Source organism: Ambystoma mexicanum, chromosome 8, assembly GCF_040938575.1.
Source record: "Ambystoma mexicanum isolate Mex_15411 chromosome 8, UKY_AmexF1_1, whole genome shotgun sequence".
Lineage (NCBI taxonomy): Eukaryota > Metazoa > Chordata > Amphibia > Caudata > Ambystomatidae > Ambystoma > Ambystoma mexicanum.
Genome location: NC_090929.1, coordinates 459,082,333 through 459,154,421, shown reverse-complemented (window position 1 = coordinate 459,154,421; position 72,089 = coordinate 459,082,333).

Below are 72,089 nucleotides of genomic sequence, written 5' to 3'. Positions count from 1 at the left end.
CGTGTGTGCTTTACCAATGGAGGGCCAGCACTACGGCTGGCGTGGACCATAAGGCTTGATGCCGGAAGGCATTTCAGCCTTGGACCACGCCAGCCGTAGTACGAGTCCAGCGTTCCTGCTTACCTGCCGCTTCCAGCACGTCTCCGGTAAGTGGTCTGTTTGTGTTTGTGTGTCGGGTCTGTTTTGCTTTGTTTGTGTGTGTATGTTGCGAGGGGGTGTCGGATGTGTGTCGGATGTGTGTCGGATGTTTGGATCTGAATGTATTTTGTGTGTATGTTGAGATGCGGGGGTGGGGGGTGTCGGATGTGTGTCGGATGTTTGGATCTGAATGTATTTTGTGTGTATGTTGAGATGTGGGTGTGGGGGGGGTGTTGGATGTGTCGGATGTTTGGATTTTAATGTTTTTTGTGTGTATGTTGAGATGCGGGGGTGGGGGGGTGTTGGATGTGTGTCGGATGTTTGGATTTTAATGTTTTTTGTGTGTATGTTGGGGTGGGGGGGTGTTGGATGTGTGTCGGATGTTTGGATCTGAAATTATTTTATGTGTATATTGAGATGCGGGGGTGGGGGGGTGTTGGATGTGTGTGGGGGGTGGGGGTTTGGGTCTGTATGTTTGCATGTTTGAGAGTGTGCTGAGTTGGGGGGTGGGGGTTCGGGTCTGGTTGGGTGCTTGTGTGTGTGTGCTGATTTGGGGGGTGGGGGTTTGGAGTTGGAGGGGTGGGGGGTTCGGGTCTGTATGGGTGCATGTTTGTGTGTGTGCTGAGTTGGGGGGTGGGGGTTCGGGTCTGTGTGCTGAGTTGGGGGTGGGGGTTTGGGTCTGTATATTTGCATGTTTGTGCTGAGTTGGGGGGTGGGAGTTCGGGTCTGGTTAGGTGCGTGTGTGTGTGCTGATTTGGGGGGTGGGGGTTTGGAGTTGGGGGGGTGGGGGGTTCGGGTCTGTATGGGTGCATGTTTGAGAGTGTGCTGAGTTGGGGGGTGGGGGTTCGGGTCTGGTTGGGTGCTTGTGTGTGTGTGTGCTGATTTGGGGGGTGGGGGTTTGGAGTTGGGGGGGTGGGGGGCTCAGGTCTGTATGGGTGCATGTTTGAGAGTGTGCTGAGTTGGGGGTGGGGGGTTCGGGTCTGTATGGGTGCATGTTTGAGAGTGTGCTGAGTTGGGGGTGGGGGTTCGGCTCTGGTTGGGTGCGTGTGTGTGTGTGTGCTGATTTGGGGGGTGGGGGTTTGGAGTTGGAGGGGTGGGGGGTTCAGGTCTGTATGGGTGCATGTTTGTGTGTGTGCTGAGTTGGGGGGTGGGGGTTCGGGTCTGTGTGCTGAGTTGGGGGTGGGGGTTTGGGTCTGTATATTTGCATGTTTGTGCTGAGTTGGGGGGTGGGAGTTCGGGTCTGGTTAGGTGCGTGTGTGTGTGCTGATTTGGGGGGTGGGGGTTTGGAGTTGGGGGGGTGGGGGGTTCGGGTCTGTATGGGTGCATGTTTGAGAGTGTGCTGAGTTGGGGGGTGGGGGTTCGGGTCTGGTTGGGTGCTTGTGTGTGTGTGTGCTGATTTGGGGGGTGGGGGTTTGGAGTTGGGGGGGTGGGGGGCTCAGGTCTGTATGGGTGCATGTTTGAGAGTGTGCTGAGTTGGGGGTGGGGGTTCGGGTCTGTATGGGTGCATGTTTGAGAGTGTGCTGAGTTGGGGGTGGGGGTTCGGCTCTGGTTGGGTGCGTGTGTGTGTGTGTGTGCTGATTTGGGGGGTGGGGTTTTGGAGTTGGGGGGATGGGGGGTTCGGGTCTGTATGGGTGCATGTTTGAGAGTGTGCTGAGTTGGGGGCGGGGGGTTCGGGTCTGTATGGGTGCATGTTTGAGAGTGTGCTGAGTTGGGGGGTGGGGGTTCGGGTCTGGTTGGGTGCGTGTGTGTGCTGATTTGGGGGGTGGGGGTTTGGAGTTGGGGGGGGGTTCGGGTCTGTATGGGTGCATGTTTGAGAGTGTGCTGAGTTGGGGGGTGGGGTTTCGGGTCTGGTTGGGTGCTTGTGTGTGTGTGTGTGCTGATTTGGGGGGTGGGGGTTTGGAGTTGGGGGGAGTGGGGGTTCGGGTCTGTATGGGTGCATGTTTGAGAGTGTGCTGAGTTGGGGAGTGGGGGTTTGGAGTTGGGGGGGTGGGGGTTCGGGTCTGTATGGGTGCACGTTTGAGAGTGTGCTGAGTTGGGGGGTGGGGGTTCGGGTCTGGTTGGGTGCTTGTGTGTGTGAGTGTGTGCTGATTTGGGGGTGGGGGTTTGGAGTTGGGGGGGTGGGGGTTCGGGTCTGTATGGGTGCATGTTTGAGAGTGTGCTGAGTTGGAGGGTGGGGGTTCGGGTCTGTATGGGTGCATGTTTGAGAGTGTGCTGAGTTGGGGGGTGGGGGTTGGGGTCTGGTTGGGTGCTTGTGTGTGTGTGTGTGCTGATTTGGGGGGTGGGGGTTTGGAGTTGGGGGGTGGGGGTTCGGGTCTGTATGGGTGCATGTTTGAGAGTGTGCTGAGTTGGGGGTGGGGGGTTTGGGTCTGTATGGGTGCATGTTTGAGAGTGTGCTGAGTTGGGGGGTGGGGGTTCGGGTCTGGTTGGGTGCGTGTGTGTGCTGATTTGGGGGGTGGGGGTTTGGAGTTGGGGGGGGTTCGGGTCTGTATGGGTGCATGTTTGAGAGTGTGCTGTAGTGCCCTCAAAAATAAGCACAAAGAGATGCCTTTATTAGTCTTCTATCAGTCTCTGGACACTGTGCAATTCCCCAATCTTTCACGGGAAGCATTAAAGATGGTTTCTATGTTTGGCAGTACTTACATTTGTGAGCAAGTTTTTTCACAAATTAAACTACATAAATCCAGCCTAAGGACAAGACTAACTGACCAACATCTCCATGCTATCCTGAGAGTAGGAACAACCTCACTGGAGCCCGAGATCCAGAAACTGACAGCTGAGAAACGCTGCAATGTTTCTCACTGATCAACTATGTCTGGTTCACTGTTTCATCCTGTATGATTTGGGGAAATGTATAGTACAACATGTACGTTTTAAATACAAATAAAATGGTACACCTCCAAAAAGATGTTTTTTCCAACTGCCATAGTGTTTGGTTGGGGGTGAGGGAGCCATGGGGCATAGTGTTTGGTTGGGGGTGAGGGGGCCATGGGGCATAGTGTTTGCTTGGGGGTGAGGGACATGGGCATAGTGTTTGGTTGGGGGTGAGGGTGCCATGGGGCATAGTGTTTGGTTGGGGGTGAGGGGGCCATGGAGCATAGTGTTTGGTTGGGGGTGAGGGGGCCATGGGGCATAATGTTTGGTTGGGGGTGAGGGAGCCATGGGGCATAATGTTTGGTTGGGGTGAGGGGGCCATGGGGCATAATGTTTGGTTGGGGGTGAGGGGGCCATGGGGCATAATGTTTGGTTGGGGGTGAGGGACATGGGGCATAGTGTTTGGTTGGGGGTGAGGGGGCCATGGGGCATAGTGTTTGGTTGGGGGTGAGGGGGCCATGGGGCATAATGTTTGGTTGGGGGTGAGGGAGCCATGGGGCATAATGTTTGGTTGGGGTGAGGGGGCCAAGGGGCATAGTGTTTGGTTGGGGGTGAGGGACATGGGGCATAGTGTTGCACTCCAAGAGTGAACCCAATAATAAAGCTAAAACAGGCACAGTTGGGAGATGTTCATCTTTGGCTTTTTGAGGAAACCTGACTCAATGAAGGCCATACTCCTCTTGGGCAACCCAAATAGCAATCTTTCACGGGAAGCATTAAAGATGGTTTCTATGTTTGGCAGTACTTACATTTGTGAGCAGGTTTTTTCACAAATGAAACTACATAAATCCAGCCTAAGGACAAGACTAACTGACCAATATCTCCATGCTATCCTGAGAGTAGGAACAACCTCACTGGAGCCCGAGATCCAGAAACTGACAGCTGAGAAACGCTGCAATGTTTCTCACTGATCAACTATGTCTGGTTCACTGTTTCATCCTGTATGATTTGGGGAAATGTATAGTACAACATGTACGTTTTAAATACAAATAAAATGGTACACCTCCAAAAAGATGTTTTTTCCAACTGCCATAGTGTTTGGTTGGGGGTGAGGGAGCCATGGGGCATAGTGTTTGGTTGGGGGTGAGGGGGCCATAGGGCATAGTGTTTGGTTGGGGGTGAGGGACATGGGGCATAGTGTTTGGTTGGGGGTGAGGGTGCCATGGGGCATAGTGTTTGGTTGGGGTGAGGGGGCCATGGGGCATAGTGTTTGGTTGGGGGTGAGGGGGCCATGGAGCATAGTGTTTGGTTGGGGGTGAGGGACATGGGGCATAGTGTTTGGTTGGGGGTGAGGGTGCCATGGGGCATAGTGTTTGGTTGGGGGTGAGGGGGCCATGGGGCATAGTGTTTGGTTGGGGGTGAGGGACATGGGGCATAGTGTTTGGTTGGGGGTGAGGGACATGGGGCATAGTGTTTGGTTGGGGGTGAGGGGGCCATGGGGCATAGTGTTTGGTTGGGGGTGAGGGGGCCATGGGGCATAGTGTTTGGTTGGGGGTGAGGGACATGGGGCATAGTGTTTGGTTGGGGGTGAGGGTGCCATGGGGCATAGTGTTTGGTTGGGGGTGAGGGGGCCATGGAGCATAGTGTTTGGTCGGGGGTGAGGGGGACATGGGGCATAATGTTTGGTTGGGGGTGAGGGGGCCATGGGGCATAATGTTTGGTTGGGGGTGAGGGACATGGGGCATAGTGTTTGGTTGGGGGTGAGGGGGCCATGGGGCATAGTGTTTGGTTGGGGGTGAGGGGGCCATGGGGCATAATGTTTGGTTGGGGGTGAGGGAGCCATGGGGCATAATGTTTGGTTGGGGGTGAGGGCGCCAAGGGGCACAGTGTTTGGTTGGGGGTGAGGGACATGGGGCATAGTGTTGCACTCCAAGAGTGAACCCAATAATAAAGCTAAAACAGGCACAGTTGGGAGATGTTCATCTTTGGCTTTTTGAGGAAACCTGACTCAATGAAGGCCATACTCCTCTTGGGCAACCCAAATAGCAATCTTTCACGGGAAGCATTAAAGATGGTTTCTATGTTTGGCAGTACTTACATTTGTGAGCAAGCTTTTTCACAAATGAAACTACATAAATCCAGCCTAAGGACAAGACTAACTGACCAACATCTCCATGCTATCCTGAGAGTAGGAACAACCTCACTGGAGCCCGAGATCCAGAAACTGACAGCTGAGAAACGCTGCAATGTTTCTCACTGATCAACTATGTCTGGTTCACTTTTTCATCCTGTATGATTTGGGGAAATGTATAGTACAACATGTACGTTTTAAATACAAATAAAATGGTACACCTCCAAAAAGATGTTTTTTCCAACTGCCATAGTGTTTGGTTGGGGGTGAGGGAGCCATGGGGCATAATGTTTGGTTGGGGGTGAGGGTGCCATGGGGCATAGTGTTTGGTTGGGGGTGAGGGACATGGGGCATAGTGTTTGGTTGGGGGTGAGGGTGCCATGGGGCATAGTGTTTGGTTGGGGGTGAGGGTGCCATGGGGCATAATGTTTGATTGGGGGTGAGGGGGCCATGGGGCATAATGTTTGGTTGGGGGTGAGGGGGCCATGGGGCATAATGTTTGGTTGTGGGTGAGGGACATGGGGCATAGTGTTAGGTTGGGGGTGAGGGGGCCATGGGGCATAGTGTTTGGTTGGGGGTGAGGGGTCCATGGGCATAGTGTTTGGTTGGGGGTGAGGGACATGGGGCATAGTGTTTGGTTGGGGGTGAGGGAGCCATGGGGCATAATGTTTGGTTGGGGGTGAGGGACATGGGGCATAGTGTTTGGTTGGGGGTGAGGGTGCCATGGGGCATAGTGTTTGGTTGGGGGTGAGGGGGCCATGGAGCATAGTGTTTGGTTGGGGGTGAGGGAGCCATGGGGCATAATGTTTGGTTGGGGTGAGGGGGCCATGGGGCATAATGTTTGGTTGGGGGTAAGGGACATGGGGCATAGTGTTTGGTTAGGGGTGAGGGTGCCATGGGGCATAGTGTTTGGTTGGGGGTGAGGGGGCCATGGAGCATAGTGTTTGGTTGGGGGTGAGGGACATGGGGCATAATGTTTGGTTGGGGGTGAGGGGGCCATGGGGCATAATGTTTGGTTGGGGGTGAGGGACATGGGGCATAGTGTTTGGTTGGGGGTGAGGGGGCCATGGGTCATAGTGTTTGGTTGGGAGTGAGGGGGCCATGGGGCATAATGTTTGGTTGGGGGTGAGGGAGCCATGGGGCATAATGTTTGGTTGGGGGTGAGGTGAGGGGGCCAAGGGGCATAGTGTTTGGTTGGGGGTGAGGGACATGGGGCATAGTGTTGCACTCCAAGAGTGAACCCAATAATAAAGCTAAAACAGGCACAGTTGGGAGATGTTCATCTTTGGCTTTTTGAGGAAACCTGACTCAATGAAGGCCATACTCCTCTTGGGCAACCCAAATAGCAAACTGTAGCAGTCCAAAATGACGGCATGTCCAATCTAGGGTCAATAAAATATATATAAGTTAACTAAACATGCGAGATACAATAACTAAATAGAAATAAATTATAACAATGGAAAATGTGTAGTACAAAATGTAAGTTTGAAATGCAAATAAAAATCGTTACCCCTCAAAAACATTATTTTTCCATGTGTTTAGTAGAAATTGGGGGTTTAAAAAGCCTCCTGCCACGCCCCGCCTACAGCCCTGCCCACATTTACTTTTCGGCCCACTATAGCCCTCATGTAAGGTACTTTCGGCCCTCTGTCAAAATCAGTTGTGCACCCCTGGTTTAGAGATTGTGATGGAACAAAACAAGGTATGCTATGATTTTCTATGCTTCCTATTAATACTTAAGTCCACTTTAATTTAAGATTTTGGACGGTCAAGAGTTCTGGTCATAACACGGATCGGTCTAACCAAGGACAGCAGGGCACATCTGGTGGGATAGGATCAGATGGGCGGTTCTGGTCACCGGACTGCACACTGGACTGCGCTGGTTACTGGAGACGGGCAATCAGTGGGATGGCGAGTTTGTAGCAGGCAAGCCTTTAGTAGTAGCAAACCAGCTGGATGAAGATGCTTCCCTGGGGTTTTGGGATTTGTTTCAGAATTTTGAGGCCTAGCTGAAAAAGGAGTTCAGCAATGCTGAGACCTTGGCTTTGTAAGTAAAATCAGGAATCAGGAACAAGGATGGAGAATTCAGGAACAGGGCGCCACGCAGAAAATCAGGATGAAGTCAGGAATCAGTGTCTTGCGTGCTGTGAGGTTCCCTTATTTATCATGCCAAATGACATCACTAAATTATATGGCAGAGGCAGTCCTACAACCCACACCCATGATGCTATGATTGGGCCAGAGCATAGTTTTCACCTTGCTCTTTGCTGGTTGGATATCAGAAAAGGCTGTCATGTTTTATGGTGTTACCTTTACAATGTCTAGGAACCTCCCCCAGTTCCTAGAACTGAAATATAATTTTCCCACAAATACATATTTATACAGTGATGACCTCTGAGAAAATCAGATGTACAGGTTACATATTTCGTGGGTCACATTTCAATCCAAATGCCCAGTCTGTGGGACCTGGTTTAGGCATTCTGTGACATTTTGGCAATTTTAACCATGAAGGGTTTGGCCTAAAATTTCCCAATTTTGTACATAGATGTGCATTTACCCCTGGGATATGTGTACAAAATATCATGTGTGCAAATTCAATACTTTCCCCACAAACAGGTATTCTTCACAATTTATGTTCCTTATGCAGTACAGGGTTCAATCACGTCTTCAAAGAAAGAGCATAAAATTAGAGTTAAATCTACCAACTTTCAGATTTATCCTCATTCTTGTGGCAAAGTAAAATGTCTCTAAAGTTCAGTTACAAACAGGCATTTAAAAACCAAATGTCCTTAGCATTTTTTTCTTCTCTTTCAACTAGCAGCAGCTGTCAAATTCCTTTGAAACAGGATGAGGAACCTCTTTCCCTTGACTGAAGTGTCCTGCCTTTCACACTTGACAGGTGAGAGTCTTAGCCTGCTATTGTCTCAGCCTTGGGCAAAGACGAATGTCTGATGCATGGGGAACCCTCCATTGTCCTGGGATTCAAAGCCCCCATGCTCACAATTAGGATTTCATGCTCTAGAGGTTTATGAGGTGTCACCCTTTCTCAGGGCTGGCACTCTGGGATAGAAGTTTTTGTTTCTTTGAAATAGTTTGCCATTCAGCCTGGGTTTTTGCTTTGATGTATACTTTTAAATCTTAACTTTAAATATATAGAATTAAACAGTTTATATGTGTATTTCTAACAGTAGCAAATCCTTTCACATGCTTGAATAATCAAGCCTTTACACAGTGATATACTTTTAAAATAGGCGATTTCTCTCTTCAATCAGGAAAAAGCACATTTAACTTATTTCTTTCAAATTCGGTTTTCCTCTGCAGCTAATACCCATTTTAGTCAGCTCTAGTCCTTCCCTTGAGTGCTGGAATGGTTTTCAGCATGGATAAATGTATCAAGCATTTGTTTAGAGTCTTTCTCTGGACAGCTGATTCTTGATACTTGTTGCAAAGAAACAGCGTTTCCCATGGAGAAATGAAAATACAGTCCCTGGTTTGTTTTTCAAGGGATAGTGTTGCCAGGAGCTGTCATTCAATGAGGCCCGGTTCCTCTGAGCCACAATGGATGATCCTAAGCATTTCAGGGCCTTTTTGATCATAGTGGTTTATGAGAATATGCTGCATTTAGCACCAAGCAGCACTTTTTAAGATTAGGAAAGTGTCAGTTTAAAAGGCATTTTCGGGTTTTGAGCACAATGATGCTGTTTCATTCACTTTGCTCCATGTAAAATGTGGCATAGCCCACTGGCATTCTCCTGCAGTGAGGACTCTGTTCTCTCCCCACCAGCACTGTGTACGGCAGGGTGTGCAGCCTTTTTCTGGTTGTGACATAAACGCAGTTTTAAAGATTTTGGCACACACAGGAGTCAGCGCGGTCATTCTGGGCGGTTTCTTTCACCGTTGCAGTAAAGTGATGTAGTAAGGCACATCTGAGTGGGTTAAAATATCCCACAAAGTTCCACTCACCCAGTTTAATAAAGGGCTTGTTTAAATGTGGAAATTCCAATGTGTCACCAGCAATCCACCAACCCTTACTGTCACCCCACATGTGTACCAAGGCTCAGTGTAGGTGTGAGTTCTTTGGTGGTAGTGACTGTCCCAACCTGAGTTTCTGTGTATGTGAATATTATGAGCACCTGGATTCCAAACATTACTGTTTGTTACTGGGAATTGATTTAATGTCCAGTGGTGTTTCCCATCTGTTTGTTTGTTATGGAAAAGGAGGAGTGTGGTGTGTCACCCCTCCTGGGAGCATGGTATCTCCCAGGGCTCCTGCTATGTATCCCTGCCTGCTGTGTGTGTTACTGCTGCAGCGTGAGGCTGGCGCTGCGTAGCAGGTGGAGGGCCTGCTGCTGCAGGACCCTCCACTCGGACAGCGCCCCTGCTGGGCAACACTGTCCATGATGACCTCCCTTCATGTCTGCAGAGCCCCTGATGGGCAACTCTGCATCCTTGTGGTTCCAGAGACCCTGATGGGCAACTCTGCAGCTCAGTGCTGGTGCCCCTGCTGGGCAACTCCAGTGCCGTCCCTTGTGTTTGCCTGGCTGTCCGCAGGTCATGGAAGAGGCCCTGTGCTCATGGTCTGACAGGATGCCCCCTGTCCCGAGAGGTCAGCTGGGTGCCCAGACTGACATCTGCATGGCCAGAGTGACCGCAGGCCAGGACATAACAGGAGGCTAAAGAAGCATGCAAACTAATTTACAAAGCACATTTTACCTGTTGTGTCGGATGTAGAATTTCAGGATAAATTGCATTGAACAGGTCTAATGGGGGGGCATATGTGAAGGGCACTTTGTTAACACATAGTCAGGAAGTCCACGTAGGTGATCCTACATTTTGGGTGGTGCAGAGACCTGGCTCACATGAGTTGGAGGTTAGGTAGTGCAGCAAGAGGTTGGACAAATTCCTGCATGAGTTGTTTCAGGTGGTGGGAAAGTCTAAGGGCCTTTTTACAAAATTGGCAGTGGAGGTGAAGCATCCAGTATTGCAGAATTGGGGAAATGGAAATTCAGGAGTTTCTGAACTGGAACTGCTCAAAGCTACCCGCTTTAGTGTGGAAGAAATGTCCACCACACAAGAGAAGTGGGTATCACTACATATTATCCCCACCAAAAATATTGTCGTATATATGGTCTTCTGGAACAGCCATAGGCTATATTTTTTGGGGGGATAACTTTTTGGGGTTTTGGGAGCGGGGATTGTGGGGGTGTACCCCGCAGGTTCCATGCCTCAATATCGCCGCAAAAATATGGCGATATTTTTGTATGGCGCTATTTTTGCAGGGATATTAACACATGGAACAGAGCAGTGCTGGGTGCAATATTACTGCATGTGGTAGCATTGCATGGAGTAATAGAACACCCCCACATGTAGTCCAATGGAACTCTAAAGTGGGGAATAACATGACCGAATCACACAGACCCTTCAAGTTACTGCGTGCAGTATTTCTGGGGGAATTAACGCCAAACTCGTAGCGATGCCCTAAGAACCAGCGGAAGCTCGATTCAGACCCTGCGGGTGAAGGTTTACCAGTGCCCTGCTCATTGTTATGCAGAGGCGTCCTAAGACTATCAGTTTGTGAGAGCTCCCGAGCTTCATGCCATGAGAGGCGCAGGTGGCAAGGCTTGGGCGTGGGGGGTGGTCGGAGAGAAAACAAAACACACTTGCTCAATAATTCTTTTTGGAAGGCTTTCGGCCACGCTTAATCTAACAAAGTGCAACAATAAAGAGTGACATCATACCAACATTAATGATACCTGTGCTAATAGAGAACATCACTTCTGGTTACATTTCTACAACTACCAGCGTTCGACCCCTAGAGCAGTCATTCTTAAATAGCAGACTAAAGGGATGTGGGGGCCGGGCGGCAGGGGAGTACATGTTTGATAATGTCATAGTATCCTAAATGTTGCCAGTCATCCCCTCTACACGCCACGAGAATGGTGCAGGGAGAACTAAAGCGACCTTCTCTTGAACCCTCTGAACCATTCCACCCCATCTATGCACACCTACCGACTGGGGCATAACATTGTCTCGGGCACCAATTAAAAAGTGACTCACAGTTGAAAATGGCAATTCATTCCTTTTGTGATAGAAAGTCTGACTAATACCCAAGGGGGAGGCTTTTAATAAAATGTGATGAAAACTGTGCATTTTAAAGAATATGTATTGAGTAACACTGGACAAAACTATTAACTGCATGTGAAGTAACTTCTCAAAATGTCCCACTTGGCCAAAAACGTGGCCCACTTTGAACAAAAACTGGCCCACAGTAACAATTTGTGTTTTTGGTTCAGGCATTTCCCTATTGCCCTATAGGCCAGTCCGAGTCTGCCCACCAATCAGCATTGGTCACTAAGATCTCCCACAGTGGCTTCACTGGCCTGCACAGTGCCTCAGTCCACAACTAGGGGCAAACGTTCACTCTGCCAAAGTCCTCAATTTTCTGGGCCCAGACTACAGTTCTCTGCAAACACACTGGCCCTCATTACGACCCTGGCGGAATACGAAAAACGATGGCGGAAATGCAATACCGCCATCGAATACCGCCCGTTGCGATCATGACCCGTCACCGTAAAGTACGATGCCATTAGCGACACCGTAGCGAACGCCAACGCTAACTGCACCAAGTACGCGCACGCGCGCCGTGCAAAACCGCAATATCCGCCATGGCGCAACGGTACGCGAATGCTGACCCCAGCGGACATTCACCTAACGCCATCAAGCATGGCGGAAAGTACCATTCCGCCATGGCGAGAACTACGGCATCGCGAACCAACCGTAATGGCCCTACTGAGTGCCTGTACTCCACTCCCTGGCCACAGGCACCTACCAGCACACAGTCGGACAGTTGCATGGCATTTCACAGCCACTATTCTCATGGACACTATTCCAAGTGCTTGATGCCCTCCTGAAGCACTCAGACGACTACATCACTTTACCACGCTCGGAGCAGGAGCTTACAAACACAAAAGTGGGATTCCATGCACTTGGCGGCATACCGGGTTGCATTGGTGCCATCGACTGCACCCATGTGGAATTGGTTGTCCCACATGCCATGGAGGCCCAGTACCGCAACCGGAAACAATATCATTCTATCAATGTGCAAATGGTGTGTGACTCCAACAGGATCTTTACACATTGTTCTGCCCGATTTCCGGGATCAACACATGATTCTATGGTCTTGCGGAACTCTAGAATACCACGCTACATGGAGCGACACGCAGGGCGCCGATCCTGGCTACTCGGTGAGTCTCATTTAATGCATGAGTATGTGGGGTAGGTGATGCGTGAATGACCTGGCAGGAAGGGGGGGGGGGTGTGTACGTAGCAATGACATTCCACAAACATCCTTTCTTGTCCACATACAGGTGATTACGGGTATCCACTGAAGAGATGGCTCCTTACACCAATCCGGAACCCACAGGACCAGCATGAGGAGGACTACAACCATGCCCACTCACGTACCCGTGTGGTCATAGAACAGGCATTCGGCCTACTGAAGGCTCGTTTCCGCTGCCTCAGCAGGTCTGGCGGGGCACTCCTGTACCGCCATGAGAAGGTGGCAAAGATGGTCATGGCATGTGTCATGCTACACAACATGTGCGTACGTAAGAATGTGGCCATGCCCCCCGACGCAGAACTGCTAGCACCTGAAGATGGTCATGATGAGGGTGGGGATGTGGCAGCACCTCAAGGGGTCCGTGAGGCACAGGAGGCCCGTGAATTACGTCAGAATCTCATAGATGCATGCTTCTAGCACTCACGCCTGGTGGCTGTTACATGGACACGGGACTTGTGGCACTGTGTGTGTCTGGAACATGCACAATATGGACTGTACGCCAAGATAGGCCTCGTACACAGAGATCAATGTCCACACATCTCATAGGATGAATATGAAGAATTGTATTGCAGATGTGAAATGACATTACACACCCAATCGACCCGCCACCCAAAGAAGCACAACACACACCCTCCACCCTCCTACCCCCCCCGAACACCAGTGTTCAATGACGCTCATTGTCAGTGGGCAGACGCTATTGCAAGCCCCCTCTCCGGGTATCAGGGGCACCCCTGCCTGTGGAGCGCCGGGTCCTCCCAGATCTACGTTGGGGGCTGCCCTGGACGGAACTTGCAATGGATGATGTCTCTGCCTGCTCACGTCCATGCATGTCCCTAAGGGTTTGTGAGAGCTCAGTGAGCACACGGCGCACAGCGGCAAGTTCACCACATACGTCTTTGGACGTCGCATGCAGTTCCCCCCTCAGGCTCTCGGTACTTCTCTCCATTTGTGCCCTTAGTGTCTCTGTACTTCGCTCCATTTCTGCCCTAAGTGTCTCAGTAGATGTTTCAATGGCTGCCTTAGAACCCCCACATTCATCAGCATGCTCCTTGAGGAGCGTGGCTAGTTGCTGCTGTTGCACTATCATCTGCTCGAGGGACTGTTGCCTCTGCTGGGCCATGCCCATTTGCGGTGGTGTCACAGAGGGGCTGGACGCCTCATGTTGCCTTGCAACAGGCCTTGTGGGGGTTGGCCAGTCGTCGTCTTGTGGGTGCCCCTGCGTGGTTTCCTCATGGTGTACGGGATGAAACATACAGGGGGATTGGGACAGGTCATGGATGTGTCCTACTTCGGCAGCACCGTTTTCTGTGTCGGAGCATGCTGGCATGAATGCAGTGTCACCTAGGGTGCTGCTGCCACCAGAAGCAGTGCCTTCTGTGGCATCCATTGGGGGGACCTGTGGTGCTGCTGTTGTGGACATGCTGGCTGCTGGGGTGCCTGTTGATGTCCCCTCCAGTGTGCTGCCACTCGATTTGTGCAGCTGCCGTGTCTTGATCCGTGCAGCTGAGGTGGAGGGTCTTTGGCCGTTGGTCTTGGCCCTCTTTGCAGGTGTGCTGGTAGGGGTGTCCTGAAGCTCGTCGTTGGAATCGGACCCTGTGGTGGAGTAAAGGAGGGCGAGCGTTATTCATGGGTCTGTGGTAATTGTAATGGCAATTGTATCACATGCATTGGGGTGGTACCTGGGGGTGATTTGGGTCAGGGCCTTGGAGGTGGTCTCATTTTCGTGTGCATTGGGGATGCAGTTATTTTGCAGTCTGCAGTTAGGGTGTGCATGCTGCACATGTAGAGTGTGTTTTTTGGATTTTTCAATATTTATTTATTTGATCTGACTTTTAAGGGGCGCTGTCATGGCATTGTATGTGGTCGTTCTCCTGAACATGTGTTTCTATTGCACTATGGGGACACATGGTACTTCACATGGTTGGTAATTGTGGATTTGGCATAGTTTTATTTGGGCCACCTACCTGATTCTTCTGATGTCTGCACTCCTTTCTCCATCCCTCCGACTCCCTCTATGCTCTCCATTCCGATGGTGGAGGCACAGATTTCTTCCCAGAGGGTCAACTTGATGGGTGATTCCGATCCTCCCCCGGTAGCTGTGGCAATGTTCCGGTTGGCAGAGAGTATGCTCCGGACGCGTATCCGTAGGTCGTCCCATCGCTTTCTGCATTGCTGTGGGTTGCGGGGTGCGGTCCCCACCGCACTTACCCGCTGTGCCACCAGCGCCCATATGGCCTTCTTGTTCGCAAGTGCCGTCCTGGTCATTTGCGTAGAGAAGACGACGGCAGCATTCTCCTGGAGGGTCTCTGTGAGCACGGTGAGTTCCTCGTGGGAGAAGTGGACCTGCCGCTTGCGGTCGCACGCTTTTTTAGCAACTTTTCCCATATTTATTTTTTTGACTGGGGTGGCTAACGGGTTGGGATGTGTCTCAGGGTCGGATTTTTAATGGTTGTGTTGGGATTCTGATTTTATAGGTGTACGGCGTGCTGTTTCCCGTTCCGGCCCCATGTTTTTACTTCCGTTTCCGTATATTTACGGTGACCGTATTTTGCGCTGACCGCTCATTACGGTGACCGCTAAGATGGGTGGCGGAATTGCACCTAGGGCGACGTACGACGGCGGTAAGGGGCGTTTTGGGGTCATTTCCGCCATCGCGGACTTTGCACTTCCGCCATGGCGTAATGCTCGTGCCCGATGGGTCAGAATTAGCCGCACTTTCCTCCATCGTGCAGTGGTGGAAACGCTATTTACGCTATGGCGGTCATGTCAGTTGATTTCCGCAAGGGTCGTAATGAGGGCCACTGTCAGCACCAGCTAAATCCTAAAATTAAGGAATGTAAGGGAGGGAAAATAAGCACATTACAAGAGCAGAGAGGGGATGCACCACTTAACTTCTCCCTATACGCTCATGGGGTCCCAGTGTGCACAAGACACCACGCAGGGTGACTAGACGTCCTGGTTTTGCCGGGACTGTCCTAGTATTTGTTCCTCTGTCCCCCTTTCTCAAAGTTATGTTCCCATTGGAAAGTGCAGTGGTCCAGGTTTTGTGTAGGTCTTCATAGCTGGCAGCCAGGAATGCACAATCTCGCACAGAAGAAATGCTGCACTTTACAACTTAAGATAGTGTTAGTTTGTGAGAAATTAATTGTAATATGTGTTTCTTTGAACAATAACACTTAAAACCCCTTCTCTTCCAAACGCTGCTGAAGTGTAGTGCCTTTGTACAAAGGAGTATGGTTTCACTGACGGGCCCATAAATCAGTTCACACCCTCTAGTACTTGTAAGACAAGATAGCTGCACCATGTGAGGACTGGGGTGCAGGATTCACTTACTCCAACACGACTCAATAATGAGGACTCGGTAGGTTGGCAAAGGGAAGTCCGTTTAATGCCGGTCCGGTCCTTCCCTCCCCGCGTTGCACCTTCTTTGCTCCGTGAAGGTAACGCTCCCCAGTGTGTCTTTCTCCCGCTTCGGTATCCTGTTTCATTTTTCCCCCGTGCTATCTCCCCCTCTCTCCTCTGACGCTGCTTGCGTCTCAGACTTTCCTCCCTGACTCCCGTTGTCTGTTCTCCTTCCAGTATTGCCCTGTAGTTTCCCTATCTTTACGTTTGCTTCCCTCGTTCTGGGTTCACTTCTCTCTGGCTTTTCCCTGTGGGCATACTTACCTCTCAATTAGCTCCGTTGTCTTCTGCCCTTGGAACAGCTCCGGATTCTCCTTCATGCCAAGTCGTTTCATCCAGACCCAGTCTGCTGCACACGCCTCATTTCAGTCCTGCCTGCACACAGCGAAACCAACTAGCAGGGTTTTTTCTACCAAGGGGCTTTTTCCCTGCTCCGGAACCGGCTCCTAGGAGTCCTCACTGTCTGGTTTTCTCATATACCGACAGCGTGGCATCCCAGGGAGCTCGTCCCTTTTTGCACGATAAAAAGAACAGGAAGAAGACAAATACAGAGAGGCAAGAGCGACGAAAGAAGAAAACAGGGCACCAGGACAGTTCCACGGATCTCTCAGGTGAGGAGGAAGGGAAGGGAGTTACTTCAGAGTTTGACAGAGTGCAACACCAAACGAAAGCAATGGCTTCACTGGAATAGTACCAGGAACTGGTTGTCGCCATCCAAGGACTCACTGTAGAAGTGCAATTTCTCTGCGCTGAAAACCAATCCTTGAGGCAACAGGTTGCTGCTCGAGATGAATCCAGAGGAGAATTACCCCCGCTTCCTTTCCCATTTGGGAAATATGATGGAAACCCCAAGACTTTAATTGAGTTTCTAGATGCCTGCCAGTTGTACTTCACCTTCCGTCCTCGGGCTTATGAGACAGCTAAAGCTAAGGTGGGGTTCCTAGTTTCTAACTTAGTGGGGAATGCCCTTGCATGGGCTACACCTCTAATCCTTCAGTCTGACCCTTCAACTAATGATTATGATCAGTTCATTCAACGATTTAAGACACGTTTTGAAAGACCTGAAGTTTTGTACACCACCTACGAGGCCATTTTAGACATCAGACAAGGATCTCATGATGTTCAGACTTATGTAATGACATTCATGTGCCTAGCAACTGAGGCAGGGTGGCCTGACTCTGCCCAACAGACATTGTTCCGCCGCGGCCTTCATGAGGACATCAAGGATGAGTTGGCCCGCATTGCTAGACCTCAGACTTTCCAGGAACTCGTATCTCTGGCCTTACAGATCGAATTCAGATTAGGTGAGAGGAGACAAGAACGAAGGAAGCCAAGACTCCCTCTCTCGCCAGCGTCTCCTTCTGTTGCTAGAGATCACTCAGAATCCCAGCTAGGGGAAGAACCTATGCAGATTGGCACTGCCAGAGGTCCTCTAACTGCTGGGGAAAGGAATCGAAGGAAGGATCTGGGATTGTGTATGTATTGCGGTTCCAACAAGCATTTATTGCGCAACTGTCCGGAGGTTCCCCCACGCCATCAGGGAAACGAGTCCCCCCGAACCTGAACAGGGTCAGCTCGCGGGAAGTCTGCAAAAATCCCTGTAACAACTCTTTGCCTCATTCCCCTCAAGATGACAATCGGTTGATGGTTTTTCAGATTAAGTTGTCCTGTGGATCTTCAGCAGCCTGGGATGTGATTGCCATGCTGGATTGTGGGGCGGCGGGAAACTTCATAGATGTTTCTTGGGCAAGAAAGATGAAGATACCCATTCTCTCTAAGGACCGGCCCATCCCGGTGGAAGGGGTGGATGGCACACCCTTGTCCTCTGGACCCATCACTCAGGAGACTCTTCCTCTACAGGTACAACTGTTCCAACATAATGAAGAGATGGTGTTTGACCTTATAAAGGCAGCCCACTTTCCGGTGATTCTGGGGATTCCGTGGTTGCGCCGCCACAACCCTCTGATAGACTTGTCTACCAATACCATACAGTTCCAGTCCTCCTATTGTCAAGACTACTGCCTTCATCAGTTTCACCCAAACAGGCTATCCAACAGCAAGAGTTTGTTACTGGCTGCCTCCTTGCATCTGGTACCGGAGCATTATCAAGACTTTCTTGAGGTTTTCATTGAAAAACAGCCACATTCCCTTCCTCCTCACAGAAGCGAAGACTGTGCCATAGACACCATTCCCAATGTTTCAATTCCATTTGGAAGGATGTACCCTCTGTCCCTGCCAGAGCGCAAAGCCCTTAAAGAGTACCTAGATTGTAACCTGCAAAATGGTCTCATCCAAGAATACAAGTCACCTGCAGGAGCTTTGTTGTTTTTCATACCAAAGAAAGACTCCCGCGAACTACACCCCTGAATTGATTATCGTGGGTTGAACCAACTCACCATAAAGGACCGTTACCCGATGCCTCTGATCAAAGAAATATTGGAGGCAGTTCAAGGTGCTTCAGTCTTCAGTAAACTGGACCTAAGAGGGGCTTAAAACCTGCTTTGCATTAGGCCGGGGGATGAGTGGAAGACAGCCTTTAGGACACCTCTCGGTCATTTTGAATATCGGGTCATGCCCTTCGGCCTTGTGAATGCCCCAGCGGTGTTCCAACACTTTATGAACAAACTTCTAGCAGACCTTCTGTTTTCTTCCGTAGTTGTATATTTAGACGATATTTTGATTTACTCATCCTCTCTTACTGAACACCGCAAACATGTTCAGATGGTTTTGGAACGCCTACTGAAAAATCAACTCTATGTTAAACCAGAGAAATGCGTTTTTGATTCCCCTTCTGTATCCTATCTGGGTTTCATTCTCTCACAAGAAGGAATCCGCATGGATCCAAGGAAGATACAAGCTGTTCTTCAGTGGCCTGTACCCAGGAGCGTCAAGGAAATTCAACGCTTTCTGGGACTAGCAAATTTTTACACACAATTCATCTCGGGTTTCTCCAACTTGGTCCTTCCAATCACTTCCTTGCTTAAGAAAGGAATACTATTCAACTGGACACAAGAAGCAGACAACGCATTTCAAGCCCTAAAGAAGGCTTTTACCTCAGCACCCATTCTGATCCAGCCTGACCAAGCATTGCCCTTCATCGTGGAAACAGATGCTTCAGGAGGTGCTATTGGGGCAGCTCTCCTCCAAAAGGGCTCAGATGGACTGGAACATCCAGTGGCTTATTACTTGAAGACTCTCTCTACCAGCGAAAGGAATTATTCCGTCATTGAAAGAGAACTATTAGCCATCAAGCATGCCTGCGAGGAGTGGCAACATCTCCTTCAAGGGGCCAGACACCGGTTCACTGTGCGTACCGACCATAGCAATCTTCGGATTCTTCAGCAAATGGAGTGTCGTAATGCCTGCCATGCCCGATGGGCCTATTATTTCTCCCAGTTTGTCTTTGAGGTCACCTATCTTCCCGGCAAAGAGAACATCTTGGCCGACGCCTTATCCCGTGGATACCAGGTGGATACTGAGGTGGACCTAGTCCACGACTTGATATTAGCAGGCAAGAATTTCAAGACCATAGCTAGTGCATTTTTACGGGAGGTACAGCTCAAACAACATGGGAAACCCATGAAGGGACCTGTGGATCCTCGGTTGGAAGAAAGAGATGGCTTCTAATTTAAAGGGCGTGCTTTGTATCTGCCAGATAACAGACATCAAAGAATGGCTCTCTCCTGGTGTCATGATGCACCGTTGGCTGGCCACAAGGGCATCCGTGCCACCAAGGATCTCATTTCTAGGCTGTTCTGGTGGCCGACCTGGAGCCAAGATGCCCAGTTGTACGTTACTTCTTGTTCCATCTGCGCTTCTAACAAATACACCACTTCAAAACCCCTTGGGTTACTTCAACAGGAACAAGCGCCCAAGCAACCCTGAACACACGTCTCAACGAACTTTATTGTTGATCTGCCCCGTTCAGAAGGTAATACTGCCATCATGGTGACAGTGGATACCTTAAGCAAATTGGCCCATTTTACTCCACTAAAGCAGGACCAACAGCTTCGGAAATGGCCAGAGTATTCCTCAAGGAGATTGTACGGTTACATGGCCTTCCCGACACAGATAACTCGGTCCATTGTGATTGGGTAGGTTACACCCCTAAACATAAATCCCCGTTTTAATTACCAGCATGCAGCATGGACACCCATGTGCCTGGTGTCCCAAGTTTCACCCTGCTTCCCTTCCATCAATCAGCATCTTAGGGCTGTGTGTCAATTAGTTGGCTGGGTATGGCTTCGAAACTATAGCCTCTTATCGGGAAAAGTTATGGCATCCTCAGGTCCTGGATGACATCAGGCGGTGGTACCTCTTCGCGCCTGACTGGTCACGTGTCTGTTCACCATGAATCTGCTTCAGTTTCCAGCTTTTAGTGTATTTAATTCTGTTTCGGCCTTGCCACCTGCATGGGCCCCCCTTATCTTGACCTTCATGGGGCAGGCTGGTAGGCTCTGAAGTTGGAGTCTTGTTAGCTGAGGCTCTCCTCCATTTCTCTTATTGACCTCGATTTCCTAGGCATGAGCCGCTCTTTGTTGATTTTCAATTCTGCTCCTTCTCTTGCCTCTGGCTGGGTTCTGAAACTCGGCCTGTCAGGCCCCTGGCAACCTGGGCACATTTCTGCTTTTACAAAATGGAGTCGCACTTGTATAATGTGCCTTATTGAGGTAGATATATGGTTGGCGCTTGCCTCTCCAATCTTCTACTAAGCATTGCAAGCAGTATCTATATCTTTAACTTCTTGCGTTCCAAGCCTTTTTACACACGTTTAACTGGTTGATTGCTTCCACTTTGTCTTGTAGCATCGTTTCCTTACGCTTTAACATCGTCTCTTTCCTGCGTCTATTACATATATTTTCCCAACTGCTCGCACTGGCGTGCTATCTTCGATAGCCATTTTTGTTCTTTCGCGAGTCTGTTCAGGCTCTTATTTCATTTCCACTGGTCTTCCATTAAGGCTCTTTGGGTCTCTTCATGGACTGTCTGTAGGTTCTCTTCATTTCGTCTCAGCGGCTGATACGGCTGTCTGATAGGGTACCGTGCTGCCCAGGGTTATCTGGTTATGGGCGCTTCAACAGGTATGGATCTTCTGATGTTTACTGGGCAGAGTCCCAGTGCAGCTCTTTGTTGGTTCATTTGCTCCTCATATGTCACATACCTTGGCGAGTACGCTCCTGGTACCTCGAAATGAGGGGATGAGGTGCAGGCCATCTGGGACCTCCTCTACACCTTGACAGTCACTTTCAAGAGTTAGTCCTACTTTTATGTTGGTTGCCATGTCCCGGTTTTTTACTTTTTAAATCTGGTCACCCTATACCATGTGATATCCAACCACCTAGACAGCTATTAGTGCCAGATCATGAGTAGCATTAAGGTGGGAAATCCCCATTACCCACTAGGTCCTTTGGGAGCCAATGGGGCTGGTGGACGTTATTAGCACCGGCGCTAATAGCGCGGAAAACAGGCATTAAATGGGATTTTCACATCTAGCAAAAAGTTGGAGGTAATACAGCCCAATTAGCGCCCAACTCACGATCAGGACAGTCCTTAAATGCGACATTTAAGGGCTACAGCCCAACTCGTGATGAGGCCCATTGTATCAAAATTATAGGGGGAACGAATGTAGCACTGCATACTCTTCAGCCACCACATGGAATCGCAGGAAGTGACATTTGACTTTTGACTATGATGGCTTCACAAGAACTGATATTACAGAGTCTATTACTCTGATTAAACAAAAAGAAATTGGCAATAAAAAAACAAACAGAAGTTTAAAATTGATAAATAATTTAAAGATTTCACAAATTTTGAGAAGATGACTCCAGGTCAGAAGGAGATCACTTTTTCTGTCTTGGGCTTTCCTGGGTCCTATCATGACTTTGCATACCTTTAAAAAACTTGACCTTCAGTTCCTGCTGGTTCATTCTTAACTGTGGGCGGGACGTGGGGTGGTAGGGGCAGGTGCACAAATGCACCCATGTTTTCACTCCTGTGGGTGCTAAGACTTAGGAGATGGCTGTTTGGAAGAAACCCGAGATTCCCAGAAGTAGTTGTTTCAATAGGCAAGCCATAGAGATTGGAAAATGTAACCACTAAGTAATGCCCTGGCTACAGAAGAGGGGAACTAATTCCATTCTGACATGTATATGTCGGGAAATCCCTTCTGTGTACATGCATGTGGGTGGGTTTGACATATTAATGTGTATATCTACATGTATATACACATCAAATCTTTTTAAGTCAAGAGTTATGGTTAATCCCTCAAAAGCTTAATGTCTATGAAGAGCGGTAGTAACATCGTTAAGCTACAAGCACTCACTGTATACTACTACAAATTCAAACATAACATTCAGAAGTATAAATACTCCCTCAATACCACAGCAAATCCAACCTTAATGCTCACTTCACTTAGAGCATGAATGCAACCTGCCTAATTCTTGAAAGTGAGTGTTAAAGTAACATTTGTAGTGGTATGTAATGAGTGTTTATACTTCCGAGTTTAATGGTTGAATTTGCAGTGGTATATAGTGAGTATTTGTACCTTAACTATGTCATTCCCATTCTCTGTAGACTTTATCTTTTTTGTTAGGTTAACCTCATTAAAAAAAAATGTTTCACATTTAATTGCAGTGTTTTTTAGGTTCTGTGTGGTTACGTCGAAGATGGAGTCACTGACCCTGGCTCATCAAATCCCCCCCACCGACCTTCCCCCTTCACCAAATTGCTTTATGCAATTCAGCTATTTACCCTTCCCCCCTCCTTCCTGTGCCCTCCCTTTCCCCATCTTGCCTTTCAAGTTCTTTCCACTTATTATAAATATGGCCCTACAAATCCTGCTATATAAAGTATTGGTGGCTTAAAGCCAGGACTAGATTAAGTTGTGACCCATGGCACAAGTCCACTTGCCAGCTGTGTATGTCAGTCTTCCTGATGCACGACTGTTGTGGCCCTACGTGCTACCCAGTGGACTGGCCTACAGGGAACCCTGCAGATTTACCAGTGGGCATCTGAACCATGGGGCTCTTTTGTGTGGATATCCTGGTTTTCTGCTGCTTTTAGCCTCTCTCCTGTCCACACCACCCCAGACTTACATCTCTCGTCCTCCCGCACACCCATTTGAAGTAAAGAATGTGTTATACAGCTTCCATTGTGTTATTCCTCACTCTTAGCAAATCTTATATATCAGATTTGTATTATGTGTAACTACTATTCTTTACACAGGGAGAAATGTGCTTTAAAAATGTGCATTTGGACCAATTTGTTCCAAGTTTACTTGGGGGGAACTCCAAAACGCTACATTTAAGAGGTTGGTCTTCTTCGCTACATTTGCTTGCACAGTGGGTTTATTTGATAATATTTCCAGGGCCATTTTTGGCTCCCAGTCCACCATAGCCCCAACTGACTTTTTGAGGCACTGAAAAGTCGGGAACCCGCACTTTGGGTCAGTGCACTTCTAGTCCCAAACCAAGCCAAAGCAATAAGGCATCCAGGGGAGCTCCCCTGCCTCCCTTGGCTCCCCACCCTCTACCCCCTGCACTCTCCTCCCACCTGTCCATAGCACCTGACGAGATCCCTAAAGTTGTCAGCTCTATGAAGGTCTCCTCCAAACAGGTGCTGCCCTGCTCTTCTAGAACCATTAAGGACAACATCTCTTCTCTTTCCCCATCTCTCGCTGACTTCTGCAACCACTCTTTCGCCACTGGCTCTTTCCCTATATTCCTCAAGCACTCCCTTGTGCACCCTCTCTTAAAAAAGCCAGGATAGCTATCTCCACTAACCCCTTTCTGTGTAAACTCTTGAAGAAGCCCGCCCTCCATCAAATGACCCACCAGACTGTGGTTGCCTCCATTCAGGGCATTCAGAGGCACGGAAACCGCTCTCCTGAACACCTGTGAAGTCATGCTCGCAAACCTCGACTCTAACTTTCCCGTTGCTCTCATTCTCCTTGACCTCTCCTCTGCCTTTGATATGACCAACCATTCTATCTTCATAAAACGACTCTGTGATACCCTCGGCATCACTGACCGGGCACTGGATTGGTTGCCCTCTTTCCTCACTAATCATCCTACCCAGCTGCAACTGGACCCCTTCTCCTCTTCCACCACACTTTCTACCTGTGGTGTCTATCCTGTCACCATGGCTCTTCAATATCTATCTCACCACTATGGCCCACCTGATCACATCCTTGTCTCCTCATTTCCAGTGCTTTGCTGGTGGCACGCAGCTTTCCTTCAAACTTCCCTCTACTTCCTCCTCTTCCTCCTCCCTCATCCCGATTGTCTGTCCACCATTCAGGCATGGTGTGCAGCTGACGATCTCTGTCGTAATGCCAGTAAGACAAAGATCCTTCTCATTGGGACACCTGCGCCTTGCTTTCCTACTGCCCTCTGTCCTCCCACCATCCTGTGAGGCCAAAAACCATGGGATCGTCTTCGACTCCACTCTCTCCTTCTCTCCCCACATCATGGACCTTACCAAGAAGGCCCACTTGCAGCTCCACCTTCTTAGAGGAATAATCCCTTTCCTCACCTTCCCCCAGAAGCTCAATGTTGCCAGAGCTCTGGTCCTCTCTGGGCTTGACTACAGCAACAGCCTCCTTCTCAAATCTCCTTCTTTAATTCCCTATGCCCCCGCCAGCTAATACAGAATAGGGCTGCAAGGCTTATCCTTGGCCCCAGGCCCAGGGACCATTTCTCCCATAGCCCTAAAATTTCTCCACTGGCTCCCGATTGCTGCAAGGATCAAATTCAAGAGCCCCTGCGTCATCCGCAAGGCTATCAGGGGCCTGGGACCACGCTATCTCCAACTTTCCCTCCCTAAATACTCCCCTGCTAGAGCCCTCAGTTCCTCTAACTCTTTGATTGTCAAACGCTTCTCCAAGCAAAGAGTGGGGGGCAAGTCTCTCTCCTCGGCTGGTACCTCCCTTTGGAACTTGCTCCCTGTCCCTCTCATACTTGAGCTGGACCGCCTTAAATTCTGGAAACTACCCAAAACTCCTCTTTTTTCCACCTCTTTCCCCTCTTTTCCTTCCCTGCTAATCCCCCCACTGCTGCTGAGACCGGTGGCCTGGTCCTCATGAATCTCACAGGACACCAGCATCTACCCCCGCCCAATGCACTGCCCCTGCGGGCCCCGGCCTGGTGGCTCTACATCGCACCCTTGGGAGTCGCCCAAACTAGCACTTAGTCTGAGGTCTCTTCTTTGGCTCCACTTGGCACTTCCCTCCCGGGCCCCCACCAGCACTTGTCCATTCGTTGCCCCCCCCACACATTCCCATCTCCTGCACTTCTCTTCACTGCACGTCCGAATACCACAAGGCCTAGTAGGACCGCGGCTGTATATTTACGGTTTTGCCAATGTTTTTCTCTCCCCTGTTCCCTTCCCATTTAGCCTTGTGGCGCTGTGAAACACAATTCTGTTGTATAAGCGCCTAATAAATGCTCAATATAATAAAAATAAAATACCTTGATGTCCCCAGTTCGCGGCTAGGTTTATTTTGTGCTTGGCAAACAAACATACTCAATGAGTGGCCCCATCAAGGGACTTTTTATGTACTCCTTTGGGAGCAGTGAACTCACCTGTGACCTGGAACGCCACACCATGCTAAGCTAGAAGACTGCGACAGAACGTTTCCCACAGTCTGAGGCCTGTGCAGTAACACATCAGATGGGCAGGCGATAAGACACATACCATAAATTTGTTAAAGGGCTCCCATACCTGCCTTGAAACCTGATTTTTCTGTCTGTCCCTCGCTCAGCCGCCCTCCCTTTTAATTCATTAACTTCAGAGGCCTGTGCCCAGCCCCAGGTTAGAGATAATGTGAGGCAGCCAGGCCAAGGGGGTGGAGAGTTCCCACACTGTCTGGCCGCTGTTCTCACAGGTGAGGCGTGGCTGGCAGCCGCCGCGGTGCACAGCCCTGACATTCCACTGCAAGTGGAAAACAGGTGCCCAAAGGCCCGAGGTTACGTACACAGGTGCGGCGCAATTAAGGGAGCAGGTCGGTTTCTCACATTTGTAACTTTTTCTTTTTCTGAACACAAAGGGAGAACTCCCGCGCCTCCCTCCTTCCCTCACTTGTACACACACACACCCTCCCCTCCACAAACACACAGACGCACTCACCACGTCTGCCAGCAGCCAGCCACTGCCCCGAAACAAACTCCTTTGTCTGAACCGAAACTCTGCTTAAGTTGCAGATATAATTTTACAGCAAGACAAGCCAACCTTGATTCCTGTGCTCAAAGAAGGCTCACCTGCCAAGGGAGCATTGTCAACTCCACCCACATTCAAGACAGGGCCATATTCAAGACAGGGCCATTTATCAACAGGGAGCTTCAGCCGCACTAAGAAAAATATAATTTTAACAAATATAAAGAAATACGTCAGTGTAATGCTTCTTAGTCACCACAAACAAGCACGATAGCTGCCAGCTGGTGCCATGTCACACATGACGCTTTTGTTAGCCCTCCTAGTCAATGAACACTCCTTCGCACAGTAGGTCTTTTAATTTTTGTTTTCCCGTTATACTTGTGGTCCTACAAGTCCCAGAAAGCAAAGTGCTGCTAGCATGGGCGTAATATTAGGGGGGGGCAGGGGTGTTTGTCCCCCCCAACTTTGATGGCACACCATTTTGTTCCCATTCATTTGGCTGGGGCGCCTTTTCTTCAGATGTCATGTCCCCCCCAACATTTTCAGCAAAGTTACTGCACTGGCTGCTAGTTAAATGGGTTAGCAGGTAGTGCAGTGGGTTCGGCACCCATTCTGAGATTGATATGCAGACCTGTGAAAGATTCCTGTGGCCACGCGTGAGAAAGCCACCCAGTCAGGGCCATCCTTAGGGCAGGGCCGCCCAGGCGAGTGCTGGGCCGCCATTAGCCCCCCCCCCCACCTCTCCACCACCCACGCCAGATCGGGGGAGTCTTTCAAGGGTTCCCCCAAGCTAGCATGGTGGGAGAAGGCACGGCAGGTGCCCTATTGAAATGAAATGCACCCCGCTCTTGTGCTGGTGCCTGGCTTACCAGCGCTTGAGCATGGTGCATTTAATAACAATAAGGTGCCTATTATTTTGCATCAGCACCATATTCCAGTGATTAACTCCCTGCTCCTGCGTGGGAGAGGGGATTTCAAAAATATATATGTTTTAACCCTCCCCCCCTCGCACCCCCACAGCATTGGCTAGGGGCATGCATCAAATGTTCCTTTCACTGCCTGGGGCGCTGCCGCCATTAAGGACGGCACTGCACCCAGTCCTGTTTTTGCTTGGAATTTTGAGACTTGTAATTTTTCCAAGTTTTCAACGGGAAAATAACAAGTCCCAGAATCTAAAGGGAAAAATCAGGACTGGATGGCCTTTTGAGAGCTCCAGATATGCTGATCATGAATTCCGATCTAAGTAAGATTGACTTTGTCCTTCAACCATCTAATTTCATACATTTAGTAGCCCAGTAGTGGGTAGTAGGAAAACTCCCCTCCCTCTCCTTGTTCATCCCTCCCTCTCTCTACTAGAACCACCCAGCAATTTCTTGAGCCATGAAAAAAACTCGGACATCTCGAAGAGAGGGTTGAGGAGGTGTTTTTTACGATTAAAAGTAGAATGAGAGTTGTAGTGACAGTTCCGTCCCTCGTCCCCAAGTTGTGGACCAGTCTGGTGTTTGGAAAGCTACATTTCCTTTGCATGTGTCCCACAGCAATATTGCCATCACACTGAGGGTGCATTGTTTGTGTGAGGGAAAATGAGCAGTATGTGGATATTCTTTACGGGGGTGCTGCAACTCTGACACACATTTTAAGGGCCAGGCTGAGGGTCTACACATGTGTTTATTTCCTTTACCTTAGCCTTTGGCCAGACAGATTGCTTTCTGGTAAAGTAGTAGAGAGGATGTGAGTAGTGACAGTTTCCCTCTCTCTTTTCGTCCTGTGTATTCTCTACAGGTTCTGAATTCTTAGCAGTCCCACGCTCTGGGCCTCATTCCGAGTTCGGAGGTAACCACGCCGCTATTTGCGGCATGGCTGCCTCCGAACTCGTCCAAACTCCGGCCTGGTGAATGGAGTAATTACCAGTCCATTCCGAGGTCGGAGGGACCGGTAATTCCCCATTCACCAGGGCCATTCCCCATTCCCATTTGGGGGAAGGCGGCAATACCGGTACTGTAAATTACGGTACTGTTATTGACCCCGGAGTCCCTTTGCGTGTCCCGTCCTTAACGCCTGCTAAAAGCAGGCGTTAAAGAAGGACCCGCAAAGGGAACTCGTAATAGGGCAGTAAGGGTTTAACGGCACCGGTCTCGTTACCGGTGACCGTTAACCCTTACCACCCTACTCGGAATGAGGCCCTCTGACTTTGGCTGTGCTGTGGGATAACCACCTGTTTGGTGGCATCATCGAACTTCCTGTGCTATGACCTTTGAGCACGGTAAAATTTTCCCTGTGGGGATCACACTTCAGCTACTTACAGAGCTTTATTTTATATGTTTATCCCGGTTACATCACACTCAATGTTACTCATTTATTTTTGTTATAGATTCATACCACAGGCTCTGAAGAACCTATACCACATTTCCTGTCCTAATGAAGGCTGTTATACTTGGAGCTACCCAAATGCAATAGGCCGAAACACTATTGTGTTGACTCTCTATGTCTAAGTGTGCCAACTAGGCACAAAATGTTTTATGTTTAATTCTATATTATTCTACCATACCCCCTTGGGAACACAAGGGTCTGTACATACTAAATCACCAGATTATTGAAAAGTGTACCAATCTGTTTAGCACATTACTTTGTTTATTTTTGTTACACATGTGTTAGGTTCACTATGCTTTCCGGAATGTTATGTTCATCAACTAGTCTATATTAATACACAAAATGGCAGTTATTGCTTGAAACACCATCAAATTGTCAGTGTGTTCTCTTGTATAACCGGCGTTGTCCTGGACAATTGTTTACACATATTCTGCAGTACCTGGAAAGGTCAGGGAAAAGCCAGGTGCCCCTCTTTTTTAACACATATGAGGAAAAAGGATGGCATCAAACTTTGAAAGTAACTCCCTGACGACCTTACAGAGTCTAATAATGTTCTCGACTTCAGTAAGAGACTCAAAACTCTTCTGTTTATGTAGTCACTCCTATGGGAACACTGATTGTTTTGAACCACAGCACTTAGATGGCTCGGCCATAGCTGGTGTATAAATACCAATAGCAATCACATCTGGCTAGAGGTCGGCAGGGGGAAAGAAGAAATCATGCAAAGTTGGGGATTTGGGGGTGTGTTGGGGAGCCAGTTATGGGTAGAACATTTTCAGTTTGTCAGTGGAAGACAATGGAGTCTCACAAGATCACATCGGAAACGCAGCAAGATGCGCTCAGAAAACAATGTGCGTCACACGAAAACAATGAGTGATAGGGGTAATAGGAGAGGGTTAGGGAGGGAAAATGCAATTGAGTGGAGTGAGGGGACCTGGAAAAAAGAAGGGGGGGACCCATGTTGAGTGCCTGTGAGGACATCGAAGACTTTTGAATTCTGAGCCATTTTTCCTGTTATCGCGGTAATCGGCGAACCGTTACTCTACCGCAGGAAGTTGTGTTATTGGAAATGATTACTGTGGAATTATCACAGAAATACATTTTTAAAATGCTGTAACATCTGCAGTGCCTACATCTACTGGGCAGGGGCAATGGGGGTTTGGTAACTAATTAGTGGTCTGAAATGGCCAGTGGCAATGGCATGGGGTCCAAAGGAAAGCTACTGTTGCAACACGCACAGAGGCAATGGCCGGAGGCCATATCTAGTGAGACCTCAAAAAACAATGCAACATGTTAGGCTGTGGCCACTGGCCATGGATGAAGGCCATGGCTAGTGGGCCCAAAAGAAAACTATTGGTACAACATGTGCAGTGGCACTTGCATTTCAATCAAGTCTACCTCAGAGACAGAAATGTGTCACCCAAGGCAAACAGTGATAGGGGGTAATGGCCAGGAGAGGGGCAGGGAGGAAAAAAGAAACGGAGGGGGCCAGGTGTGTGGGGGTGGCACGTAAAGAGGAGGGGGAACTTGGTGAGTACCTGTTAGGACAAGGAAGAGTTTGGGATTTTTCGAGCATTATCGGGGGAATACCGAGGAACTCCCACAGGGCTGGGTAGTTCAATGCCACTGTATGTGTGGTTTGTTGCTATTATCAGGGGACTATCGGGGGAATCACACGGGAATGGGGAGAGAGTGAAAAAGAAGTCATTTTACACCTGCAGTGATCACATCTCATAGGCAGGGGGAAATGGATCTCAGTGCCTATGGCAATGGCTAGTGGGCCCCAAAGAAACCTGTTGGTGCAACATGCACAGTGGCTATGGCTAGTGTGCTGCATAGAAACCTATTGGTGCAACATGTACAGTGTCCATGGCTGAAGGCCATGGCTAGTGGCCCCAAAGAAACCTATTGATGCAACATGTATAGTGGTCATGGTCAAAGACCATGGCTAGTGGGCCTGAAGAATCTATAGTATAAACAAACGGTTGACATTCAGTGAAATAAATGTTAGTAAGGAGAGAGTTAAGGTGATCAGATTTAACGTGAAAAATACATAGAAACAAAACCTTTGAAATTCAGTGGAAAAAAGACGTGGTTACTAGAGGGTTAAGGTAATCAGATTTAAAGCAACAAAACCCCTGATATTCAGCAATCTCATTTCGAGCAAGTCCACCTTAATTCCTTAATTATGTGCCCCTTGTTGCACAGAGTATGACCACAATGATATGATATGATATGGCATATATAACATGCCTATACAGAATTTTTTAAACATTTTATTTAAAAAGAAAGTTGTTTCTAGTTTATACAAAATACAGAAAATAAATTGTCAAACTTTTACAACACAACAATTAAAAAAAAGATACACATTCCCGTTAACTGCATAGAAAAAGTAAATTAACCCTTTTTTTTGTTTTAAATGAAGTGACTCACACACCTGTGGTACAATTAAACCTTCGCAACAAATGATTTTCGTATATGCATTTGGGCCTATAAGATTTAAATCCATTCATGCAGTATTTAATCTTTCCATATTTGAATCATTAATAATATTGTTCGATGGATAGGTTTCCATATAATTTACACTCTAGGTGAAGCAACATATGAGGACCATTCACTGCAGCACTTTAATTATGGCTGAATCAACACTTATGCTTAATGTAAACCATGGCCACAGAATCATAAGTAATTGTTTAAATCTCTATACATAAAATTCAATACACATGTCTTTTAGACTACATGAATATTTTTATATCTTTAATAGAATTCGTCATAGAGCCACTATAAAGGACATGCTGTTACCAACTAAGCTTCTTTCGCAAAAAAAACTCTAGCAATTTCAGATGCCTGTGGATAATAAATACCCAGTAATTTAGACCTTTTTCTTTGAAGTTAGAGCAGTAGACTACAAGATGTTTAAGCGTTTCTTGTTCATTATTAATTAAACAAAATCGACATTTCATGTTGTCCAATTGTACCGGACTCTTTTGCCAATTACAAATGCGATCCAAGGTTTTAAACTGGTTCAGCTTAAAACGCATGTGAATAGTTCTTATTTTATTACAGGAACATGGTGTCAAGTAAGGAGCACGGAACTCCCTCTTTCTTGTAATTGATGCATATTCAGCATATAGTTGGTAACTTCTATTAACATCTAGAGTAAGGGACAAATCCAAATCGTATAAGTTACGCTTAACTTTGGATAAACTCAACTGTAGGTCTTCAATCGAAGAGTTAATGCCTTTTAAAATGTTGTCCATTTGCTCTTTAAATTTCTGCCAAGATGGCAAAGAGCCATCCAACAGAATGATATTTAAGTCAAGATAGAGTGAGTTGCACGGAGGTGAAAGAATTTTTGCATATCTCGATAACTTTTACCATGTCTACCTCACAGAAAAGGAAGGTTTCCCCATTTCCTGACGTACTATTGAGTTTGGGAATGACTTAGCCAAGCCCAAAGTCTTCTTCCAAAGGATTCCTTGAATCCTGTTTATTATAGCATCTACATTCAACAAACAGATATCCAAACCATATAATAACATCGGTTCTTCCTTGAGTGTATATAATTCCAGAAATGGAAGCATTGAAAATATACAATATTTCCTGAGAATGATCTTCATCATTGATGTTAAGGATCTTACTTTTGTCTTTATCCACATTTCCCAGGATTTCAAAGTATTTACCTCTCCTAGGTGGTAACCAAGATAGCGAATGTTGCTTGCACGCTCTATTTTATCACCCACAATGTTACAGGTATAGGATTTAATTTGTTTGTTTTTATGAAATATAATAATTTGGGATTTCATGGAATTGGCCACCAAGTTATGTTCCCTCGCATATTCAAAGAATGCATTCAGCTTATTTTGTAAACCATGTTGTCATGACCCAGCAAAATTGCCCCTTCTGGACCTCATGGTCATTGTCACGAAGGGCTTGTACTCCTTGTTCCTCCCTACATGGCCGTACCAAGCTCCGTGCTACGCACTAGTTTCACGTCGTGGCACGTACTATAAATTGGTCACGCCGCTGCGGGTCCGCGCTTCTCAACGCTATCTTCGGTAGTGACCCGACGTGTGTTTACTCTCTACATTGGTTTCCTTTGAGCGTCTTACTTCTTTCCTTGCCTTTTATCCTGTTCCTGGATTTCCCCCCCTTCTTACTCGTTCATCGCTATCCTGGATACCCTGGAACCACGAACTTCCCGGAACTCTGAACGCGTCCTGCAACCTGATGAGGCTCGAGCGAGCCTATTCAAGACCCGAACCATCCACAGGAAGAGTCCTGCGGCCGAACAAGGGAGATCCCGATCACAGGTAAGACGGGGGGAGATTTACGACAGTTTGAGACGCCAAACGATCAATACGGATTCTACCATGGAGAATGCTATTCAGGACCTGATGCGCGGAATGCAAGAACTTTCCACAGAGATGCAGAATTTAAAAGCCGAGAATGCGGCGCTAAGACAGCTTGTCTTGTCACGTGACCCCGCGAACAAGGACAGCGCATTATTGGGAGGAGTGGTTGATAAATACGATGGTTCAACAAAGACCTTACGTGGATTCCTGGATTCTTGTTTGGTACATTTTACCTTCAAGCCCTACTATTTCTCATCTCCTAGGGCTAAGGTGGGCTTCATAATATCGCATCTTTCCGGTAATGCCCTTACATGGGCCACTCCTTCACTCAATTCAGGGGATGCTCTCCAGGATGATTATCAAGGGTTCATCGCGGAACTCAAGATCATGTTCGAACGACCAGAGCTGGTCCACGGTGCTCAAGAGAAGTTACTTGACTTCCAACAAGGATCCCAAGACATGTTGACCTATGTTACCAGATTCAAACAGCTAGCCAAAGAGGCAGACTAGCCCCTGGAAGCCAGTTTTACCTTGTTTCGCAGAGGTCTAAATGAAGAGATCAAGGACGAGTTAGCCAGGGTGGCACGTCCTAGTTCATTCCAGGCCCTCCTGGACTTGTCTATGCAAATAGACTTCAGAATCCAAGAAAGAAAGGCCGAAAAGAAGAAGAATAAAGTCTCAATTCAAAGAAACTCCCCAGAGAATACTACAAGGACAGAATCTGCCAAGAATTCGAGCACTGATTCTGAACCCATGCAACTTGGAGCCTTTCGTGGACCAATTTCCCCGCAGGAAAGGTTAAGAAGGATACACACAGGCTTATGCATGTATTGTGCCTCAGATAAACATCTAGTTAAAGAGTGTCCTCTGGCTCCTGCCCGACGCTCGGGAAATGCCAGCTCCCAACCCTAAATGGAGCAAGGTTTCGGGAGAGCGATGTTTGCTCCACATCAATTCCATCCTTGAACTCTCCTGGACAAAACAAATTGGTGATATTACAGGCCTTTTTATCGCCATCCAAGGACAAGGTCTACCCCATACTGGCCTTGGTGGATTGCGGAGCAACGGGAGTCTTCATTGATCAAGATTGGGCCAGAAGTCATAACATTCCATATGAAGCAAGAAGGTTTTCACAGCCAGTGGAAGCAATTGACGGAAGACCTCTTTCCTCAGGACCCATAAGTCTGCAAACAAGGGAGATCCATCTTTCCATAAATCATCATCAAGAAAGAATTGTGTTTGACATTATAAAATCAGCCCATTACCCCTTGGTTCTGGGCATGCCCTGGTTACAAAGGCACAATCCATATATTAACTGGACGGCCGGATCTTTATTCCTGGGCTCGGAGTTCTGTATGAACCATTGTTTAAACCTGGATTCCTCAGTCACAGCTCCTATAAGTCTACCAAGGTGTCCAGAGACACTACTCATGGTTTCCAATATTGTACAAGTTCCAGAGATCTATCAAGGGTATGCTGATGTATTCTCTACTGCCATTGTTCAATCCTTACCTCCACATAGCCCCGAAGACTGTGCCATAGATACTGAACCCTCAGCAGTGATTCCCTTGGCAGGATGTTTATCCTTTCAGAACCCGAAAAGAGAGCCCTCCGGGAATAACTAGACACTAATCTTGAGAACGGCACCATAAGACCTTCAAAATCACCAGCTGGTGCTTCATTGTTCTTCGTTCCAAAAAAGGATACCAAAGAGCTTAGACCTTGCCTGGACTATCGGGGCCTAAATCAATACACCCTGAAAGACAGATACCCACTACCCCTGATCTCGGATATCCTTGAAGCTGTGAGAGGTGCAGTGATATTCACGAAACTGGATCTCCGAGGTGCTTACCATTTGATCTGTATCCGGGAAGGAGACGAATGGAAAACAGCCTTTAGAACACCCTTTGGTCACTTTGAATACCTAGTCATGCCCTTTGGTCTGACTAATGCTCCCGCAGTCTTCCAGCGTTTTATGGATAGGGTGTTCTCTGACATGTTATTTCTCAATGTTATCGTCTACTTGGATGACATATTGATCTTCTCCAAGGACTCCTTGAAACATGAAGAATATGTAAAAGCAGTACTTCAACGTCTCCGTGAAAATCAACTCTTAGCCAAACCAGAAAAATGTTTGTTTCATGTTACATCAGTTCACTATCTGGGATTTGTCCTTAGTTCAGAAGGAATAAGTATGGACCCTTCAAAGGTGAAGGCCATACTGGCTTGGCCCGCCCCAACATCTGTTAAGCAAATACAATCCTTCCTGGGGCTTGCCAACTTCTACCGGAAATTCATTCCCACCTTTTCCGAGATTGTTCAACTCATTGTTAATCTCCTGAAGAAATACGTTCCATTTAACTGGTCTATACCACAAGACAAGGCATTCCAACGCTTGAAAGAAGAATTCACTCAGGCCCCCATCCTGGCCCAACCTGACATAAATCGTCCTTTTCTAGTGGAAACTGATGCCTCCAATTACGCCATGGGAGCAGTTTTAAAACAAGAATCCGATGATAAGTTGGAACATCCCATTGCTTATCTCTCACAGACCCTGACCACCAGCGAGACTCACTACTCAGTTCTGGAGAAGGAGTTATTGGCTATTCGTCATGCCTTCACTGAATGGAGACATCTACTCCTGGGTGCTAAATATCCTGTTCAAGTCCGTACTGATCATCGAAATCTTCAGGTCCTATAATCCATGGAATGCAGGAACAGTAGACAAGCTCGATGGGCCTACTTCTTTGCTCAATATCAATTTCAAATTTCACATGTTCCTGGATCGCAAAACTTGATTGCCGATGCCCTTTCTCGGCGTCCCTACTACGTTCCCTTGGAGGATAAGATCTATCCTAAAATGTTTCCACCCACAATCTTTGTAGCTCAAGCGATCGATCTCCTGGAAGAAATCAGAGTACAGACTCAATTATCTGAACTCTGGAAGGACATATCAAAGAAAAATCCCTGGCGTCTAACAATCAAGGAAGGATATTTATTCAAGAACAAATCAGTGGTCATTACGACAAAAGAACTTCAACAGAAGGTAATGAATCTATGCCATGATAATCTTCACTCCGGCCATCGAGGAGTAACCAACACCTTCCGTCTTATACAAAGACAGTTCTGGTGGCCAGGGATGAAGTCCAGTGTAGTTCAATACATCAAGACCTGTGCTATTTGTAGTCAGAACAAATACGATAATCAGAGGCCGGCGGGTCTGCTTCTACAACGTACGTTGCCAACCAGGCCCTGGGAAGTTATTGTCGAATTACCACCTTCCCGAGGATATACAACCATCATGGTAACCATTGACTTGTTCACTCATCTAGCTCATTTTACACCATTGTATAAACTACCATCTTCCTCAGAACTTGCTGGAATTTTCCTGGAACATATTTTTCGTCTTCATGACCTTCCTTCCAAGATTATTTCGGATCGGGGACCTCAGTATATTTCACAATTCTGGAAACATCTCTGTCGTGTTCTAGGAATCCAACGTGCCCTTTCTTCAGGCTATCATCCACAAACCAATGGGGCAACGGAACGAGTAAATCAAACCCTGGAACAATATCTTCGTTGTTTTGCCACCAAGGTTCAAGACGATTGGTCTCTCCTTATACCTTTAGCTGAATTCTCCTACAATAACTCAGATCATTCAGCTCTCAAGATCAGCCCTTTCTATTGCAGTCAAGGTTATCACCCGTCTGTTTTCCCATCAGTTCTTCCTGAATCTACTCCGGTACCTACCCTTGACTCTTGGATTCAGAAGCTGATCGACTTACAAAGAGAGGCCAAGGATCAGTTAGAACAGGCCCAGACTCGAACCAAAAGATATGCGGACTCTAAGAGAAGACTATCACCTTCCTATTCAGTTGGCGATCAAGTCTGGCTAGCCTCGAAACTGTTACCTCGACATCTACGACCAAACAAATTAGCTCCTCGCTATTATGGTCCATTTTCTATAAAGGAGATCATCAATCCTGTCTCCTTCCGACCTAAGCTCCTGGATTCCTGGACGAAGATACATCCAGTCTTCCATACGTCCCTGTTGAAACCCTACGTTAGTTCTACTTGAAAACCCTTCAAACCCACACCTGTTGTTGTGGACGACCAGTTGGAATATGAGGTGTCCAGGATATGTGATTCCAGGTATAGGAGGGGTCGACTACAATATCTGGTCGAGTGGAAAGGCTACCCCGCTAGCGAGAGAACATGGGAACCAGTTTCTAATTTATAGACCCCTCGTCTGCTCAGAAGATTCCATCTTATTCACCCAGGCAAGCCTGGAGGAACCAGTCTTCAGAGGGGGCATGCTGTCATGACCCGGCGAAATTGCCCCTTCTGGAACTCATGGTCATTGTCACGAAGGGCTTGTACTCCTTGTTCCTCCCAACATGTCCGTACCAAGCTCCGTGCTACGCACTAGCTTTCACGTCGTGGCACGTACTATAAATTGGTCACGCCCCTGCAGGTCCGCGCGTCTCAATGATATCTTCGGTAGTGACCCGACGTGTGTTTACACTCTACATTGGTTTCCTTTGATCCTCTTACTTCCTTCCTTGCCTTTTATCCTGTTCCTGGATTTCCCCCCTTCTTACTCGTTCATTGCTATCCTGGATACCCTGGAACCACGAACTTCCCGGAACTCTGAACGCGTCCTGCAACCTGACGAGGCTCGGGCAAGCCTATTCAAGACCCGAACCATCCACAGGAAGAGTCCTGCGGCCGAACAAGGGAGATCCCGATCGCAGGTGAGATGGGGGGAGATTTACGACACATTTGGGGTTCTATCAAAGAGGACAATATCATCTGCAAAACATGACTAGTGTATCTTTAAACCAGCCAATTTGGCAGGGTACATTTTGGACCCATCCCATATTCGATCCATATCACAAAGATATAAATTGAATAGGGTTGCTGCAAGATTGCATCCCTGTTTGACCCCTGTCATAGTGCGTATTGGAGAAGCGAGTGCCCCTACTTTGGTGATTCTTACCTGAAAGGTAGTGTCAACGTGCAGCAGTGCCAGCAGCTGCACCACTCTTGCAGGAAACCCTAGTTTTAACATTTACGACCATAGCACTTCTCTAATTATTGAATCAAAAGCACTAGTTAAGTCTAGAGCTGCAACAAAAATCGGGCCAGTCATTCTATATTTGGCAGAAATTTGCTCTATTATAATAGCATTTAGTGAAGTCCTCATATATTTACGAAAGCCTATTTGATATTTAGAAAGGATTTCCTGTTCTTCAATAAAATCTTGAATGTGCTTTAATAGTATTGCAAAAACTTTCGCTGAAGAATCCATTAAAGCTATCGGCCGAAAGTTAGCTGGATTATTAGAGTCCACCTTTTCAAATATAGGGATGATTATCGCATTAAGCCATGATTTCGGTATCAGATTTGTTGACAAAATGTTTGCAAATTTTTTATGCAGGATTGCAGCCCAAAATTTAGGGTAATCTTTTAGAATACAGGCCGGCAGACCAACCGTACCTGCAGCTCTCGATGGTTTAAGCACTGTAATCGCCTGTATAATATCATCCAATGAAAAGGACATCTTGTCAACACATCTCAGTCCAAGGATTCCTGAGTTGAATTGTTGAAAGGTATCCGGTATCTTAAAATTATTAGCAATAAGCTGCAACATAAATCGGGCCGGTGTTGGTCAACACAGAAGTGTTTCAAGGCGCGACAAGGCAAGGGAGGGGAAACCGGGGGAGGACAAAAAGCAATTATCTTACTAGGCCTAGTGACATTCAGACCACGCAAGTGCAGGGGAGCAGGGAGGGGAGAAGTGCCGGGGGCGAGTGGGGGAGGATGGACAAGTGCAGCACAAGAAAAAACAGGAAAACAACAAGTAGTGCAGCCAACAGTGGCAAGTGCGAGTGTTAAGAGTGCAGACAACAAGTGTCTGATAAGTGCAGGAGAGGGGACTGTAGGGTTACAGATACACACCACAAGTGCAGGGGGTTCCGAGTGGCAAAGCATGTATGCAGCTAGACAGGCAGGGACCTTGGCCCGAGCTCAGAGGGTTGCCAGGGGACCAGTGCATGTAACAGGCAGGAGATCAACAGGGAAGATGAAGAGAGAAGGCAGAAGCATAGAGGAAGCTCTTGAGGTTCCGGAACCGGAGATGGTTCTGCTCAAATATCAGAGAGGTAGGGAGGCATCAGGGGGAGGCACCAGCTGAAGAAAGAGATCTGCCCCCAACTCGTTGCTTGGAGAAGCGACTGACCCTCAAGGAGTTGGAAGTAGAGGAGCGAAGAGCACGAGTAGGAAGATATTTCAGTAAAGAGTATTGGCGGTATTGCGGTCCCAGGCCCCAGAAAGCTTTGTGGACGATGCAGAGGGTCTTGAACTTGATCCTTGCTGCCACTGAAAGCCAGTTAAGTGATTTCAGTGCTGGAGAGATACAATCCCTGGGCTTGCAGCTAAGGACAAGTCTCGCAGTCCGGTTCTGGATGGGTTGTAGAGGACGGAGAGAAGAGGCAGGTAGATTTAGAAAGAGGCTGTTGCAGTAGTACAGCCTAGAGAGAACCAGAGCTCTGGAGACAGTGAGCTTCTGGGGGAAAGTGAGGAAGGGAAGAATGCCTCTGAGGAGGTGCAGCTGGTAGTTTGACTTCTTAGAGATGTCAGAGTTGTGAGGAGAGAAGGAGAGTGTGGAGTCGAAGATGACCCAGAGGTTCTTAGCCTCACAGGTAGGAGTAGGAAGAGGGCCCAGATTGGGCAGCCAGTGAGTGAGAGGAAAGAAAGGTGCTGGTGAGCCGATGCGGAGGATCTCAGTCTTACTGGTATTAAGGCAGAGATCACTGGCGGTACAACACTCCTGGATTGCAGACAGACAATCCGGGATGAGAGAGGGAGAGAAGGCGGCTGAGTGGAGCCTGAAAGCGAGTCGCGTGTCATCTGCATAACACTGAAAGTTGGAGCAGAGAGCAGCTATGCAGTGGGCAAGAGGTGCAAGGTATTGGTTGAACAGCTAAGGAGAAAGATTAGACCCCTGGGGAACAACACAGGTAGAGAGAGAGAGATGGAGGTGAGGAAGGACCCAAGTTGGACCTGGGAGGGTCAGTTCAAGAGAAAGGAGGTCAGCCAGGACAGGGCCTGATCAGTGATACCCAGGGTATAACAGAGCCGGTTGAGCAGGATGGGATGGTTGACAGTATCAAAAGCAGAGGAGAGATCGAGGAGAATGATGACAGAGGGATGGTTAGTGTCAAGATTTGAGAGCAGGTCTTCACGGATATTCAAGAGAGCAGTTTCCTTGCTTCTGGCCGCTCTGAAGCCAGACTGATGGTCATGGAGACAACCAACAGTTCAGTGTGAAGGTTAAGCTGGGAGATGGCCAGCTTTTCCAAGTGTTTGCCCATAAAAGGAGTAAAGGAGATCGGCAAAAGTTAGCCAGACAGGAGGGGGTCGGCTCAGGGTTTCTTAAGAAGAGGGTGCACAAGGTAGTGCTTCAGGGGGGAGGGGAAGGTTTCAATGGCAGAGAAGTGATTGCAGAAGTCGGCCAAGGCTGGAGCGAGGGTGTCAATATGGTCCTTCATGGTTGTGGATGAATAGGGAAGAACCTGTTTTGACAAGACTTTCATAGATCGGACTTGTCTAGAAACTTCATCAGGGATGAACAAAGGGAGGAGGAGAGGCGGCCACAGGTAGACCAGAGGTAGAGGAAAGAGTAGATGAAGAAGGAGGAGAGGAAGAGAGGGAGGATAGGATGTCTTGGGATTTAGAGATGAAAGGTGAAGCAAGGCTGTGCAGAGGGCGTGGGAGGGATCAGGAGAGGTAGAGTCTGCAGCAGGATTGGCCAGCTCCTTGCAGATTTTAAAGAGTTCGGTTTAGTTGTTAGATGCCACATAGATGTAGGCTTGGATGTCAGCTCTCATCTTAGTGTGGAGAAAGAGTCGGTACTGCCTTTGGAGCAGGCTGCAGGCCAGTTTGTCAGAGGGTGCACAAGATGCCCACCATTTTCTCTCAGCCACCCTACACGTTTAAGGGTAATGAGGCCTGAGTCATACCAAGAGTTGCACTTGGCTTTGGGCTTCAAGTAGATCCTCATGACAGGGCAAGTACCTCAAGAGTGTCAGTGATAGAATAATGGACTTTGGAGAGGGCTGTGTCAGGATGTTAAACAGCCACAGGTGCAGGAGGGGGAGAAAAAGTGGCGGCGAAAGCCTCAACTGACACACGCTTCATGGCGCGGATGATCGAGAAGGTGGGGGGCAGTGCTGGAGTTGGCTCGGCCTGAGGAGTGGAGAGAGAGAGAGAGAGAGAGAGATATGCGAGGAGAGGAGAGGAGAGGAGAAAGTGGTCACCCCAGGAGAGAGGAGTGGTGAGAGGGTTAGAGAGGGGGAGGTCTGAGGAGATCAGAACAACCAAGGTGTACCTTGCAGAGTGAGTCGGGCCAGAGGGAGGAATAGAGAGAGAAAGAGAATCTCAGAGGACGCGAAAGAGCCCCGAAGAAGGACATGAAGCATTCAGGTGGATGTTAAGGTCTCCACGGAGGAGGAGTTGAGTGGTAGAGGCAAGGAGGGAGGAGGAGAGGTCCGCCCACTCGGAGAGGAAGGAGGTAAGCTGACCAGGTGGCCGGTAGATAGTAGCCATGGTAAGAGAGTGGCCAGGAGAGAGAGAGAGAGAGCATGCAGGCCAGACATTCAAAGGGGGAGTACACCTGCATAGGAATGATAGAGGCAAGGATCCACTCAGAGAAGATCAGGACTACACCCCCACCGGGACGGTTGGATCTGGGTGCAGAGAGGATCTTGTAGCCATGAGGGAGGTGAGTGTCAAAGCTTGTGACAGATCCGGCCTTGAACCACATCTAGGTCAGACCGAACACAAAATCACTGATGACATCACTGTGACATCACGAATTACATCATGCATGACATCACTGCTCATGTCATGTTTGACATCACTGATGTCACTGGTTTCATTATTTGCATTTTGATTATGACAAAAGTATTTTAAACATAACATCTATGTACATATTTCATACACAGCACAATGTATTCTGCCCTTGTTTCTTTAAATGTAACAAGCGATTTACAATTATTTAGTATAAGTAACTGATTTGTTTTGCATATTAACTCAAATTTGCATTCTTAGATTCATTATTATTACAATGCACATGGGCACATACTTTTATTTTGGTATGTGATTATTTGTTTCGAAAACATGGCATTTAGGAAAGAATGTGTTCATGTAATGTTATTACAGTAACAAGATGTTGTAAATTTAAATGTGAACATTGATTATTTTCATGACACTAGTAAACATGTTTCTACTTCTATCTATTCTTATATTTTCTTTACAACTACATGTACCTATTATATTATGTTTGAAATACCTGAAATAGATTTACCAGAATTAGGTACTTTCCGTTCTTTGAAGTATTGTAATTGTTTACAATGCCATTTGTGATGTTATCTTTGATGTCCTGGGTCTTAGTCTTAGCATTGCATGGTGGCGGCGTGGGTTATAGTTGCAAAGCTTACCAAACTGGAAAATTACTTTGTTTTTTCAATGTTTGCGTTGCCCTTTAACAACGTATTTCAATGAATTTCAAAGGTTTTGATTGAAGCAACTTAACCATAACGTCCCTTTAACAATATTTTTTCACTTAATTGCACAGGTTTTTATTAGCGCAACTTAACAATAACGTCCGTTTAACAACGTTTTTACATTGAATTTGAAAGATAGTTAATGGAGAAACTTGACCATAACGTCCCTTTAACAATGTTTTGTCACTGTTATTTTATCATAAAATACAAAAATGCTTTTGATGCGCTTCATGAAAGTTCACCAAGTTTGACAGGCCCCTGATCTGGCCAACTACTAATAATCATGCTGAATAAGGTGAAGTTTCATGAACATTTTCCTGTAGAAAAAGATTGCTGGTAAAAACCTGGTTATTGCATGGGACTTTCCGTCATCACCAAAAAATGTTCTGTTTTGCCCACGCTAACTCAAAAGTGGCCACTTCAATTTTTGCGATCATTGGCACACACCTCAGCTTTAGGCTGAAGTAATGCACGCTGCAAACATTTAAAATATTGCATCAGTCAAACTTGAGAAATTCACTTTTTAAAGCCAAAAAATTATTCTCAGAACGTGTGTGGCAGGTCTGGAGGGCGGTTAAACAATATTAATTTTATTCTGCTTAACATTACAAAAAAAAAATCACACCGAGCCTACAACATGGTACACATGGGTATAAAAGTCAGGAGAAAGGAATTAACTTCATACTGACCAATACTGACAACCACCCAGAAACAGCACTCCCTACATGGAACAAAACGACGTTAGGTTTATATGCTTAACATTGGGAAGCATCCACAGCACATCCCACATACAACGCATGAAGGTGGGATGGGCAAAAGCAAGTAAGGGGTTTATTGCGAACCATATCCTCAGCATCCATCATTTAAACAAACACACACAGGCACACTCGCTCACTCTCACTCTCTCTCTGCCCCACCCAACAGCTGGGACCTTCCATTAAAAAAAGACATAAGGAAACAACACTCTTAAACAAGATGTCTTGCCAGTATGTGGCACCAAATCCCAAAAAAATAATATACTGCTGAAAACATGACATACTAAGAAATAAAAGGGTTTAGTCCAAAAAGACAGCAAGATATGGTAAGGTAAGGGGCCCCTTAAATCGGGTTGGCGTGGTGGGCTTTTGTCACAGGACTTGTTGGGAGATGTTGCTCCACATGCTGTTTCTGGCCTGGGGTGGGTATTGCAGGCGAAATCTGGATGGATGGGGGGCGCTGTTGAGCAGCCAGCAAGATGGCTGCCTAGCTTTGGAGCTCCGTGACACACAGTCTATAATCCGCAGACAACGGCGGAATCCTTCTATATACGCCCCAACTAAAGCCATCCTAGGCATCCCGGGACTGCTGCGCACACACAGAGACAAAAACCGCCGAGATCCGACCAGCCGGGGCGAAGATACGTTTGACTATGCAGCGGGCCACGTGGGCTGCGGGGCCTGCCTCCCTGGCTGACGGTGGGCGGCGGGACCCGGGCCGTGCTGGTCTGCTGAGGGAAGGCGTGCGTTGCTGACTACCCCCTCTGGAGATCCGGAGTGCTGCGGAGCAGCCGTGGACATACCGGGGGCTGGGCTGCTGACTGGTGCCCCTTGGTGCGGAGGCCGCCCTTCTTCCGCCGCGAGCCCTGGCCGACGGCGGGCAGTGACGGTAGGTGGCCATGTTGGGGGCGGCTGTTTTTTGGCGCCGCCGCTTGTTCGGCGAGACGCCCGTTGCCTGGCTCCCTCCCCTATCCGTGTTCCTCACCGCCCGCTCACACTGAAGATCTCGCTCCTGGAGGGGAGGTGAACGTCCCCGGGGCTTCACCAGCCCAGCCCTGTGGCGGTGGACCGGATGCCCGCGCCTTGCAGCGGGGGACCCTCCCTCCAACACCACGAACACCCGGGCCTGGGGCAGCGCATGATTAAACTGCTGGGACCCTCTGTTACAACAAGTGCGCCAGGACCAGGGGGAAACCGCCCTGCTTTGCCAGTTTATCACCCAGCGCACCTACGCAGCAATCGAAGGAGTGACACTTTTCGCATAAAGGCCCAATTGGCGCCTACTCGGGGTGCCTGCGGCCGCCGCGGGGCATTTGTTGGGTACTGCCGCATCACCGCCACCCTGCTGCATGCCTTCTGTCTCCCCTCCATCCGGAGCTAATACCTGCATGTCCAAGCTTAAGTCACCTGTATACTGACACCAGTGGCACGCTACTCATCCCATTGCGGCACTCCTGTCCCACGACGACCAGCAAAACCACCAAGTGCAGTGCTGCCGCCCACCACCGCAATGTCCAACAGATCGAGGGGGGCCAACAAGGTTGGGGCCATGGACAAATTTGCTAAGGCAGCGCCCAGGGCCGATCAAGCGTCCTCCTCTATGGGACAGGAGGATATGGATATGCTACCGGACCCCCCGCAACCCGATCTAACCACGCTGATGGAGTCCATGGCCAAAAACTTTGCAGCCTTCCATGAAAAACTGGACGATATCAACGCTAATGTCGCCTCTCTAAGAACGAAACTAGACCGACACGGGGCCAGAATCACTGAAGCAGAGCAAAGAATTGGCACTAATGAGGACAATGTGCATGCCCTACAGAACACAGTCACAGAATTCATGCGTGACATGAAGCAGGTCAAAGCTAAGTGCGACGACCTAGAATCTAGGTCGCGAAGGAATAACATTCACATAGTGGGGGTTCCCGAGTCGGCGCTAAAGGGTCGAATGGAGCTTGCGGTTGAGCAATTACTCAAAGACCTCCTTGGTAATCCTGAGTTATCACCATTTTTCACCGTTGAGCGAGCCCACCGCTCACTAGCGCCCCGGCCCAAACCAGGAGACTTTCCCAGGCCAATAGTTGCAAAACTGTTGAGCTACAAGGATAGAGACCACATTCTTCGCCTGGCCAGAGAAAAGGGGGAACTAAGGCTAGAATCACAAACCATCAGGATCTTCCCTGACTTTTCAGTGAGCGTACAGATGGGACAACGGCAATTTGGAGGCGTAAAGAAAATGCTACGCGATAGAAAAATTGAGTATGCAATGCTTTTCCCCGCTCGCCTGAAATTCACTCATCGCAATAAACTCTATTTCTTCACAGTCCCGGACGAGGCAGTCAAGTTCATCGAGGCACAAATCCCTCTAACAGAACCCCCGGATGAACTAATGGTCAACGATTAAGGCAAACGGGTGCTACTGCTGTGGCCATTCTGTAATTGATCCCCCGGGCGTTCTCCGGCAGACGAACCTGTGGTAAAGGCTCTCATGGTCCTTCGGGAGCCCCACCGGTTGTCCCACACCTTAATTCTGCTCCCCCCCGGGGTGAATCTGCCCCCCCTCCTCTACTTCTGTTCGGGCCTGACACAGCCCTCACGTTTAGATACTTGTGTGTCCTCTTTGATGGGGGTACACCCTTTGACATCCTAACCAGAATGGCGCGCACTGGGCCCATGCCTTGATACTTGAGCCATACAGCCTGGCACTGGACCGGGCCGATGTTTGTTCAGTTTTATTACCTAAGAACATACTTGCTATCTTGTAAGTACCTCATTTGTTAGCCGTTTCAAGATTAATGATGTATTTCATAATATGTGTCACCAATGTGGGTCAACGGCAGCGGTAGGCCCCACTGCAGCTGCAATGTCGTTAAAGGCGGAGTGTTTATGGTTAAGCCCCTGTTGGGCTATTGGTCAAGCGTCGCCCAGTTGGTGAAGGCACGCAGTTGGGCACTCCAAGGGTGGGTACTTATGCACTGCTAGTTTGGTTCGGGCGGTGAGGGTAGGGGGCGGGAAAGTTGGGGACTGTTATCATAAAATCGGCAGGAAAGGAAGGACTGGTTCTGTTGAGAGGCGCACTTACGCCACTGCAATACATACCGAGTTAGACAGAGACAAATCCTTTGGTTGGGATGTCCCGTAACTGTCAATATGGCTATTAAAATAATGACATGGAAAGTCCGGGGATTGACAAATTTCACAAAGTCACGCAGAATTGCGGCATATGCGCAGAGGCACGGGATCAAGGTGCTTATGCTGCAGGAGACCCACGCTTTGAAACATCTATCATCCAACCTTGCACAATCCTGGGGCTCGAACAGATTCTATACCCAATTCTCTACTCAGTCCAGAGGGGTCTTGACCCTCATCCACCAATCGGTAAAATTTGCACTTCACACACCCCACATTGACACAGAGGGCAGATATGTTATTCTCCACTGCACTTTGGATAATGAAGAATGTTTGCTTGTAAACTCCTACGGCCCCAATACCGACTACCCTGAATTCATTGATGCCCTGTCCGCCATCCTTATGAGGTATGTGGAGGTTCCCATTATATGGGGGGGAGACATGAATCTCATATTCGACATTGTCCTAGATAGGACGTCAGCGAACCGCAGGGTCACGACTCAAGCAGCCAAAAGACTCCTTGCATACATGGACTCCCTCCATCTACATGATGTGTGGAGGACGCTCCACCCCCAGGTTAGAGACTACACCTTTTACTCTACAGTACATGACAGCTCCTCGAGAATAGATGTGTTCCTTCTCTCTGGGTGCCTGGTGGGCAGGGTGAAGGAAGTTGAGATTCTCCCACGCACGCTCTCTGATCACTCTCCCGTGCTACTACAGATTCAACTTGGGAACACTCTGGCCCCCCGGCCCGCCTGGCGGTTTAAATCTGAGGCCTTATCCGACATTGTCTTTAAAACGGACATCCTCTCGGATATACACACTTACTTCGAGAATAACAAAGCGCAGGACACACCTGAGGGGATCCGGTGGGAGGCATTCAAGGTATACATCAGGGGGATGTGCATCTCAAGGGAGGCCGGGGTTCTCAAGGCCATAAGGCAGGCCCTAACTAATTCCGAAAAGAAACTTAAAACCCTAGAACAAGAACACGCCGCAGCGCCTGCTCCAGCAACCCTAGCGAAAATTAGGACAGAACTGGAACTCTTCGTATCCCATGCCCTGAGCGAGGTACGGTACTTTGCCCGCCCCGTGGCTGCCCGAAGATATGGGGAGGGGGAAAGACCCGGTAGAACCCTGGCCATAATAGTGCGCACGGAGGGGTGGAGATCCCGGATAGACAGCATTCTGGATGAGCAGGGCCAGCGACACTGGTCAGACCAAGCCATTACTGACACCTTTGCTAGTTTTTATGCCAGCTTATACGGCCCCCAACTGGAACACAACACCCACGACCTGGATGACTTGTTAGAACGCATCCCTATGACTCTCATCTCCCAAAGCACTATGGAGCAATTGGATACCCCGTTCACCATCGAGGAGATAGTCCAGGTAATTTCGGACCTCCCGAAGAATAAAGCCCCGGTCCCTGATGGCCTCACGTCCGAGTTCTATAGGGAACATGTTGCTATTCTTGCTCCCATACTGCACGGGGTCTGGACCGAATCGCTCCAGCTAGCCACCCTCCACGCCTCCCTGTGGGAAGCCCTAATCACCGTCCTTCCCAAACCCGGGAAACCTTTAGACGAATGTGGTTCCTATCGGCCCCTGTCTCTCATCAATACGGACACTAAAATATTTGCTAAAATAATTGCGAACAGGTTCCTTCCACTCATGCCCCACCTGGTCCACGAGGACCAGAGTGGCTTTGTTCCTGGCCGTTCTACAGCACTTAATATTCGTCGATTGTTCAATGTAATGTCCAGAATCGACCCTAAAGCGGATGCAGTAGAGGTCACGCTAGATGCCCAAAAGGCATTTGATATGGTCTCGTGGCAGTCTCTATGGGCTGTGTTGCGGAAAATGGGAGTGGGACCAAACATGATCTCCTATAAAACTGCTGTACACAGGCCCAATGGCCAGGGTGCTCGCCAACTCTATAGTCTCCTCTCCCTTTCGGTTGCACAGGGGTACCCGGCAGGGTTGTCCGTTTTCCCCCATTCTTTTTGCGCTCGCCATTGAGCCCATGGCTGACCACGTCAGGGATCGTCACACTCACAAGGGTATCCGCTTACAAGACACACCGGAAATCATCTCACTGTACACCGATGATGTAATCCTTTATGTAAGAAACCCCTCCACGCACCTGGACCCGATCATCCGAGCCATAACTAAAATAGGCACATACTCCGGCTTTACGATCAACTACTCCAAATCTGAAATATTCCCCCTGACCGCAGCAACTCAACAACCGTCATGAGAATACCCCCTACGCTGGTCCCCAGGGGGCATCAAATACTTGGGGGTGCAGGTATCGCTTTCAAGAGCCTCTCTACTGGCCAAGAACTATGAATCGACAGCGCGGCTCATTGAAGCTAAGATGCTTAATTGGCGCAACCTCCCACTGTCCCTGGTGGGCAGACTGTCCCTAGTTAAGATGATTGCGGTCCCCAAGCTTCTCTACATCTTTGCCAACGTGCCGGTGTGTCCGGGGAAGCAATATTTCAAAAAGCTCCACCTAGCGTGTGCTCAGTTCCTCTGGCACTCCGGGGCCGTTCGCAAGAAGTGGCAACATATGATCCCTCTCTACGAAAAAGGAGGCTTTGTGGCCCCTGATTTGACCCTCTACTGGATAGCGGCGCAGGCCCAACATGCTACGCACTGGTACGCACATACAAACCCGCCTCCGCATATCAAACTGGAGAAAATGGCAGGGGATGGGACCAATATCATGACCCTGGTGCTACATCATACATACCAGTCAGATGCCCAGGCAGACCCTGTGGCGACCATAATCATGGCATGGAACAAGATCTTGAACACCACACAGGACCATCATCCATATTATAAATGGCTTCCCATATGGCAGTTCCCTGGACTCTCCCCCACGCACGATCAGCACTTTGTACGACACTGGGAGGCTCTGGGATATCGAGCGCTAACTGACCTGTTCCCAAACAGTAAATTCATCACTCCCCAAACATGGCGGCCCAAACACTCCAGCTCTGCCCTTGAGCTACTGCAATACTTCAGGCTGAGAGCGGTGGTCCGTGCAATGTGGCCCTCCTACCCAGACGAGCCCCCAGACGCACCCGAACTCCAATATATAGCAAACTCTATAGGTGGCAGTGGCATAATATCCTCCTTATCCAAAATGCAACTGGAAAAACGAGGGAATACATCCCTCAAACCACGTGAAGCCTTGGCCAGGGCACTAGAAATAGAAATTACTGAAGAAAGGTGGGACAAAATGTGTGCATACACGCAAAAAGTCTCCCTTAACGCTAGATTCCGGTGCATACAATATAAATTTCTTAACAGGCTTTACTACACGCCACATAGAGTGGCGAAGTTCACACGCGACCCTTCCCACACCTGCCCGAGATGTAACTTTGGTGAGGCTGATCACGTGCATATGTTCTGGTCCTGTACTGCACTGGGCACGTTCTGGATGAAGGTGACAGGGGCTCTCTCGGAGATAATTGGGTCTCCAGTAGACCCGGACCCGCTGGCTTTGCTGTTTGGAATATGGTCTGGGAAAAATGCAAAAAAAATGTAGAAATGTTTTAGTATAAGTGCAATTGTTGCCAAAAGATGCATTTTGCAGAATTGGAAGCGCCGCTCTCCTCCTAACATCGAGATGTGGCTCAAAGCCCTTACCAGGGTACAAATGTGCGAGGAGGATTATATTGTACTCTTGCCTGCATCATCTCGCCCAAAAAATGTGTGGACAGAGTTCTGCAGCTATTTGAACAACAAAGACGAGGTGGACGGAAGCCCCACCCCACTGTTGGAGCCGGCCCACCCGGCACCAGATGACCTGGGCACCTAACCCCTCTGGACGGTTAAGCCTCCCCCCTACATGTTTCGAACTGTTGTGAGATATGTGCATGATGTAATGCCCGAACGTGACTATGTGATTTCTGTCCCTCTCTGTGTATGATGTACTGTACCTGTCTCCATTTTCTGCCAATAAACAAAAGTTAAAAAAAAAAAATCTGGATGGATGGATTGTTAGTGGTCTTTGATGGCGCGGCACTGGGTTGCTTCTGGTGATCTGATGGCGTTGGGGGGGTGGGTTCCATTGCTGGTTTCTCCTCCCTTCTGCTCGGATTGTACAGTCTTTGTGGGTATTTAGCCGATTTGGCATGTCTTAGGGTGGAGCTGTGGGTTTGAGTTAGGGAAAACAAAAAAGGGTTAGGTGAGGGGCAGAGGTGATTAGTACTCGCCTTTGTCTATGATTTAGTAGAGTAGCTGTGGGCAGATTCTTGGGGTATGTTCTTTGAAAACTGGGTAATGGGAAAATCTACACCACTCTAGGTATGGCTTGCAGTTGACAGGCTATGAGATAAACCAGTCTAACTGTGTAGTTCAATTCCGAGGACTCGGCATAAAAAGAAAATGGAACTGTTTGTTGACAGTTAACTGCCAGCAAGATAAGTTAGATAGCCTATATGCAATGAAACTCTCACGCACTGAGTAGATCTATATGTTCCATGTGACGTTAACGAAAAATGTTATAACGAAAACATTTTTACCGACACTTAAATACCGAAAAAAGAAGCACATTTTTTATTTTATTTTCCTTTTGGGGGTCCCCCGAAACGCCATGTTTTGCAATATTTAGAACCCCAACCTGCTCCCCAACCTTTTTACTCCCTTACCCTACCCCTGATATATTTAGATATACATATTTAATTACTAATTTGGTGATTTTCGGTATTTAAATATTTAAGTTTCGTTAAAAATTGTATTCATTATTTTGTTTTCCTTAACATCACCGGATACCGATCGATATGGGTATGCAGTTGCATTGCAGGCATCAAGGGGGATAGTAACAATGAATTCGAATCTCTGGCAGTAAACAAGCTGGCTATCTGATGGGCTTATTCGGCCGCAGAAAAGTCCGGCTGTTCTGCAGTTCGATATGTTAAAAATAATGCAGAGGCATGATTAGGGAGCAAGATAGGTTGGCCTCACAATCAGAGATCAGGTAGTGCTATGTCATTTAAAAACATACCGAATACCTCAGGGCAGGAAACAGCATCCCCTTGCAACAGGGCACGCTTTTTCAAAGGCCCCCAAAAGAGAGCAAAAATATGATAATCCAGATAACAGCACACCAAAATATTCCAGGGCAGGAAATAGCAACTTCTTGCAACATATGACTTTTATTCAAAGCTCCAAAAAATGTGAAAAAAAGATATCCATATAAAAAAAAACATCAAAATACCCCACAGCAGGAAACAGCAGCTCCTTGCAGTAGCAATCTTCGCAGCAGAAAGCACATAAAAGACTTCTACTTTCTGACCCTACCTCTCAGGTCTGCAGGAGGGTCAGGTGCACTCTGGGCCCATGGGACGCCTGCATTTCACAAAAGGGATTGGAGTAAGATGGATGCCTGTAAAGGCTACTGGAGATTTTTCAGAGGCCCCTGTGACAAATTGCGGGAATTCACCCCAAAGCGTAGCCCCCCCCTCCAGTGAGGCTAGGGAGGTGAGCCCGTCCGAAACAGAGTGACGTATTATCAACTGCCCCAGAATTACCACTGTTCTGAAACTGTCTTAGAAATGTACCAATCCTGTACCTTCTAATATATTTACAGTGATCTTTTCTCCTGGACTGGGTTCATGCTATATGAAACACAAATATACAAATACAAATGTGCCATTATAGAAGCTGTACAAATAAACATTCTTAGCATTTATTTTATGCAGAAGGTCCATTATCTTTGTATAACCAAGGTGATGGACAGAAATGTGGAGGTCATGATCACCATCACGTTTGGGGTTTCAGGAGCGCAAATAGTCCGAACAGATGGGTAACCTGGACGGAACGGCAGGCTTATCTCCGAAAGACCGTGGATTGTTGATTAGTTGCAACACAGCGAAATTACAATTATCACCCAATGATAAAAGGGACTGCCCAGTCAAAGTTGTATAAAAGCATCCACTTTATATTATCACAACAGACATTTCTAGCACATTACCAAATAAAATCCACCCTGTGTTGGAATGCAGAGGTCATACAGTTCCAAAGAAGGAAAAGGAATGCACTCTGGATACTGGCAGGAGGGTAGCCAGTATAGTAATTAATCGCAATAGTTCAAGGATACTTGGTTTCAACAGAAAGGGAGGAATTGGTCGTAAAATGTCACTAGCGGCCTTCAGAGAAGGACCAGGGGGACAGAACCACAATGTAACTTGTGCTTTAGAAGATCTTGTGCTCGACAGGGTCAAGTCAGTTTCAGGGCGCTTTGCAGCTTCTGTGGCAAAGTCCAAGACGGGAGACAGCTGCGGGTGTCAGGCGGCATGCAGTTAATTAAGGCTGGATGGACAGCTGCAGGCTGACATACACGGTGGCTCAGGGTCAGAAATCGTATCAGTGTTGGTTGGTGGTTCTGAAGTACTGGTCGAGGCATCTTGGACGGCTTTTGCAACTGCGGCATAACAGTCAGCAATGCAATCGGTTGCAGCTCGAGGTGTTCGACTTGCTCGAAAATGTCCTTTAAGGCAGACGTCGGAAGATGCTTGTCGCTACACTCCTCCTAGCTTCTTTACTGGGCTTGTGTCGTCCTTTAATTAAACTCTTATTAGTATGCAAATGCTGCCACCAGCTACATAGCTAAACAAAAAGACCGGGCGTATCCATGGTGCCTTTGTTAGATAATTAGGCTGGCCACGGCAGGGTGAAGGTTTGGCCCTCCCCCGTCTGAGATGACATGGTGTACTTCTCTCTGTCATATCCCAACTGAATACGACAGTGGGGAGTGTGCCTGTAGGCTGCATCCACCCAGAGTACACAGGTCTATGTGTATGTCGTGAGCACAGGAAAATGTGTGGGGGGGATTAGCCCCACACATTTTCCAGAGGTTGATCTACCATTATTCAGTTTCACATAAAAAGTTCTAAAAAGCCCAGGCGAGCGCACCCCCACCATGCGGAGGGTCGAATTCCTCACATGACCCCGAGCCTCAACATGTGAACCACCAACTGTAAGGAAGGCATGGAATCAAACGGTATGACAGACACAAGTGACCACAGTTAAAGTGAACTTCAATCAGGTTTGAAAAACAACTAATCCTAAATCTAAAGATGGGAACAAGCTACAGCCATCAAATAATAATAACACAGACCTAGTGGTATCTTGTCAAAATAAAAGGGCCTATACTAATAAACCTATTGGCAATCGTTACTTCTAAATACAAATAGTGTGGAAACCAATGTTATGCACAAGAAAAGTGTTAAAGAAATGATATGTCAGGATATTTAAGCCATTCGCTTCCCTTCCCCACGTTTTCAGCACGGGACAAGGCAGAACACTCGAGCTTAGCACAGTCTCTGGCTTCTCTGGCACGAGTATGCAGTTCAAATCTCAGTATCAGAGCCTTTTGTGCCAAGGTCTCTTTGCCATTCATAGTCTCTTACTTCAGAAGGCCTGATACGACAAACGAAGATTTGAAAGTTCCTTTCTCCTCAGGATTCTCATGTACAACTTCTTGGGTGATTTTCGATTCATCCCGGGTCCCCCTCTGCCGAGCTCTGACCTACTTTAACACAAAGCTTTCAATTGATCTCCTTCTGCCGGCTTGGACCAACTTGGACAAAACATTTTCCAAGCTTTCTTTACTTCAGAAATCAAAGACTTCCGAGTGTGCGCAGGATTTTGCTCAATCTGTTACAGACCACTTTGATTCACAGTTATCCATTCTCTTTCAATTGGTTTCCATCTGCCAGCCTCGGACCGAATGTATCTACTATTATTACTTCTCAGCTGGATATCACTGTCAAGGCTAGTGTATCTTGCTTTAAAAGTTCAATCACTCATCAGCAATTCAACTTTACTTGCATCCTTTCATCACATGCTTCTTAACAATGTTTGTTCTAGCGCTCTCTTCAATTTACCCAAAAAAACCTCCAAGTTCCATAATACCTTTCATGGGCCTTATTTCCATTTCTTGCTGTCTTCCTCAATTCAATATTTAGGTTCTTGCTCCAGCCACACGCATGCTTACCGGGATTTCCTCTTCCTCTCTTTCTATGAGACTTATCCCGCTGGCCGAGCGCTGGCGAGGAACCTCTCTGCAGCTCTCGGGGTCGAGGTCAGGGTCTTCCCACCTGCCCCTCTGACACCTGGGCTTTTCTTCTTGGACCCAGGGGAAACGAGCCTGCCAGGGGACACAGCAAGGAGGCTGCCGTCTGTCTTCTCTGGTCTTCGGGAGACACGGCTCCCCTGTTAAAATGCAGCCTCTCACAGGCACGGGGTCAGTGCTTCTCCCCTCCGTTCTCCTCTGGATTCTTCTGATAGTGCTTTCTGCTCTCTCCTGCCTCTGGGCTCTCCCGGTCCTCTCTGCAGTTTCAGTTCACTAAGTCTGTGCTCTCGTGCTCGGCCTTTTATCCGTAATGGAAGACAGGTGTGAGTAATTGTCAGTAATTGCCTGACCATGCCTGATCTCATTATTGGCACAACATGGAGACTGCCCATAGGAATCCATTGCCCATTGATTCCCATGGGAAATCCTCATGAGTCCCATCTACCTCTTCTTTGTCCAGTGTTTCTCAGGATTGGGGAGGGGGAGATTGGGTGTGAACTCGAATACTCCCTGATGGTAGAAAAGGGCGGGGGGATGATGGGAATGATAAAAGGGCCGAATATCGCATCTCCCCTTTGAAAAATCTCCCCCAAATTCTCCACTCAGTTGGTTGTCCCTTTTTATTCTGCCTACGGAATCGGGACTTGAGAGAGCCGGTATTTCTTTGGGCCTTAATGCAGTAGAACCCTGGGGAATATGGTGGGTAAAAATCCCTGGGTTTTTCACACACCCTACTGAGGGTTTGGTTTGTCATCAAGGTGAAAGTATCAGCTGAGGCCATCTGCATTTCCATGCTGGGAGCCTGGTATGTGCTGGATGTCCATATCTAATCCCTGTAGGGATATGGGACAATGCAAAAGTTTAGGGTCTCCCCTTGCATGGCCATTAACCCTCAAAGAGGGCGGTGGTCTGTCTGGATAGTAAAGTGTGACCAAAAGATGTAGGGTTTCAGCTTCTTTACGGCCCACAAGGCCGCAAATGCCTCTTTTTCAATGACAGCCCAGTTCCTTTCCCTTTTTTCCAACCACCTGCTAGTGCAGGTGACAGGTTGCTCTACCCATTGAGAGTTCTGCTGCGCTAACACTGCTCCAATCCCAAAATCACAGGCGTCTGTCTGGATAATAAATTCCTGACTATAGGCCGGCACTTTCAGAACTGGGGCCCTGCACAATCCATCCTTTAAATTCTGAAAGTAGCTTTGACAGGCAGGGGTCCAAGCTTTATTCTTCAGCATTTTCTTGGAAGTGACATCATTCAGGGGCATGGCAATGATCCCATAGATCTTTATAAATGACCGGTAGTACCCAGTGAGACCTAGAAAAGCTCTCACCTGCGTCTGTGTGGTGGGGTTTCCCAATCATTCACAGCCTGTACCTTACCTTTGAGAGGTTATTCCCTACCTCCACCGACCCATTGGTCTAGGTAAGTTACTGTGCGCTGTGCTATCTGGCCCTTTGTGGCCTTGATAGTCAGGCCTGCATTCTGGTGGTATAAGTGATCCTCCCAGGTGTAGCTAAACACAGCAATGTTGTCTAAATAGGCGACACTGAAGTTTTCCAGCCCAGACAAAACCTGGCTAACCATCCGCTGAAAAGTGGCAGGGGCATTCTTCAATCTGAAGGGCATCACAGTGAACTGATAATGTTCTTCTGGGGATGGGAATGCTGACCTCTCTCTCGCTCTGTCAAGCCGACCTGCCAGTACCGAGCCGTGAGGTCAAAAATACTCATGTACTTGGCAGTGCTGAGCTTGTCAATGAGCTCATCTGCCCAAGGAATGGGGTGAACATCTGTTTTCATGACAGAACTGTGCCCTGTGTAGTCCACACAAAAGTGAACTTCAGTCTTCACACCACTGGTCTTTTTAGGGAAAAGTACCACTGGGTTAGCCCTGGGTGTTTGGGTGTTTGGGATGGCACTATCACTCTTAGGGACAATATATTGGACACCTCCTCCTTGCTAGTGTTCCTGACTGTATTGGACATCTGGTGAATCCTATTCTTCACCAGCTTACTGTATCCAGTGTCCACATCATGGGTGCACCAATCTGCACAACCTGGAGTCAGTGAAAACAGACCGGCAGACTGTCTCAGTAAATGACGACAGTGTGTCAGTTTCTGTTCTGACAGGTCCATTGCAAGGTTGACACCTTCAACTGACCCATCTGTGGCTTCAGTGTGCAGGAGGACTGGGAGTGGATCGGTCTCCTCCTTAGTCTCTCCATGAGTCACTAATACCATGGCAAAGACATCCCAGCTATAATGGGGTTTTAGCCAGCTGACGTGAAAGTCCCTGCACATCTGTTTAGGTCCTTTCACGTCAATGAGATAATTCACCTCACTGACTTTTTCCAGCGCACAGTGAGGTCCAGTCCACTTGTCCTGAAGGGCACTGGGTTTAACAAGTTCCATAATCCACACCCACTGGTCTGGAGAATAGACTGTCACTATGGCCTTCGTGTCATGCCAGTGCTTCATCAGATCCTGACTGGCCTTTAGGTTTTTCGTCGACTGTTCCATGCACTTTGCCATTCTAGACTGAAGGCCAAGAACATAGTCCACCACATCTTGCATAGGGGATGACAGGTTGCCATCCCATCCCTCTTTCACTAGAATGAGGGGACCTAATACAGGGTATCCAAACAGAAGCTTAAAGATGCTCAGTTCTGTGGCACCTCCCTGTAGGCGAACAGAAGGCATAGCAGGAGAATATCCCAATTTCTCCTCAGGTGCTCTTCCAAGCCACATATCATGCCTTTCAGGGTCTTGTTGAACCACTCAACAAGCCCATTTGTTTGTGAATGGAAAGATGCAGAGAACTGGTAGGTGACGCCACACTATTCCCACATAGTCTTATATGCCAAACTGCGGCCAGTAAAGTGTGCAGAAAACAGGTCTGATGTCTTGGTCACTCTCAAGTGACCTGCTAGAGGAATTTGGTCATCCAAATTCAAAAGAAACTTTCTGTGGCATTGTGGAATCACCAATGTTCTGCTACCCTCACCCTCAGTCTTTTCTGGCTCACTGTACAGGGGTCCATCCTCACAGTACACTTTTAACAGCTCAGGGGCCTTACCCATAGCCTGCTCCTGTGCCTGGGACACTCTTTCTGGGCTTTAAAGAGGTCAGTCCGATCTCACCTGGTCCTTCACCTCAGGTTACTGCGCTACGCCAGGCCACCCTGAGGTCACTTAGTCTCCTGCTACCAACATAGGGTCCTCAGTGGCTACTGGCCCCTCTCCCACAGCAGTAGGCGACTCAGCAGTCTGCAGAACTGGACCAGCGGCTAACGGCCACACTGGTCCCTCCAACAAACCCTCTGGTAGCACTCCATGCCGTAAGGCTCTGAGAGTGATCAATCTCTCAAACTCTTTGGCCCTTGATCCGGTAGCCGCTGCAACTATCTTGGGGTCAAGAAGATCATTACCTAACAGATATGAAACAGGGATAGAGTCTTTCACTACAACACGGCACTGGGTTGGTCGTTTTACTCACCAGCTGAACTCTACTATCGCCAAGGGCACTTACTCTTTTCGTCAAACCCACTGATGGTAAAATCAGGCCCATCAATATACTGGCCTGGCTGTACCCACTGCGGAGTGACAGCAGTGAGGATAGTCGCGGTGTCTCGGACCGCAGGAGTCTTGTGTCCATTGATATACACATGTTCTAGATACAGTTAAGTATTACTGGGAACTGGGATCTCCTCTGGAGACACGGTACCATTCCCACTCAGTGTAACCAATCCACATCCGGCCACTCTTGCGCCTAGTGGGAAGTTCTACTCTAGGAGGCACAAGCTAATGATGGTCTCTTGCACAAGTCCAACATTAACTATGGCTTGCCGGGGCAAGCCCTTGTAAGCAGGATCCCCTTTCCTATGGGCCAGCTCCTTACACACAAAAGAACCTTTGGGTGGTGAGAACGTATGTGTCCCAGTGTTAGGGGTGCCTATGTGTCAGGATCGGATCCACCTCTGGTAACCCCAGTCAGGACTGCAGACTGGGGTCTCCGTTCACAGGGAGACATTCCTCCCGAGAGCCAAATGGCCACTGTCAGGCCTGGGGCTCAGGTGAAAAGGAAGGAGCAACAGCTGAGCTAAAAGGAAGGGAAAAAGACACAATGTTATATGAATGTACACGCGCGCAATGCGCGTCTCTGCAAGTAACCTCACAAGTAGCCTGTTGTGCCTGGAACGCTGCTGGGATGCTGCTCGACCTGGAATGAGGACTGTTGGAATTACGGAAGATTAGCAGCTCTTACTCTGCTTTATGAACATGGACTGTGAACTCCGGTGAACTTTGCTATATATTTAACATCCAGTAGCTAGAATTATAAATTAGGTCGCTGTATTAGACACTAATACGTATATTTTGTTTCACTCATAGGCCACCCCCCCCTTATAGGGGAGGAGACTACATAAGGCTGAGGCTGCTCGCCGTCTACACGCACACCTCTGCAAGTAGCCTCATAAGTAGCCTGTTGTGCCTGTTAGGCCTGGGAGGCATTTGGCATTTGAGTGGGTCCTATACAGGTACAATCTAATAATTACTGGTACGCTGACAATGTGCAATGCTGGCTGGTAGCGATTGCTGAACGTTGTGTTTGGGTCTACAGAGTGTGTACTAGAACACTGGTGGGCATTTGCCGTAACAGAGGTAAAAAGCAAAAGTGAGTGAATTACAGCAACGTAATATGTGTGCTTACCCTTTACAATGGTGTCAGCGAAAAGTAAACTGATCCACAAAGCTACATTCGTACCTAAGGTTCTGACGCGCCACGCAAGTATGGCATTGGCTGTTGCGACTGCTCTGCCCGGTTTGTCTGATACTGATGATGAGTTAATTGAAAGTGCTCAGGTGAAGCCAACCGCAGGGGACAGCGAGCAAAACACAAGTAATGCCGGCTTTCCCGACTCCTCACAGTGTTTATATGAGGTGGAGGGAAATCCGGCATTTGAGACACTCCCTGATACAGACCTGAACTCTAGACTAATGTTTGACAACACTACGCCAATCTTTAGTTCGGGTGAAAATACTCTCATGGGAATCACCCAGCACCTGGAAACCATTACAGAAGATTCTGTCTGCCCTCACACCACAAGGGGGAGTTAACCCGAGGATAGAGGACACGCCAGTGTGAATGGTTTGATGTTTATAGAACTAAAGAAACAGTTGAGACTTTTGAACGAAATAGTCTTGGCCCTAACGGCTGTGCCCGATATGTGTCATATGATGATGAATGAGTGGGATGCCTCGCGAAGGAAAAAAACAAATATGGAGGAAAAAAGTTGTGATAGCTTAGCCAACGCATCAGTAGCACAGGGTCAGGACCCTGGCTGTGAACCCATCCTGATACCTGATCAGACCATCTCTAGTCAGGATGAGGTTCAAGCCCATCTATCTAATACTAGAGCATACCCAGCCTACTTGGAGAATGATGGGAATTGCCCTAGTACAGAGAATGTGCCTGTGACAACAAAAACGTCAAAAAAAAGAAAAGAAAGCCAAAAGGAAAAAAAAACATGTCCATGTACAGGGGTTCCAATACCAGTTTGCACAAGTTCATGAGAGACATGGACTTACGTGTCGACTTGGATGAGTATCAAAATGAGAAATCAAGATCCCAGGGGTCCCAAAAGAAAAAAAAAAAGCCCGACAATAGGGCGATATGAGTCCTGTGCAAAGCCAACTTTCACAATGGAAGATGAAAGCATTAATGAAAAGGAGTATTCTGAAGGGCCAAACAGATTAACGGATGCCCTAATACATAAAGAGGTGACAGACAGGATCGACAGGATCCTCAGGCTTATGGAAAGGGGGTGGCTGATATATTCGACATATTTAAAAATCCTGATGCTCAGACACATGCTAACACCCCTTCCTCAGTAGGTCCCTCAGTACTTTCTGCACCCTCCACTCAAATGCTGAGTCAGTATTCTGCTTGGACGACTCGCAGCCTGTTATATGTCCTAATGTTGCTTCAGTCCCTGTGGTAAGTGAGGCTTTGCAGGCACACTCAGGGTGTGAGAAAGAAGACCTAATGGAGAAGTGCGTTAAGCCTATTCCAGAGTTGGCGCACCCGGTGCTTGGCTTGGGTTCCGCCCTGGAAGGACTTACAGAACAATCCCTTAGTAACATGATTGAAAATATCTTAAAAAAGAAAAAGTACAATGAGTGCAATGGGGAAGTGTCCAATGAGTCAAAAACTAACACACAGGCAGAGGTGGATGTAGGTCCCACCCCGAGCTCAGAGGTGATACATGATACAATGGGTTGTGGTTCTGTTGGTAATGATGTCCCTGCTAAATTTAGAAATTACACTCACAATGTGGTACGATCAGGGCATCTTAGGGACCCGGCTTTTCCAAATGAGCATAGCCTAATCATGTACTATGTATTCGAGGAAGGTGGACCAAGAGCATTGAATAGACCTTACATATTAAATATATTTAGTGAAATCCAAAAATTATGTCTGATAACATTGGCTGACATACAATTGGTGGATTTCATTCATAGCCAGCGTTATGACTATGCACGTCTAATTATTAAGTCACCACTGATTTGTTCCTTGCTCTTGAAAGATGTGGGTTCTCCTCAGAAAAGGGGTTTTGATATTGTCCCCTATACAGATATATCCTGTAATAAATCATCATATGTGCACCATGGGAATAATGGAGCTATGGTTGAAAAAACAGATGCTATATCCCCCTTGCAAAATTAAGGGGTCCAGTCATAAATGAAGCCAAGTCTTGTTTGAAAGACATGCAAGAATGGTGATGATTTGCTCTCTCTTTGCTGGAATCAATAGAGCAACTACAACTGGTACCAAAATCCCTTTAGCGAAGAGAATTATTTCCAACTTGTCTCATGGAATACCACGGTATACAAACATCTCTTGCTTTGTACTATGGAACGTGTAACATTTAGCAAATTTGATTTAATTATGTTACAAGAAACCTGGGTTACCTCCGATCTATACATGGATGGGTTAAACACAATTTGTTTACCAGCAAAAAAAAAACATTCGGGGCAGACCGAGTGGCGGTCTTGTTTCTGCATATAGAAATGACCACAGAATCATCCTCGAGGATAGCTCTTTTGTGAGGGATTGCTCCATTCATGCTAGTTTCCAATTGATAACTAATAATAACACTGTAAACAAACTTACAAAAATTGGATTAAAATCATTATTGGGGTAATTGCTCAAAATGATGGTGAATCTATGATTAAAGCAACGAGTGGGAATAATACTGGCAGCTATTGGTCACTAATGAATAGTAACCAAAGCTCACGACAACAGCTACAAATGAATCCGATTGATTCCGCGGAATGGTCCGCATACTTTGGTTCCTTATATAGGAACTCGGATGTTGATTGGACTCACGAAGAGAATACAGTGACCGAGTGGAATCTGGATACATCTGTTTCTAATATTAAAAGAATAATTAAAAAAGCTAAATTAACTTCCATTCCAGCTCCCAGCCATCTGTCCTTTGCTAATCTTAAAAGTAAAGTTGATGTGGTCTAAACTGTTGCATCTACTCTTTCGGGACATTTGCAACAAAATAAAAAGGTACCTAAGCATTGGAAAATGTCTTATGTTTTGCTGCTGTTTAAGAAGGGTAATCGATTATGTCCTAAAAATTACCATCCAATTACGTCATTAAATGTTGAATCTAAAATATTTTCTGCTATTGTATTGGAAAAACTTACCACATGGATGGTTGACAACTCCATACTAGATTACAGACAGATAGGTTTTCGAAAAACCATTGCGACCGATGCGGGAGGCCTCTTGGTTGCTCAACTTTTGAGTTCAGTCAAACAAAAATCAATTAAACATCTGTATATTGCGTCAATGGACTTAACCTCGGCATTGATCTTGTAGATAGACCAACACTGTGGAATACTCTGTCATCAGTGGGTATTGAAAGAGATGTTATTGTACACCTATACTCAGAAACAGCTATGAGGGTTAGGATGAACAACAAAGGTCTCTTGTCTAACATCATCTGAATGTGCTCTGGTTAGCTTTGTGTAAGATCTGAATTAGTGCCACTTTGGCTCTCCTTGCTAAATTTGAATTTAGATATGCCTTGGAATTAGCTCTGTGTATGCTCTGAATTAGCGCCATTCTGGCTCTCTTCGCTAAATTTGAATCTAGGTGCACTGTTGTATACCTTGAAGTAGTACTGTTTACACTCCTGATTTAGCCCAAACCACAGATTATCAAGCCACTGCCAATTTGCACCTACTCTGTGCACCATTAGCACAGCCTAACTTAGCGGCATATCTGCGTTTAGCGTCTAACTACTATCAATGGTAATAGCCGAATGCATGTTGTTTATGCCCCACTGGCTAATTCTCGAATCTAGGTGGTAGTATATTCATACCTTGAAAACTACCCAGCAGTAGCAAGCGCACGCTAAAGTTACCCTTTATCATAACAGAATGCAGGCACTGCTAACTCTGACCATGTTCCCATTCTGTATTATACCATCGGCCAACCCATGCACCAGAGGTCACTACTTAAAGTTTGACGAAGGATTAGGCAGACTGAGATGTCCGCGTCACCACCCTATCCCTTGCCCTACACCATTCCTTCCCTCACTACCCCCTTTTCCTACACCGACCTCAACTAACTGACATCCGGCCTCCACTCTGTGCACATCACACGACAAGTTGCCCCCTGTGCCTATAACCTCAACCACCTACCCTCCTGACATCTCTAAGTGTAATGAGAGACTAACCAGCAGGCTACTGTCCAACAGGCACTCAGTAGTGGAATTTACACACAAGCTCATACGCGCAAATCGTCCTGGATGCACGGACAATGACCGCAGGCTCAATAAGAAAAGGTGTACAGCCCCACTGAACAACCTAGGGGACATCAGCCCCAGTCTACCAACAAAGGTCCCACAAACACAACCCACTAAGGGTGCACTACTGAACGTCAGGTCATTGGTAGCACATGCAACTGAGATTGCCGACATTATCGAGAACAATAACCTTGACTTCCTTTTATTGACAGAAACCTGGCTGCATGAAGCAGCAGGCCCCTCTATCGCCCTAGCCGTCCCAGATAATTATTCCATTCTCCGTGTAGACAGACCAAATGCTCGTGGAGGAGGAATAGCCATTATCTTTAAAGACACTCTCAATATAAGACCAGTCACCCCTACGTCGCTGACATCTCAATTAAATTCCAAACCTCACCGAACAGCACCATCACAATACACATCATTTACAGGCCTCCAGGACCCCATGGTCGTTTGAAGAAGATATCACAGCCCTAGCAGCCGACACCACCAAACCGTCGGCGCAAAATATCATCCTAGGAGATTTCAACCTTGGCTATAAGGACACGAGCGACCCTCACGCAATCTTTCTAGCCTCGGCTTTACTAGAACAAGGTTATACTCAAGTTAGCACCAAACCCACACACGAAAAAGGAAGGATACTTGACTGGGTTGCGGTTACAAATTGCACCATCACCCTACCTGATCCGACTCCTCTAGTGTGGTCAGACCACCACCTTATCACCTTTGAATTGCATATCAACAACCTGGAAAAGAAAGAGCCCATTATGGCTCCCCCTTGCCTGACAAGGAATAAACATAACATTACAGCAGACGCTCTAGTTCCTTTGGTAGCCCCCCTACTCAATGCCCTACAGGACACCAATGACCCTAACAAGCTATTTAACATCTATAATGAGACCATGACTAAAGCCATTGATACTATTGCTCCACTAAAGCTACGCAAAAGTAAACCCATAGCCCACCTTAACTCGTGGTTCACTCTAGAGCTAAAAATACTCCGCACTGAAAAAAGGAAATGGGAAACACGTTCAAAATCATCCCCAACACTGGAAAATAAAACTAACCTTGCCACCATTACTGCTACCTACAAAAATAAGATAATCCAGGCCAATAAAGAAACCTATAATGACAGAATAGCTCAAGCCAGCTCCAGTACTAAAGAATTATTCAACATCCTAAGAGAACTAGAGAACCCCAACCCACTGCCAGACACATGCACTAAGGACAAAGCCTGGTGCACCAGCATCCAAAATGCCCTCTCTAACAAAATTAAAGGTCTACAGACCAAAATAGCTGACAAAAGATCCCAACTATCAGTCAATACACCAGCACCCACTACCACCCGTCACACTAACTCAGGTTTCACGTTAAAAAAAGTCACCATTCCTGAAGTCCACAAAATCATTGCGTCTCTTAAACCACCTAACTGTAAGGGCAATAGTTGCCCAGCTCAGATTATAAAAGATGCAGCTAGAGACCTTGCCCCACTTATTACTAAACTTGTAAACTCTTCCTTCTCGAATAATTCCGTCCCAAGTAACCTCAAACAGTCCTGGGTTCTTCCACTACTGAAAAAACAGACCCTAGACCCGGCTATACCCACCAACTACAGGCCAATTACGACAGTCCCCTTTCTACTGAAAATTCTGGAAAGAATAGCCTACTTGCAAATACAAGACTATCTTGAAGCTCACAAATTACTCAGTACCCGTCAATCTGGCTTCAGACCTCGGTATGGAACAGAAACTGCACTTGTCGACCTCAAAAGCCAGATTGATGAATTGAAAGACAAGGGAAAGATGGGCATCATACTTCTACTCAACCTCTCTGCGGCTTTTGATTTGGTGGATCACTCCATACTTTGCAACCACCTATCCTCTGCGGCCCACTTCTCTAGCTCTGCAGTTGCCTGGATCCAATCTTTCCTCGCTAACAGAACTAGGCGCGTGTTCTCACTGTCAGCAGCTGCTGACCCCATCCCCATCACCTGCGGAGTCCCCCAAGAATCATGCGTCTCGCCCACTTTGTACAACATTTTTACAAAGCCACTATTCGACAAACTGGACCGTCTGGGTGTCACCTACACAAATTATGCAGACGACACCCAGATACTCCTACCCCTCTCAGGAACCTATGTTACAGACGTCGCAAGGATTAATGAAGTCTACATCATCATTCAGGCATGGATGGCCACACATGGCCTCTGCTTGAATGATGATAAGACAGAACTACTCCTAGTCGGATCATCTAATAACCTTCTCAAACCAAGTCCTCACTAAACTAATATCGTTATCGATGGGAACAGTATACCCATAGCCAAACATGTAAAAACTTTAGGTTTCTACCTCGATGCCCAGGCTAACCTAACCAAGCAGGTCAACATGACCTCTTCGGCCACAGCCTACACTGGCAAGCTGATCAGAGCCTGTAGACCTGTACTATCCCCCACCAGTTGCCTTACTCTGGCGAGAGCGCTCATACAATCCAAACTGGATTATTGCAACAGCCTTTATCTAGGAGCAAACAAGTCCATTCTAAATAAACTACAGATTATGCAAAACAACGCGCTTAGAGCAGCGTTGAATATTCCTAAAAGAGAGCACATCTCAGAAATTAGAAAGCAACAGAGGTGGCTCTCTATACATGACAAAATTGCCCTAAAAACGATCTGCCTCACACACAAAGCAATTAACTTCCAAGCCCCCCCCCCTATCTCACAGACAAGTTCACTTGGAAGGTATCCAATAGATTCACCAGATCATCTAACACGCCATCCCTGGTGGTGCCTAGATACAATCTAAAAAGAGCCGGAGGTTCTAGCTTCCCGGTATTAGCCTCCCAGCTTTGGAACTCTCTCCCACAGAACATCCAAACCATTCAAACCTTCAACAATTTCAGAAGCCATGTTATCACTTGGATTCTTAACAAAACACAAAACAGTAGCTCTTGATACCATTAATAGCTAGATGATCTGCTCAACTAGTATACGTGTCCTATAATACTGCTATGACCCAATGCATAATATGTATAATATATATAATGTTTATGTATATCCTATACTACTGCTATGATCCAATGTATAATATGTATAATATGTTTAATGTTTATGTATATATGTACAACTGTATTTTTACAAACTGTATTACTGCCTTCAACTGCTTATACTATACCATGTAACTACTTCACCTTCAAGCGCCCAATTACCTCCGGGTCAGGTGCACGATCTAAATAAAATAAACAAACAAACAAACAATCATATCAACTGGCAATGGGCTTAAACAGGGGTGTAGACTGACGGCTACGCTTTTTAATCTTTATGTTTCGGAAGCAGGCACGTTCCTAAATACAAGTGGTCTCATTGGACGTAAGATAGGAGGGATAACCATTAAGTGGGTCGCATATGCTGACAATTTTTTATTACTGGATTGCACTAAAATAGGTTTACAGAGACTAATTAAGGATTTTGGCAATTGTATAGAAGAAAGGAAATTAAAAATTAACCCCAGCAAAACCATAATTTTTCAAGCTGGTTGTAAAAGCTTGACTCCATTCTTTTCTTGCTGGAGTTGTACTGTCGTCGAAATCAAAAGTCAAGCGGTGTTACGCTATTTGGGTTCTGTTTTTGCAAGCAACTCTTGTGTTCTGCTGAAAAATAATCTTATGCTAAAAGCCAATTAAGTGCTGAACCAAATAAGGGGCGTAGAAAGAAAATTTTGAAATTCACTCTAGCACCCTGTATTCTATTTTATAGGCTAAAGGTTATTCCCAAATGAACCTATGGGAGTGAGTTTTTCCCCGAACCTATGCGTCCTCTACTGCGGAAATTGGAGGCCATGATTTGGCGGAAAATACTATATTACATTCCGAAGTGTGTTCCGCTTGAATTGATCCGGTATGAATTGGTTCTATACTCACTCACTAGTATTATGTATAACAAAAAACTGTCACTGCTAAGAAAATGTTTGGTTGCTGAGAGCAGTTGATTATACTATCACATGCGAGATGAAACTAATGGAAATTCTATGTACAATTTGAAAATGGATTGTGAGAAAAAAATTGCTTGATCTTGGGTTGTCATTGACGTCTTTGCTTATCAATCCAGTTAAGGTTAAGGAGATTGTTAAAGCCTTTGATTGGTTGGAAAACAATGTAATTGTGTTAAATTCCAAACTTTACTGTGAAAGTATCTCATTTTGGAAATTCTCCCCAAAACCTGAAGAATACCTGATGAAATACCCTTCAAGGGAATTTAGAAACCTTACTGTGGGCCTCATTACACGGATGGCGGTGGAACAATGTGCTATTAGCACCTTGGTCCATGCCGGTAAAATACCGGCACCGCCTTGGTGGAAAGGGGAATTACTGCCCTATTCCAAGGTTGGTGGGACGGTAATTCCCCATTCCCCCATAGCCCTTCCCCATTCCCATGTTTGCCCCATAGGGCATAATGGGAATGGGGAAGGTGCTAATTACGGCACCGCTAATTGCGGTACCGTAATTAGCTCCCTGGTCCCTTTGCGGGTTGGTTTTAAACGCCTGCAAAAAGCAGGCGTTAAATTCTCCAACCCGCAAAGGGACCTCGTAGTAAGGCGGTAAGGGTTTACCGGTACTGCTAAAATACCGGTACCGGTAAACCCTTACCGCCTACCGTGCAATGAGGCCCTATGTGTTTCAGATTTAATGTATTGAACACAAATGAGATTTTGACAATTCGAGGGAACAATATTAGGTGGCACAATGAATGTAGGGTCTGTAATCAAAGAGGAGTTATTGGGCCTCATTACACGTAGTGCGGTAAGGGTTTACCGGTACTGGTAAGGGCATCGGTACCAGTAAACCCTTACTGCCTTACTACGAGGTCCCTTTGCAGGGTGGTACTTGAACGCCTGCTGTTTAGCAGGTGTTAAAAACCAACCCGCAAAGGGACCAGGGTGCTAATTACGCTACCGCAATTTGCGGCACCGTAATTAGCGCCTTCCCCATTCCCATAGAGCCCTATGGGGCAAAAATGGGAATGGGGAAGGGCAATGGGGGAAGGGGGAATTACCGCCCCGCCAACCTTGGAATAGGGCGGTAATTCACCTTTCCTCCAAGGCGGTGTCAGTATTTTACCGGCATGGACCAAGGTGCTAATAGCTAATAGCACCTTGGTCCACCGCCTACCATGTAATGAGGCCCATTGAATCTTTGAAACAGCTATTACTGGTCTGTCCCAATCTATCATATAACAGAATAGACAGCTTTTCGAAGTTTGTAAACAACACATAAAATGTCGACAGAGACAAATTCTGGAAGGAAATGTTGCATGGTTCCTCTAATACAATAAAATTGAAAGGGAATGCATTTCTAAAAAATATATGCTCACTTGCATGAATACTGTAGAGTGTTGTTTCTCCGCATAATCTTGGCAATGCATTTATAATGGAATTTGAAAGCCTGGTCAATCATTTTGCTGACGGTTAAACCCAAGTCATACTAAGTCGCCCTGAGGTAGTGTGCACTTGCTGTCGAACCAGGCAAAACAAAAGTATAGTAATCAGATTCATAATGCAAATTAGTTTCAATGGGCAGAGGCTTTTGAGTTAGTATAATTACATGATTGCAAAATGTATGTTCTAAAATGTAATAGATGGAAGTGAATTTTACAATGGTAAATGTTTTAATGAAATATTATTGTTGTATTTTGTTTATGGTATGTATTTTGTCATTGACATTTTTTAAAGGTTTGTATAAACCAAAACAATAAATATAAATAGATAATATATCATTGTACACATAGGTGATTGTATGCTGGTAACAAACACCTCCCTCAGACAATTCCCAACTCGTACCTGTTTCGATGAAGATGAAGAAAAAGAACCTACTGGGCGAGCTCCTGCCAGAAAAACCCAGAGAGCAAGGTGTCCCAAAGGATAGCGCCAGGAAGAGCTCCAACAAGGTCTGTACAACACCAAGCTGCCTGACCAGTATAGCACGAGGGAGCAATCTTGGGAGAAGGCAGGAAGTCTGAAATCCACTGAGGAAAAAGGTCCAATATAAAGTCTCTGAGCCAAGTCAAATTACAGTTAAAACATTTCAAACACACAAATCCAGAAGACAAAGGCAATCCAGGGTAGATGATGACTTGAGAATCCTCAGGGCAGGATAATGTAGTATCCGAGAGCAGTCCCATTCAGCCGGGTTGAGAGGAAGCAGTCTGTCATGATCTGTGCTGGGCTTAATTATGGCTATGAGTGCTGTGATGGCGGTGATGTCACTGACATTCTAGGTGGAGTGTTGGTGTGGTGATGTCACTGGGACCTAATGTGCTGGGCTAGATGGATGTCCCAGTGCTTTCTCTACTTGATATCTAAGAGAATAAACCTACATGTAAACTACTTACCTTATAGTCATGGTGTTCCTGATTGGGAAGGAGGCTTAGTTTATATCACTGGCGTTGAGGATGGTTCTTGTGCTGCTGGGAATGGGCAGCAGGTGAGAAGCGCTGCCTTCCTGAGAGACGTCCATCTGGCTGGGTCAAGCTGAATGCTGGGCGGTGCAGTGAGGTCCAATGCAGTGGTCCAGGTCGGGGACCCGCAAGATCCAGAGTCCGGGTGGCGCCGGGGCTGAGGTTGCCCAGTGTCCAGAAGGTCCAGGATCCAGGCGGCGCCCAGGCTGAGGTGGCCTTGTGCCCGGAGGGTCCAGGGTCAAGGTGGCGCCATGGCTAAAGCGATCCATTGCCTGAAGCTGACGACAATCTGTGCACTCTGGTGGGGCGGTCCAGAGTTTGACGGCAGTTCCGGAGGGGGCTACGGTGATGCCTAGACAGCCTGAAGTGCGGGTGTTATTGCCGGGAGGAAGGAGTATCCCGTTTGTTTGGGACTTGCAGCGGCAGGCGTGTGCACCTGATAAAGAGTGCCTTGAGGTGTGTAGGGGCCGTTCCTGGACGGTGCTAGCCTGCTGCAGGAGGTGGGCCGACATCAGTAGGCGGAGGACTGCCGTTCAAGCGGGCCCAGCTGAAACGCAACGTCCTCTTGGAACGCAACGTCCTCTTGGAACGCAATGTTTTTTGTGAGTGCGGAGCCAACGCTGGAGGTGGATGCTGTTGTGTTCCGGAGAGACACAACAATAGGATCGGGACATGTGTTAAGGGTGCATCCTTCACAAAAGGAACTAGCAGCTCTGGGATCTGTGAACTTTTGACACAATTGGAAAACATGGGGGTTGCCACTGGAAGTTGGGCTATTTACCATGTGGATGCAGGTAAAACGTGGAAGCTGCGAATAGACAGTGAATGTTCAAGAAGGCTGGTAAAGTGGCGGGCGCTGGATATGGACCAATGGGGCAAATGTAACAAGATGTAACAAAAGACTAATCAGCGGTATGTGTATGTGAAGCCGGGGTCTTAAAGGCTGTTTGTTTTATGTTGTGGCCTCTGGGTTTAGTACAGTTATGGTTTGGGTCCTGGGTTAATGTTAGCAGTTTATGGCCTGTCATTTATATACTGCTGTCGTGTTTACGTGGTGGCCTAATGTTTAGGATCTTTCCTCGGTTTACAGTATGGACTCATGGGTTGGGGTTCATGGGTTCATGGGTCAAATCGTAATGTATGGTTTTACACAAATGTTTTCTTTGCAGGTTGGCTGAAGTGGACATGTGGGTGGGGGTGTGGCGCAGGGACTTTGGCGCCATGTCACTTTCATTCATTTTGCATTTACAATTAATTGCCTTGCAGTTACTTGCTTGGCGTTACAGGGACATGTTGGGGTTTGGCGCAGGGACTTTGACTCCATGGATTTTAACGATACAGGGCCCCGATAGGGCTCAATGGGAATGGGGAGGGAAGTAATAACGGGCACATTACAAGTGGCCCGTTATTACCTCCCTCTTGCCCTCGTGGGACCCGGAAAAAACGTCTGGTTTAGCAGACGTCTGATCTGGGTCCCGCAAAGAGAACCTCGTAATCGGCGCTCCCGTAATGAAGGGGGCCCCCTTCATTACAGGAGCAGCAGGGTTATAATGAGGGCCAATGTTATATCAACGTACCCATAGGTGATCGTATGGTGCTAACAAACACCTCTCTCAGACAATTCCCAACTCCTAACTGTTTCGATGGCGAGGAAGAAGAATTTACTGGGCGAGCTCCTGACAGAAAAATCCAGAGAGCAAGGTGTCCCAAAGGATAGCGCCAGGAAGAGCTCCAACAAGGTCTGTACAACACCAAGCTGCCTGACCCGTATAGCACGAGGGAGCAATCTTGGGAGAAGGCAGGAAGTCTGAAATCCACTGAGGAAAAAGGTCCAATATAAAGTCTCTGAGACAAGTCCAATTACAGTTAAAAAACTTCAAACACACACATCCGGAAGACAAAGGCAATCCAGGGTAGATGATGACTCGGGAATCCTCAGGGCAGGATAATGTAGTATCCGAGAGCAGTCCCATTCAGCCAGGATGAGAGGAAGCAGTCCAAGGGAAAGGCCGAGTTCGTGGAAAGCCAGGTGATCAGTCCAGGGCAGCAGAGCACTAGGAGCAGGCACGGGTAAGACAATATTCATGGGGAGCCGGGAGATCAGTTCAGAGGGGCAGAGCACCAGACCAGGCAGAGCACCAGACACAGACAAGGATTGGCAGAATGCAACCGTTAAGGAGCGCCGCCCCAGCAAGTTACGAATGCTTATGTAGAGGTGACTTCCGGGTAGCGTCAGTGAATCAGACACATGACCTGTCACGTGGGCGAAGCCCCGGGATCCATGGGACAGGTAGTGCACAGTGACAACATACCACACATTATCCCAAATGCCACGGCAGACGCCACTGTCTGGATAATCTGGAATGGTGGGAAAGTGAATCCACAGAGGGGAAACGGGGCGTGACACTATGCTATTCTTTTTGGTGTGTACACCTGAACTAAAGTTTGGGGATTTTCCTTCAGTCTTTTGGGGACCTGACTTCGAAGAGGAATGGGTTGGACCTTTGTCCTTCCCATCCTTGCCAAATTTTCGTCTGAAGATTTCTCTTCCAGTTTGGTTGTGCTCGCCTGAG